This window comes from Garra rufa, chromosome 1 (genome assembly GCF_049309525.1).
Source record: "Garra rufa chromosome 1, GarRuf1.0, whole genome shotgun sequence".
Lineage (NCBI taxonomy): Eukaryota > Metazoa > Chordata > Actinopteri > Cypriniformes > Cyprinidae > Garra > Garra rufa.
In genome coordinates this window covers 60,891,535-60,963,623 of record NC_133361.1, presented here as the reverse complement: position 1 = coordinate 60,963,623, position 72,089 = coordinate 60,891,535, and the positions used below count along the sequence as shown (strand labels likewise).

Sequence of the window (72,089 nt, the reverse complement as noted above, 5' to 3'; positions counted from 1 at the left end):
CTCATCCAGTCCACACCAAAATCCCTCCATAAGGCAGACGTCATCGCAGCTAGCAAGATGGCAAATGCTAATAAACTCCTCCACGTAGTCCTCAAGATCCCTGCCATCCTGGAATATAAAGGTGGTATAGCCTTCCAGGATGGCGTTTCCCCTCCTTGGGCGGACGTTGATTGAAGCGAGTTTCATGGTGAATTCTGGTGATGAACACGACGGAAACAAAAGACTGAAAAAAGACGCAAAACAAAACGGGGGGAATTCACAAAAAATAAACTGTTACGGTCGATCGTTCTGTCACGTTTCACACTAAACACACGAACAACGACGGAGTAAAAGTGAAGGTATTTAATAATCCAATGGAAGTAGGCAGAAACAGGAACACAGCGTGGTAACATTTAACGATCGACAAACATCAGTGGAAGCACACACATTAAATAGACAAGATGATTACAAACACAGGTGTGGGTAATGATGGGAACAAACCAAGTAACAGAAAACAGCGGGGGGAAATGGATGGGAGAAACCAACTCAAAGTCCAGGGGTGTGACAAAGGCCTACTCAATGTAAATCATGAGGTGTTATGTGTCATGTTATCACTATTGTGTAGGGTAATTAAGTGAAATTTACTTATTATTAATAATAATGATCAAACTCATTATTTTCTCAAGATTGTTTTCCGTATCAGGATTTTTCACCTTTTAAAAAGCAATGAGTAAAGTAAGACATTTAAAGAAAAATGCAATTCCACAGTTTAAATTTACATTTTCTTGCATTAATACTTCACAAACATGAGGTGGGTGTCATTGCTCTTCAGTTATGTAAATGTTTCTGCCTGTTAAAAAGTGATTTATTTAGATTTTTGCTTTTGACGGGCTACTGTTTTATTCATTTAATTTTAAGTGTCAGTCAAGTTACTTGTTAATAATTTATTTTGAATTACTTACACCTCCTGTAACAAGTACTATGTGGCTTGGATTCCAGCGTCATCACGTTCAGTCCGATCGTGACTGCTGTGTGTTTTGCGGAACTCATCTGCTTTATAAAGTGAAACCGAAAGCATCACGTCAGATGACTAGACGCCATTTCGGATCATTCGAAATCAACGATGTCTTCTCGTGTGACGGTAAGTTCATTAAAACGTTTCACAGCAGTGATATCAATAATCTTTTGCGTCTAAACAGACCGTATGTCGAACTCAAACACGTCGAAGATGTTTTTCTCCTGATGAGAGGAGCAGCGCGGTTAAGACGTCCCAAATTGGCCTGATTCCAGCTCAAGCATATTTTCTATGTCAGTATTCCTTATCCTGATCAAACACACTTTAAGTTTAACACTACATTTAACTTGTTAAACTAGTTTTAAATTAGACATTCGTTTCACATTAGCGCAATTGCTCGTTACTCACCCCAAACCAACTTGGAAATCAGTCGTGGAAGAAGTACACAAATCATGTCGGGACTACTTGAGTAAAAGTGCAGACATTCGTTTTAGGGCGTAATATTTTTTGCTGGGTCTGACATCTTTATTAAATATTATGGATAGTCAAGTAGCCAGCACTAGTCAAACAAATAATAAATAAATAACAGTACCGGATGCAGATACATAACCTATATTAGGCTATTTAAAAAATGAGTAGTGTCAATTTATGTATTCTAATTCCATTAAACTAAAAGACTGTTTGATCTAAAGACATGTAACCAACCGTAAAACACCCAGAATAGGCCTAGTCTTTATATAGCCGTAGTACGGTGTACATTTTAGGACATCGTCAGACCTCAGTCATACAATGACAAGGCGTCATGCCTCAGACCATAGACTGTAAAAAAAGACTAAAAGGCTTCAGTCACAGGACAAAACTATGGAACGCCGTTGGGGACAATACCTATTTTATACAACGCGTAAAATTTGTACGCATTAACACAATAGGGTCTGGCTGCAGACATGCACCTCCACTGTCAGACCTGCACTCTCAGACCTGCACTCTCAGTCACCCAAACTTCCTCTGCAGGTGACGTCACTTGCAATCGACACCTGCAGTCTACGGTACCTGCGCTATTTGCAATCTGCGTGTAGTGGGACGTGTTGGATTGAGAATAACTTCTGAATTCTTTCAAGAATCATTGCTGTAAGTACATATGTGTATCTGTGTGTTTATTATACGTTTTATTAGATTGTATTCTGATATACAAAATTATGTTTGCCAACATGTTCGCTGCTCACTGGTTGTGTTTAAAAAGTTGCATTAGGGCTGTGCAATTAATCGAAATTCGATTTCGATTTCTGCTTCAAACGATCATGAAAATGCAGTAGGCTAATCGAGATGAAACGATTATTGTTCCCCACTCCACCCCCTTTCCAGTGGTGCGCTTTCGCTCTTCCATAAAAGCCTAATTTCACATGCAAAACAGCAAAATCATGTAACGTGACTTTCATAAAACGGGACATGCTTGATTTATTCATGTTTCTCTGATGTTATGTTTTTAATAGTGCGTAGGAAAAGTTGCGGTGTTTTTTGAATGCGCTCAAAGACGGAGCCGAACATGGACTTGTAAAGTTATATTTTAACTCAGGTGCGCGCCTAAACGGTCAAATACACGCAAAAATATTTGAAAATGAGGCGCTTGTTGATTATTCATGTAAACGCTTGTCAGTTATGTCTTAAATGACCATAAAAAGTTGAGAATAAAAATACGTGTGTAACAGTATATTGGGTCCGTGTGGTTAAGCGCAACACATAAGATTCCTTCTGCTGTCTGTGTTTAATATGAATAAAACTTAAAAATACAAAAAGAAAAATCACTCACTGCTTTTGAATGAAGGACGTTTGTAGTTTTAATAAGAAACAAAGCATGTTTAACTATTACAGTGATGCTGTTTTATTTTACATTCAAATAATTACATTTAATATCTGTAGTATTGTTAGACTACTTTAGACTTGCATAAAAGTATTCAGTATTTTTTTAAGCACTGTTATTTTTATTTTTTTATTTTTTTTTCGCTGTATTTAAATTAATTACTATAGAAAGTTTTGGACCCTGTCATAATCGTTTAAATAATCGTGATTACAATATTGACCAAAATAATCGTGATTATGATTTTTGCTGAAATCGAGCAGCCCTAAGCTGTATAGCCTAATTAGTCAACCACTCCGTCACTGACTTAAATACAGCTAAAGTAAGCTAAACTACTGAACAGAATGGTATATATGCTTTCGTAAGTTAATTATATAGCTTACACGTAGGGCTGGGCGATTAATCGAAAAATAATCGAAATCGACATTCAGAACCTATAATCGTTAAAATTTTTCCAGGAAGATTATTTCAATTACTTTCCCTTTAAAAAACACTAGCGCTCCGTTCCGTTATTCCGCCGACATGTCGATGGAGAGCTTAAACAGTATTTATACAGTAAAAAGTATTTACAGGATATACAAGGGTAATTTTATTTAGAGGAGATACTGCTTATTTTCTACTTTTAATATGAAAAACATTGAAAATTATTTATTTTGTTTCCAATAGTGCAAGTTATTTATTTTCACTAATTTAAGAAAAATGTGACTTTTCGTTTTAAGCAATGCTTGCTTTAATTTCAGTTGTTCAACATTGATGTTCAATTAATAATCATAGATCGTAGATAGTGTGTTTCCTTCAATTATTTTAAAATCAAGTAATGCACCCTTCATCCAAAAATCTCTCGCTTGTAATATGTGAACATATTTACTGTACAAAACTTGTCAGTGAACTATGAGGGCAAAAAAATAAATATTATATAAATATAATTAAATATAATTTTATTAATAAATAAAATAATCGTTCATTAATCGTAATCGGGTTAAAATGTTCAATTAATCGAGATTTTGATTCTAAGCCAAATTGCCCAGCCCTACTTACACGTAAACTACTGTATAGTTTAGTGGAAGTGATTGTTGTGTTACTGATATTAAGTAGAATGAGACAATTAAATGTGGTGTTTTTATTAGCAAAACAGGTAGTGTGAAACATTGTAAAGCACCACATTTGATGTTTTGTTCTGCTCCTACTCTTCTCAATTCAGATTACTTCATTTGAGTGACATTTTATATATTATAAATATATGTATGTGTGTGTATAACTGGTTTCTTCTATCCTGCTCTTAGGCAGATGATGCAAGTATAGATGTACTGATGGAATCATCACAAGAGGTACATTATTTTGTTACAGGACTAGTCACAAGTAATTGTTTCTTTTTTGCACAATACAATTAATGTTTTTGGTATCTTACATTTGTATCTCTCTTGTTCTTTGTGTTATTTTAGAGAATCAACTGATGGGAGATTTAAATAAAGCCAGCAAGTGGTGTTTGGAACCATTGATATATATGTAGATGCCTCATTAGCGACTGTTTCTATGGGCCTTTATACATAAGCCATCCGCCATTTTGCTGCGGTCCACTTGACGTCATTCACCCATAGATCTAGGTAAATCACCATAGTAATCACTGAATATTCGAAATATAACAGTCCTTCACAGCCGTTGGTCTGCGAACCTACAGTATGGTGAATGACGTCAAGTGGACCGCTGCAATATGGCGGACGCATCTACGTGCTTGGAGCGGGCCAATGGGGTATCTACGTATACATATATATGTTTGGAACAGCCAAGTGTGCTGCTTGGTTCTGTTCAGCTGCCCAAAGTACTCTGCATGGAGGATGAAGATGTTGATGAGGCCATGGACAAATTACAGAAGGCTGAATTTTCAGAGGACAGACTTGTTGCTCTGGAACCTTTCAGCTTTATCTTTACTGCGATGAAGGACATGGACTTTTTCCTTTTACATGTAGTTGATGTTATGAATCTGAAAGTATTCTGTCAAACTGAAAAGGAAGGAAATGCATAATGTGCTTCTTTGCAGAAATAAAAGAAAATACACAATTTGCCTCTTTGCATTCTTTCTGTTCTGTTTTTGTTTGTTATGGAAGTGTTTTAAGCTTTTACTTATTTTTATATTACTATTTTATAAAACTATTGCTAGTTTTCCAAATAATAGTAAATAGTCTGTCTCTTTGTAACTAGCTTACAATAAAAAAACTAAAATTAAAAATAGCATCTGCTTAATTTTTGTTAATGTTATAGATTGGTAATGTAATATAGTTGTAGCCTACTTGAATGATAAAGTACAACATTATACTCCTATGATAAACAAGCAGCAAAAAATAACTGGGGGAAAAGTTTCTGTCTGGTTATACTACTAAAGTACTTTAAACCATTTAACAGCATCATTACTGTGTCTTTACTGGCAACGGGTACTTTAAACTATATAACCGCTTCAATACAGCGTCTTTGGCAACGCGAACGAGCGACTGGAAACTTATTTCCGGTTTTTTTGTGTCGATTGCAAGTGACGTGGCAGGTACCGTAGTGTGCAGGTGTCGATTGCAAGTGACGTCACCTGCAGAGGAAGTTTGGGTGACTGAGAGTGCAGGTCTGAGAGTGCAGGTCTGACAGTGGAGGTGCATGTCTGCTATGGCGAGTGGACCGTGCCACGGATTACCAGCCGAAGGCGACGGTCGTGTACTTTTCCGTTTGAGAAGGGTTACGTCGCCACACAGACGCGTGACACCAACGCCGTAGAGAAGTACGTCGCCTCAACAGACGCGTGATAAGTTACGTCGCCTCAATAGACGTGTGAATAGAATTTCCCCTCGGGGATAAATAAAGAAATTCTGATTCTGATAAGAATGTCTGTTAGATTTGTTGAATTTGTAACATTGTCAGCAGAGCTGTAATTTCCCCAGTTTCATACAATAAAAATCAAAGATGAACATGTTTATTTAAAATCAAGTAAAATAATAAGTAATAAAAACAATATCTTAAGTATATTTTGATGGATATAGCCTTGTGTTTTATTTAATTTAAAGGGATGTATTTGCATTTTACTTAAAGGGATAGTTAACGAAAATCAAGAACTTCAAAATCAAGTAATCACTATAGGCTAATCATTTTAATTTCATTTCAGTCCTTTTGTTGTTTTCTTTCTTCTGTGAAACTAAAAAAAAAATGTTGTTTTTGTTTTTAAAATCTCATTACTTGAAGGCACTATTCATACTCTCATTGCACATGGAATAAAGCTAAGAATGAAATCGTAAGTTATGGATTGTCAGAATACTAGATCAATAGAAAAAAAATCACAAGAATAAAAATCAAAGTACACTTTCATTTTATTATCCAATTATTTTGATGACTATAAAAATACAAAATAGACACAATGTTTTAAAAATAATTAATACATTTTACAAGATGAATAAAAATCCCAACAAGAACAATACGTAATGTTTCAGATAAATGTTTAATCATTTAATAACAAATTGTAAAATGCAATAAAAATCAGGAATCTGTAAATTTGATAATTCTCTTTAACTTTTATTTAATTGACAAAAGTACAAAGAAAAGATTTTCCAAGTTTCAATGACCAACTTAAATATATTTTGTAAATATAAACAAATTTTGATTTTGATGGCTACACCACACTAAAAAACGGGACAGAGGCAAAATAAAAAAGGGTTTTAGAATATCTAAATTGGGCTGTTTTGGAGCAGTTTGTGAGCAGGGTAAATTTGTAATATTTAAGGTTATCAGGTTTGGCTCATCAGAAAGCTATATATCAAGTGATGCTGCTGGTCCACTGGGCCAGAGCTCATCTCAGATAGGCAAAGAGACAGTGGAAATGTGTGCTGTGGCCAGATGAGTTCACTGGGAAAAATGGATGTCAAGCTGTCAGTCCCAGTCTTATATTAGGGGTAGAAGATTCCTTCTCCTGTGGCTCCATCTAGTGGACAACATTAATATCACCGCCTTCATCTTTCAATTAAAATGGCCGATTAGCGTCCCAATTATGATAAATTCGTGAAACTAAAGCCAACACGCTAGGTCTTAAGGACGGATCATGCCCAGTAGGTCTGGGTCTTTTCTTGGCAAAAAAATGTCAAACTGTGTCTAAAGATAATAATCTTAGAATCCAAGAACCAGTCATTGCCATTCGTTTTCACAAAGATTTTTTAAACATTTAATATTTGTCACTGACACCAAGTGCAGCTATAGCGGAGAAGTGTTTCCTGTCATATATCATTCAGCATTCATTTTGTAATTTTATCAAACATTTTTCTTGATAGGAAAAATCTCTGTTGTTATGCTTTATTTCTTGTCTTTTTCAATTCATCAGTTTACGCTGCAAATTTAAATAGTTTCGTTTTTATGCAGTCGATACCCTAAATTATGTCAGTGATTCTCTCATTTTTAAAGATGATCAAGTATTATTTATTTCGATCGGCAGTCTAACACAAGTTAAGAAAAAAAGCGTATTTCCCCATCTATAGAATACAGGCTAATTCCTTAATTTTTAACTTCTTCTAAATATTTGTTATGAAGAATAAATCAACTTTAGGCTAGGCTAACGAATTTCTTCATAACCTATATACATAAGGTATAGCCTATATTCAAAACGAAGTTTTCATGTATAAATTAATAAATCACGAATATGACGAAACAAAATTATATGTAGATATAGATATATAATATCCTCATCCATTTGATACAAAACTATATATATATATGTATATATATATATATATAGAGAGAGAGAGAGAGAGAGAGAGAGAGAGAGAGAGAGAGAGAGAGAGAGTTTTGTATCAAATGGATGAGGATATTACAGTGACTGGAATTTATTAAGTAGTGTTTTATTTTGTTGTAATCATTAACTTGGGAAATGTAACGAAAAAAAAAAACGAAAAAAAAAAAAACAAAACAAGTAGCCTGCATTTAACTTAGGTCTACAGACAATTCGTTTTAATCCCTGATTGTAGAATCCATCAAAAAGCAAAAAAACAAAAACAAAAAAAAACTTGAAATTCGTTCACTGTGTTAAGTAAGCAATCTTCATTTATTCTTATATTATATTGATGCAAGAAGAAATAATGTTATTTCATCATATTCGTGATTAAAGAATTCATGTAGACTTCGTTTTGAAGTAGGCTATTCGTTATGAAGAAAATTCGTTAGCTAGCATAAAGTTCATTTAATATTCTGCATAATAAATTGTATTTGTTTTTTATTATACTGCAGATCGATATAAAATAATTTTAGATATTCTTTAAAAATTTGAGAAATCACTGACATAATTTAGGCTACTTTTTTCGACTGGAGAAAACCCCCCGATTTAAATTATAATTATTATTTGTTTTGCTCTTTAATGGATTCTATTATTGACTTGAAATTGTGCTACACGTGAATGGTCTACATGAGATATAGTATTGCTCAGATAAATGTTTTTAAAATATGCTAGAAATGTTATAATTAAGGGAATTTAACATAGACCTACGCATTTTAAAAGACATTATAAAATGTGTCTACTCCTCATGCAATAATTACAAAAAGAAAAAGAAGCATCGGACATAATCCAAAACATAATGTAACAGCTAAACAGAACATGAAATATCATTATTATCACATCATCATCATACATGAAAAAGACTTAATATTATGCAGCAATTATTATGCACTGTTGTTAGGTGTTTGTAAATAACTAAATAAAAGTAATAACCTATAACAAATACATCTACTTTAATGCAAACTTTAAATTTAGTTGAAGGAGACGACGTATGTATCAGGCGTCATGTGAGGCGACGTACATGGTGACGACGTATGTATCAGGCGTCATGTGAGGCGATGCACCTAGTTCAGACGTACTTATCACACGTACATTTTTTTATACTTTTCTCATGTACGCTGCTGTCACGTCGCCGCCATTATAGGTTCCAACGGTGACGTCGCCGTGACATCGCCGCGGGTATGTCGTCTGCCCTCCCTATTAATCCCATTCAAAATTTGACACGGACTGACGGCGACGGAAGGGTAGTCTGCGCCTTCGTCTTCTTCTGCTTAGCCTTAGAAAAGGCATTATCCACTCGCCATAGTCTGCAGCCAGACCCTTCTCACTCAGGTGGAGTGTGACGTGTCGCGCTGCCCCGCCCCATATGACGTCACGCGGTTCATAACAAGCAAACTGGTGTGGAACGGTAGATGATGGCAGATGGAGGTAAGTCGCTCCTGATATATTTTATTTTAACGATTTTAATTAAATGCTAAACTAATTCAGTTGTACACACAGGAGAACATGCATTTCATGAGTATTGTGTGCACGTTTAAAAGTTTGTAATATTGCAACTAGCATAACGTTAGCTTTTACGTTGGCAAACTGTAGTAACAAGTTAAAGTTAAAGCGAATTATTTCGAGCTATTAGACTGCTTGATGAAAATGTAGCCTAATTGTATTATATAAAGACACATTTTAAAAAATAATTAAATTAACCAGATAATGCAGCTACCTAAAACGTTAGGCCAAGCAAAGCGAGTAATATGGGGTGGAAATAAGTCATTATCTATATCATGTACAGTACAGTGCCTTGCAAAAGTATACATACCCCTTCATTTTTTCACATTTTGTTTTGTTGCAGCATTATGTTAACTGCTTTAAATTAGTTTTTCCCCACATAAATTTACAGTCCTTTGTTCCAATCGTCTTCCATTATAGATAATGAGGCTACATGCTTCTGTGAACCTTTAATGCAGCTGTTTTTTTCTAGATCATTGCCTTAACGCAAGTCTGTCACTGAGCTCTACAGGCAGTTATCTTGACCTCAGGACTTGGTTTTTGCTCTGATATGCATTTTCAGCTGTTAGACCTTTTCTGAGAGGTGTGTGTCTTTCTAAATCATACTCATTCAATTGAATTTGCCACAGTTTAACTCCACTCCAAGTGTAGTAACATCTAGAAGCAATATGAATGCTCCTAAGCTAAATTTTGAGTGTCCCAGAAAAGGGTATGAATACTTATGCAACGGGATCTTTTCAGTTTTTATTTTTAATAAATTTGCACAAATGTTAAAAAAAACTTTTCTTTTTTTTTGCTTTGCCATTATGGAGTAGGGAGTGTAGATTGATGTGAAAAAAATGTAATTTAAAGTAGTTTAAAATAAGGCAGCAACATAACAAAATGTGAACAAAATGAAGGGGTGTGAATAATTTTGCAAGGCACTGTAGATAATACAATTTTTTTTTTATGTGTAAATACATCTAAAACAGGACCAACTGGTGGCCTGCAGTTATTTTTCGTAAGGGTAACTTTACTACAGTTTGCCAACGTACAAGCTAAACGTAGCTAGTTGCAATATTACAAACTTTTAAACGTGCACACAATACTCATGAAAGCATGTTCAACTGAATTAGTTTAGCATTTAATTAAAATCGTTAAAATAAAATATATCATGAGCGACTTACCTCCATCTGCCATCATCTACCGCAGTGTTTTTCAACCTTTTTTGAGCCAAGGTACATTTTTAACTGAAAAAAATCACAAGGCACACCAACAATCGAAACTGTAAAAAAATGTAACTCTGTAGCCTATATTAACAATATACAGCCATTGTTATTGATGTGTCTTGAACAGGAATCAAATAAACACAAAGAAAAAAGTATTTTATGATCTTTCATATTCAGGGCTCGAAATGAACTTTTTTACTTGGTAGCACTCAAAAAGTAAGGAGCACCAAAAAAAATTTAGGAGCACCCACTGAATATTAAGGAGCACCGCAACTGCCAATTGAGCAAGATCAGCCAGCACTCATCCTGGCATTTCTTTTTAGTAATGCAACAAACTTAATTCTTCATGGCTGATTCTGATTGCTGATGCTTTACAAGCAAATGGGCTGACTCTAGATTCTAAAAGGCTTTTTTTTTAAATATTTATTTTAAACCTTAAGCAAGGGACAAGAATATATTAAAATATGAGTACATGAACAAGATGCTTATTTTCTTTATTATAGGTAGAGCCATTTAAATTAGAGGCAACCACTGCATTTTTAAACAATCTATGGTAGAAATAACAAAAAATAAACTACACAATTCTTTCTTAATCCTATTAAGTGCAAACAATAAAAGCAGCCATAATCAAGGTAGGCTACTCTCTCAATTTCAAAGTGCAAACAGAGACCAAATTTTTCAAGCATGATACAGAGCTATTGACAAATACACAAACTATGAACCTATTATAACCCACATATACTAATAACAGCCTAGATATGTTATGTAGCCTAATTTGTGTACATTGGGGAGTCGCTCTCTAAACCTGATGTATCAAAATTGCCTTTGATTGCGCGTGCGTGTTTTGCTTTCGGTTTCGTTTTGACGATCGCACGAAACTCTCGGCGGTGCTGAGCATGCAAAAACGCATTAATTTAACAAAAGAATTTGAAAGTGGGGGACCACAAACGGGAATTCGAAAAGTCTGATGTGAATGTATGCCTTGTACATTATAGCCTATACTGAGGAGGAGGCGCCAGAATTGCATCTGACAGAATGTGCACGATACTATATTTCTTCATAAGCATATTGTGAAGAGATTTTAATGGTCCACAGTCAAAAATCACAATCAAGTCACATTGCAATGCAGTTTGTGCAAATCCGAAACGGAGGTTGAGAGAGAGAGAGAGAGAGAGAGAGAGAGAGAAACATTTGGAGCAAAAAAACGTTCGGTTTCAGCGGAGCAGAGCGCAGTGTCAGTGACGGAGTGATTTACGGCTAATATCTCAAATCTGAATTTAAGATAAGAATTTAAAGATTAGCCTACGTTTAATTGGTTATGTAATATTGGAGAGAGAACGGCGAGGCTGACACTGCATCAGCTCACAGCAGTCTGTGCAATAGTTAGACTAGCGAAAGTTTTGTAAAGAAATGAAAACAAGTCGCACCACAACAATTTCTCGCACTCGCACAAATGCTCCCAAATATATTTAGAGGTCGCGAAGATTAAATTTTGGGAGCATTTGCGACCAAAATGGTCGCAATTTCGAGCCCTGATATTCCTTCTTCTGTCAAATAAAAAGTGCAATTAACAATATATAGTCATTCTTATCAAAGTGTCTTGAATAGGAATCAAACAAACACAATGAAAACATTCTTTTTTGATCTTTCATATTTCTACCTACTCAATGTGAAACAGCTGGGCCTGTTTTAGGTGAAATTGAATAATTTCCCACGGCACACCTGACGATCTCTCACGGCACACTAGTGTACCGCGGCACAGTGGTTGAAAAACACTGATCTACCGTTCCACACCTTTTATTTTTTTTATTGCAAGACAAAAAGGAAAACAACAATAAACAGCACTGCATAGAAATACAATAACATAAAAGGAAAGAAAAAGAAAATAAATAAATAAAAACAGCACCTCAATCAGTAAGAAAAAGATCGTCATATGCCTTAAGAAACTTGTTATTCTTGTTATCATCAATAAGTTTAAGAGAATGAACAGTAAGCAAAATCTCTGCGAGAAAGACATCAAATCTAGATAACATATTAAGAAATTTGGATTTATGAATAAAAAATTTGCAAAACAAAAAAATTTACAAGTTCAGTAGCATGGTCACTACTAGAAAAATATAGAAATATTTCTTTAAGTGTAAATTTTAAATTAAATTTTACAAAAGAAGATAGATAACATCTTAAGTTCTCCCAAAGAAATTTTACCTGATCGCAATGATAGAATAAATGAAGTAAAGTTTCTTCCTCAACTTTACAGAATACACATAAATTAGAAATATCAAAAAAAGAAGCAATTTGGGAGTTTGTTGGGAAAACATTATGCAAAATCTTAAAATGTATTTCTCTGATTTTATTAGAAATGCTAAATTTTTCAGGAAGTAACCATGCTTTCTTCCAATGTTTACAGTCAACAAAATTAGTCCAGAAAAATTTACATCTAGGGGAAGTATATACTGAATAGTGTAACATTTGCCTTATAAACTTACTGTTACATTTTTTATCAAGAAGACAAACTCCATCCAATAAAAGTTTGGGCATAGTTGTTTTTCTCTCACTAAAACAAAGGTATGTTTTAAATAGATGCACATAACTTGGAGACAAACTTTTGATAACAGAATTGAAAGATCTTGCTGGCAGAGGAAGATTGTACAAAATCATAAATTCTTCATATTCCAGTATAGTGCCATCATCTTTAAATAAATCCAAAACAAAAACAATACCTCTGTCATGCCACTTGTCAATAAATAAAGATTTTCCACGGATTAAAATACATGAATTATTCCACAGAATTTCTTTGTGGGGAGAAAAGTTGTGCACATAACACAGTTTCCAAGCAAGTAGAGCTTGTTGGTAAAAATTAGAGAGAGAAATCGGCAATTTAGAAGGGGTGAAATTGCATTTTAAAAGAAAATCTAAACCACCTAATCTATGAAATATAGTTTTGGGGATATAGTACCAAATTGAATCATTACTACAGAGACATTTTTTTAACCAACTAACTACCGTTCCACACCAGTTTGCTTGTTATGAACCGCGTGACGTCATATGGGGCGGGGCAGCGCGACACGTCACACTCCACCTGAGTCCGTTTCCTCTGATGCCTTTTTGTCTGATAACTTTTCGGCTGATGCCTTTTTGTCTGATAACTTTTAATCTGAGTCCGTTTCGGTTGATGTCTTTTTGTCTGATAACTTTTAATCTGAGTCTGTTTCGTCTGATGTCTTTTTGTCTGATAACTTTTAATCTGAGTCCGTTTCAGCTGATGTCTTTTTTTCTGATAACTTTTCGGCTGATGCCTTTTTGTCTGATAACTTTTCGGCTGATGCCTTTTTGTCTGATAACTTTTAATCTGAGTCCGTTTCGGCTGATGTCTTTTTTTCTGATAACTTTTCGGCTGATGCCTTTTTGTCTGATAACTTTTCGGCTGATGCCTTTTTGTCTGATAACTTTTAATCTGAGTCCGTTTCGGCTGATGTCTTTTTGTCTGATAACTTTTAATCTGAGTCTGTTTCGTCTGATGTCTTTTTGTCTGATAACTTTTAATCTGAGTCCGTTTCAGCTGATGTCTTTTTTTCTGATAACTTTTCGGCTGATGTCTTTTTGTCTGATAACTTTTCGGCTGATGTCTTTTTGTGTGATAACTTTTAATCTGAGTCCGTTTTGTCCGATGTCTAATTGTACCAGACCTGACACCTGACGTAGTTTTTCCTGAGACCTGAAGCCTTTCAGTCTGAGGCACGAGGCCGTTTTGTCCTGTGACTGAAGCCTTTTAGTCTGAGGCATGACGCCTTGTCATTGTATGACTGAGGTCTGACGATGTCCTAAAATGTACACCGTACTGAAGGCTTGTTTTAGAAGTACAACTTTAGTACTTTATATACAGCCTCAGTAATCAGTTTTAAATAAGGTGTCTTTCAATTCTACGAACAAGAAAGTTATGTATTAATGATGCATTCATGTTGTATACAATACACAATATTAATCATGTTTGGTATTAATGGTTACAAACAAAATAGTTATTTGTTCAAACGTTATGAACCAGTAAGAACATATACAACCTTTAATAAAAAAAATAGATATTGATACATATTAATATGCTGTGTATAGAAATGCTGTGAACAGTGTTTGTTTATATTCATTTTAACCGATGTAGTTAAATGTAGTGACATCTTACTGCTTTATAATAAACACAAAATGAACATTTTAAATATAAAAAAATATGAACATTATACAAAAAAGTACAGTCTTCCTATAAAAGGTTGAGGTTGTTGCAACAACAAAATGAGTTCTTTAAAAAAACATCTATTTGACATACAGTTGTTATGAAGCAGACGGGACAACAAGGTAAGTGAAACAATGATATTTATTTATAGTGAGCAGTGATGTCGAAGATGTGAGAAGACCCAATCCTAGGTGAGTATGGCAGACGATGAGATGTTGGAGTTGAGTGAACTTGGAACTGAATGGGGATGATATCCTTCCTTGCAGGATCCAGATAGCGGAGAAGGGGATGCTGATTCCTTGAACGGAGCAGGGGATGACTTATGGCACACACCACGTTGAACTGCCGATGAGAACACTCGGAGGACTGGACTCAGAAGACTGGAACTTGGGAAACAGGAACTTGGAAAACTGGAACGAGACAGAGTTCAGGTAAGTACTTTCAGGTAACGATAGGATAGCGAGACTCTTGGGAAGAGTGACACTACAGTCCGCTTTCGTAGAACGAGCCCGGACATAGAGTGGTGTGTGGCGTGAGTATTTATAGGTGGCTGTGATGATGACGTGCAGGTGCCGGTGATCAGAATTCAGGTGATGGTGATCTGGGTGTGATTGAGGGTGTGGAACCTGGCCAATCCGTGACAACAGTACAAGTTTTTTTTCTCCCATCGTTGTCATAGTTTTCGCTTGGAGATTTTCTGATTCAATCCTTAAAATTAATTTCTGTTGTCAATCACAATAACTAGGCTGGTTAAACTTGAAACACTGAAAAAGAACTCAGTGCAATACTCATGCGCTATCACACACCCGGATCGCACACACATGGAAAAATTTATTCATACAGTTAAAGCTGGGAGCACACTGCACAATTTATAGTCCTTTATGATTGTTGCTTGTCAGACTGTACGAACGTGATGGAACTTGTCACTGCGGGATCTCAGTGTCATTAATGTGTATGACAGTCAAGACGAGTTAAAAATTGCACGTGAGACTGAAATGTTGACTATCATGAAAAATCTATGAGCGGTGGCAATACCAGCGTATTTAAGATGTAAGCAGCAGTACACACCCACACAAAAGCAGCGGTGCAACAGGTGATCATAATAAAGGCAATTACACAGAGTGCAGTGTTATAACCTTATTCCAAAATAGATTAAATTCATTATTTCCCTCCAAATTCTACAAACAATACCCCATTAAACATTGTGAAAGAAGTTTGTTGAAATCTTTGCAAAGGTCGCAATGAACACAGTGGGTCAAACTGAGTGATCAGAGGAGAAGGGCTTTAGTCAGGGAGGTGACCAAGAACCTGATGGTCACTCTGAAAGAGCTCCAGCATTTCTCTGTGGAGAGAGGATCACTTTCCAACCTCTGCAGCACTCCACCAATCACGCCTGTATGGTATGAGTGGGCAGATGGAAGCCACTTCTCTGTAAAAGACACCTGAAGGACTTTTAGACCATGAGAAACAAACTTCTCCAGTCTGATGAAACAAAGAATGAACTCTTTGGCCTGAATGCCAAGTGTCATGTCTGGTGGAAACCCAGACTAAATGGTTGTGCACCTACGCTCCCCGTTCAACCTGATAAAGCTTGAGAGATATTGCAAAAAAGAATGGGTGAAACTGGCCAAAAATAGGTGTGCCAAGCGTCATACTCAAAAACAAAGTATTTTAAAATACAACAAAGTATTGAGCAAAGGCTGGGAATACATATGTACATGTGATGTATGAATCAATGAATTTAATACATTTTGAAATGAGGCTGTTACATAACAAAATGTGGAAAAAGTGAAAAGTGAAGCGCTGTAAATACTTTCACATACTCTAATGAGTAGGTACTTATTTTCTACTATATCTGGTAGGAAGATATGTCTTGGATGCAGCTAGTCCTATCAAGGTTAACATTTTACCATTATCAGCAGTTACTGTTCCTCCTTACTTCTGATCACCAGCAAGAACAAAAACTCAATTGTATCAAATTTTCAGTGTATGTTCTCTGTTTCCACAGACCTGAAATACAAATCTCTCACCTAGAAAGAAGAGAACCAGAAAAACAGAAAAACTGCCTTTAAAATGAGCGTGTATGAGGAAAAAGAGCAGGGGGCTTCTGTTGACACTCAGAAAGCAGCATCTCCAGGATTCAGCTGTGTGTCTATGAAGAGTAACCACTCCATGCATCCACCCCCTGATCTCAGTGATGTTGAAACTCAGAGAACAACATCTCCAGGATTCAGCTGTGTGTCTATGAAGAGTAACCACTCCATGCATCCACCCCCTGATCTCAGTGATGTTGAAACTCAGAGAACAACATCTCCAGGATTCAGCTGTGTGTCTATGAAGAGTAACCACTCCATGCATCCACCCCCTGATCTCAGTGATGTTGAAACTCAGAGAACAACATCTCCAGGATTCAGCTGTGTGTCTATGAAGAGTAACCACTCCATGCATCCACCCCCTGATCTCAGTGATGTTGAAACTCAGAGAACAACATCTCCAGGATTCAGCTGTGTGTCTATGAAGAGTAACCACTCCATGCATCCACCCCCTGATCTCAGTGATGTTGAAACTCAGAGAACAACATCTCCAGGATTCAGCTGTGTGTCTATGAAGAGTAACCACTCCATGCATCCACCCCCTGATCTCAGTGATGTTGAAACTCAGAGAACAACATCTCCAGGATTCAGCTGTGTGTCTATGAAGAGTAACCACTCCATGCATCCACCCCCTGATCTCAGTGATGGACCTGCTGTAACCTTTGACCCTGTGTGAGTATCATGGAATTGGATGAGAATTTTTTTAAACGTTATGCTGCACTAACTGAGGTCCATCTCTTTGTAAATAACTAGCTAGTAGTAGACTTTTTATTTAGCCTGTTTCTGTAGTGGAAACATGATTACATTATGCATGACACGTTTTAGTAAGTTGCATTTTTAACATGCCTTCTGATGTTCATTCATGTTTATTTTGTGCTGTAACTAGTAGTAAAGCAGGAGAGATGATCAGTTGAGGTGTGTTGCATCTTTCAGCTTGAACAGAAATGTGGATGTAGCAATTTACAGATGTATATAAATAGCAAATATTGTTTGGAATTTGTGACAAAAGTTACAGAATTTGAAAGCTGAGGCCTTGTTCATATTAAAATAACAAAGCTCATAACTTGCTGTCATTAATGGATGGGGGGCATGCTATAAATAATGTTTAGTGATATTAAGTAATATGTACTAAGTTTGTAAAACTATTACCTTCATCTGGACCTGAATCTTTGAGTGGTGATCCCTCAGTCACTGTAACATGTTTGCTGCTTTAGCCATCACTTTTTATCCACATGTTTTGCATATTGGATACCCGTCTTCAACCACTCATGAATCATTTTTAGCCAAAATGCTTTCAAATAGTTTAATTTGCATCTTTATTGGAAATGTTGGAGATTGAGTTGTTCCACCATGTTTTCATTTTGAGAGTTTCACATGTGCTTTTCCTAGACAATCAGTCCAGTGAACCAGTGAACTCAGCTAGTAACAGCCTCATTAAGCATCCAGACTGGGGACACACCACATGCGTAGCAAAAATAGTTGATCCCAGCCTGAAAGACTCATTTTCCAAAAATAAATTCTTGTTTTCAATCATAGCTTAAAAATACCTGTTCACACCAGTGTTTATGTTAATTTATTGTAGCAAACCGATAATTTGCAGCAAAACAATATTTCTCTCTTTTTCCTAGTACCATCATCAGGAAGAGAAAGAGAACAGCTTCTCCACTACAGCTGCCTGATCTCAGGGATGAAATGGTGCCCTTTGATCCTGTGTGAGTGTATTCATAAAGATTGAGACTTTCAACAAAAGTACACAGAAATAACAAGACAGAAATGTAGATATTTATTTGATTTCTGCATTAATATTCTTTAGATAGAAGAAATAAACAAATTGTGTCTCTTTTCTGTTTGTTTTTGTTTGTTCTGCCTTATATCTTTTCAGTAGTGGGAGAGCTGACCAGGTCAGATATATGTCCCGTCAGACCTTCACATCTTCCTACTGTCAGAACCACATCAGTCATCATGACACAGAAGCAGATCTGCAGCTCAATTCTAACCAAATAGTGCATGATGATGTACAGAGAGTCAAAGACCAGCACAAAATCAGCATGAAGAACAAGTATGAGAGCTTATTCGAGGGAATTAAACTACAAGAGAATCAAACCCTCCTGAACAGGATTTACACACAGCTGTACATCATAGAGGGAGAGAGTGAAGGGGTGAATGAAGAACATGAGGTGCTACAGATGGAGAAAAATTACAGGACACTCCAAGACACTCCCATCAACTGCAATGACATCTTTAATCCTTTTTCTGAACCAGGATGTGAAGAAATGAACAGAGAGAAGAAAGACAAAATAAAGACTGTTCTTACTAAAGGCATCGCTGGAATTGGAAAAACCGTCTCTGTGCAGAAGTTCATTCTGGACTGGGCCGAGGGAAAAGCCAATCAGGATGTAGATTTCATGTTTGTGTTTCAATTTCGAGAGCTGAACTTGATTAAAGATCATCAGTACAGTCTTCACAGACTTCTGCTTGACTTTCATCCTGAACTTCAATATTTGGATTCAAAGATTTTTGATGCATATAAAGTTGTGTTCATCTTTGATGGTCTGGATGAAAGCAGAATTACACTCATGTTTTCAGACAGTCAGAAAGTTTCTGATGTGACTGAGATTTCAACAGTGTGTGTGTTGATGTCAAACCTCGTGAAAGGAGATCTGCTTCCCTCTGCTCTCATCTGGATCACCACCAGACCAGCAGCAGCCAATCAGATCCCCTCTAAATACATCAACCGTGTGACAGAAATTCAGGGATTCAATGACCCTCAGAAAGAGGAATATTTCAGGAAGAGAATCAGTGATGAGCATCAAGCCAGCAGAATCATCTCACACATCAGAAGAGCAAGAAGTCTCCACATCATGTGCCACATACCCGTCTTCTGCTGGATCTCAGCCACTGTGCTTCAAAACATCCTGAAACAAGATCTCAGTGCAGAAATCCCTCAAACTCTGACAGAAATGTACATCTACTTCCTTCTTATTCAAACAAATATGAGGAACCAGAAGTATGAAGAGAGAGATCCAGAGAAACCCCTGCAGTCCAACAGAGATGTGATTGTGAAACTTGCTGAACTTGCTTTCAATCAGCTGATGAAGGGCAATGTGATGTTCTATGAGGAGGACTTGAGAGAAAGTGGCATAGACGTCTCTGATGCCTCAGTGTATTCTGGGATTTGTACTGAGATCTTTAGGGAGGAATCTGTGATTTATCACAGGAAGGTTTACAGTTTTGTACATCTGAGCTTTCAGGAGTTTTTTGCAGCACTGTATGTGTTTTACTGCTATTTACACAAGAACAGTGAGATTCTGAAAATGTTCCTGACAGGAAAGTCCAGAACTCAATGTGAGAATATAACTCTGGATGTGTTTCTGAAGGGAGTAATGACTGAAGCATTGAACAGTGAAAATGGACACCTGGATCTTTTCCTTCGATTTCTTCATGGCATCTCACTGGAGTGCAATCAGAGACTCTTACAGGATGTACTGATACACACAGAGGACAACCCAGAGAGCATCAAGAACATAATTCACAACCTCAAGCGAGGTCAAAAAAACAATGTCAGTCCTGAAAGATGGATGAATCTGACACACTGCCTAATGGAAATGAAGGATCATTCTGTAGTTAAAGAAATGCAGGCATTTTTAAACTCTAAAACAAAAAGAAAAAATCTTACTCTTGCACAATGTTCAACTTTGGCAAACATGATCCTGATGTCAGAGGAGGTGCTGGATGAGTTAGACTTTAATAAGTACAACATCAAATCAAAAGAGGGCAGAAGGAGACTGGTACCTGCTGTGAGGAACTGCAGAAAAGCTGTGTGAGTGTGAAAATCAATAATATTGCAATATGAACACAATTTTTAAGTTGTTATAAAGGTTTCATGAGTATTTTCTGGGTTGCGTGTCCACAAGCATAAAACATCATAGACTTCAGTTAGGGGTGTGCTAGTCAGCATCACAATTGCCCCACTGCAGTGGTAAGCCAAAACACAGGTTTGTGCCAAAACACAGTTTTGCACATATTCATTTTTAATGTAGATATACAGCCAAATGTTACATCACAACAATGGAAACATTTTAAATCAAGCAGAATAAGAGAGGTGTGTGGGCCCATAAACTGAAATTAAGTCATACACAGCTTTGTGTTCTGTTTTGAGGGCTGGTGACTCAAATTTCTACAAATTTAACAATATTCCATGAGGTATTCCACTGGAACATCTTGTTTCTTTTCCCAAATCCTTACTGTCTCACCAAGTTCTTTCACAGTGGATAATAAATGTTTATTTTTCATGAATTCCTTCATCTTATTTAAATTGTGGCCATGCTGTACTAATTCATTCCTTCAGTTTAATTTAATTAAATCTTGGCCACATCAAATATAAATGTTTTGCTCATGTGGTAGATATAGTTTGCTATTTGAAGAACATGAAGAAATTGAACAAGAGATTTTTTAAAGTTTTGCTAGAAACACCCAACTTCCAACAATCCAATCAATTCCCAAATTACAAAACCAGGTCCCGCCCTCTCCTTTCAGATATTGTTTCACTCGTAAAGATGTCACAGTAGAGAAACAAAGACAACTTCTCTTTAGTTCCAACCTAAAAAATATTTGTAATACCACTCAGCTAATAAAAGATTCCAAAATGAAGTTCTGTAAGAGAAAGAAGAAACTAAATTGTTGAACTTTTAAGTAAGTCATGTCTTTATTTCTTGATATAGACCAGAGAGTGAATGGTCAACCAGAATGATCTTTCCTGGTGAAGATTTTATTCAAGCATGACATCAGCACACCAGCATTTTAACAATTTCTACCTTTTTCAGATTAACATCCTGTAATCTCACTGATCAGCACTGTGAAATTGTGGGTTCAGCTCTACAATCATCAAACTCACCGCTGAGAGAGCTGGACCTGAGTCAAAATCACCTTAAAGTTTCAGCAGTGAAGCTCCTCTGTGCTGGACTGAAGAGTCCAAACTGTCAACTCAACACGCTGAGGTTTGGCTTTCACATTTATTGTCCATTATGTTAACCCTCTGAGGTCGGTAAACTTTCCGGAGAATTCCGTTGCAGCAGAAAAACTTGAAATACTTTGTTGTTTTTGGTTGTACAGATAATGGTAAGATATCATTCAAAATATAAAAATAGTGCGCACTGTCCTGTGTATGGGGCTTCATAGCCACAGATAAATTAAAGATTGTAATGATTGTAATGACTGCTGTCCACCATTGAAAGCGCTCTTTTAATTATGCCATGCAAAGAGTAAATTGACTAAATTGATTAAAAAACCCATCTTAAGTTTATAAATGTGAAGCTAAAATGGCAATTTTCCATCAGTCACTGATTATCCATTCACATAAAATTCTTCTCTGCTTCTGACAGCCTTACTTCTGATCGTCTTTTGACTAAACTGCTATTTAGTTTTTGTCACATTTTAGTCATCTGAATTGTTTTAGTTTTAGTCTAGTTTTAGTCGACTAAATATCATAAGATTTTAACCAACGAAATCTACAGTAGATTTAGTCAGCTAAAATATAATGGGTTTATTTACAGTGTAATGCTTTTATTAAGCATTTCTTTAAAATTACTAAACTCATTGTATAGGTTTTCTATAAGGTTTTATTATGATAGACAGATTTAACTGCTTTGACATGCAACATGCCTTTATACACTGCTCAGAAATAAAGGGAACACTAAAACAACGTAGTGTAACTCCAAGTCAATCACACTTCTGTGAAATCAAACTGCCCACTTAGGAAGCAACACTGATTGAAAATCAATTTCACATGCTGTTGTGCAAATGGAATAGACAACAGGTGGAAATTATAGGCAATTAGCAAGACACCCCCAATAAAGGTGTGGTTCTGCAGTACAGCTCATCCAGGATGGCACATCAATGCGAGCTGTAGCAAGGTTTGCTGTGTCTGTCAGCGTAGTGTCCAGAGCATGGAGACGCTACCAGGAGACAGGCCAGTACATCAGGAGACGTAGAGGAGACCGTAGGAGGGCAACAACCCAGCCCTGCAAAATGACCTCCAGCAGGCCACAAATGTGCATGTGTCTGCTCAAATGGTCAAAAACAGACTCCATGAGGGTGGTATGAGGGCCCAACATCCACAGGTGGGGGTTGTGCTTACAGCCCAAAACACTGTGCAGGACGTTTGGCATTTGCCAGAGAACACCAAGATTGGCAAATTAGCCACTGGCTCCCTGTGCTCTTCACAGATGAAAGAAGGTTCACACTGAGCACATGTGACAGACGTGACAGCTTCTGGAGACGCCGTGGAGAACGGTCTGCTCCCTGCAACATCCTCCAGCATGACGGGTTTGGCAGTGGGTCAGTAATGGTGTGGGGTGGCATTTCTTTGGAGGGCCGCACAACCCTCCATGTGCTTGCCAGAGGTAGCTTGACTGCCATTAGGTACCGAGATGAGATCCTCAGACCCCTTGTGAGACCATATGCCGGTGCGGTTGGCCCTGGGTTCCTCCTAATGCAAGACAATGCTAGACCTCATGTGGCTGGAGTGTGTCAGCAGTTCCTGCAAGACGAAGGCATTGATGCTATGGACTGGCCCGCCCGTTCCCCAGACCTGAATCCAACTGAGCACATCTTGGACATCATGTCTCGGTCCATCACTGAGGCACCAATGCCACGTTGCACCACATACTGTCCAGGAGTTGGTGGATGCTTTAGTCCAGGTCTGGGAGGAGATCCCTCAGAGGACCATCCTCCATCTCATCAGGGACATGCCCAGGCATTGTAGGGAGGTCATACAGGCACGTGGAGGCCACACACACTACTGAGCCTCATTTTGACTTGTTTTAAGGACATTTCATCAAAGTTGGATCAGCCTGTAGCATGTTTTTCCACTTCAATTTTGAGTGTGACTCCAAATCCAGACCTCCATGGCTTAATAAATTTGATTTTCATTGATCATTTTTGTGTGATTTTGTTAACAGCACATTCAACTATGTAAAGAACAAAGTATTTAATAAGAATTTTTCATTCATTCAGATCTAGGATGTGTTATTTTAGTGTTCCCTTTTTTTGAGCAGTGTATTACAATTAAATAAAACCACTTCTCAAAAAGAACATGGTCTTTATTTTCAAATGGTTATATAGGCTAATTTTGCATTCTTTATAACAACTGGTTTACTACATTCTTCATTCTTTTAAACAGACATTATATAAGTACAAACCTGATTCCAAAAAAAGTTGGGACACTGTACAAATTGTGAATAAAAACATAATGCGATGATGTGGAAGTTTCAAATTTCAATATTTTATTCAGAATAGAATATAGGTAACATATCAAATGTTGAAAGTGAGACATTTTGAAATGTCATGCCAAATATTGACTCATTTTGGATTTCATGAGAGCTACACATTCCAAAAAAGTTGGGACAGGTAGCAATAAGAGGTCGGAAAAATTAAATGTATATATAAGGAACAGCAGGAGGACCAATTTGCAACTTATTAGGTCAATTGGCAACATGATTGGGTATAAAAAGAGCCTCTCAGAGTGGCAGTATCTCTCAGAAATCAAGATGGAAGAGGATCACAAATTCCCCCAATGCTGCGGCGAAAAATAGTGGAGCAATATCAGAAAGGAGTTTCTCAGAGAAAGATTGCAAAGAGTTTGAAGTTATCATCAGCTTCAGTGCATAATATCATCCAAAGATTCAGAGAATCTGGAACAATCTCTGTGTTTTCAGGGCCAAGGCCGGAAGACCATACTAGATGCCCGTGATCTATCGGGCCCTTAGACGGCACTGCATCACATACAGGAATGATCCTGTAATGGAAATCACAACATGGCCTCAGGAATACTTCCAGAAAACATTGTCGGTGAACACAATCCACCGTGCCATTCGCCATTGCCAGCTTAAACGCTATAGATCAAAAAAGAAGCAATATCTATACATGATCCAGAAGCGCAGGCGTTTTCTCTGGGTTCATTTAAAATGGACTGTGGCTAATTGGAAAACTTTTCTGTGGTCAGACGAATCAAAATTTGAAGTTCTTTTTGGAAAACTGGGACGCCATGTCATCCGGACTAAAGAGGACAAGGACAACCCAAGTTGTTATTAGCGCTCGGTTCAGAAGCCTGCATCTCTGATGGTATGGGGTTGCATGAGTGCATGTGGCATGGGCAGCTTGCACATCTGGAAAGGCACCATCAATGCTGAAAGGTATATCCAAGTTCTAGAACAACATCTGCTCCCAACCAGACGTCGTCTCTTTCAGGGAAGACCTTGCATTTTCCAACATGACAATGCCAGACCACAAACTGCATCAATTACAACATCATGGCTGCGTAGAAGAAGGATCCGGCTACTGAAATGGCCAGCCTGCAGTCCAGATCTTTCACCCATAGAAAACATTTGGCGCATCATAAAGAGGAAGTTGCGACAAAGAAGACCTATGACAGTTGAGCAACTAGAAGCCTGTATTAGACAAGAATGGGACAACATTCCTATTCCTAAACTTGAGCAGCTTGTCTCCTCAGTCCAAAGACATTTGCAGACTGAAGAGGGGATTCCACACAGTGGTAAACAATGGCCTTGTCCCAACTTTTTTGAGATGTGTTGATGCCATGAAATTTAAAATCAACTTATTTTTCCCTTAAAATGATACATTTTCTCAGTTTAAACATTTGATATGTCATCTATGTTGTATTCTGAATAAAATATTGAAATTTGAAACTTCCACATCATTGCATTATGTTTTTATTCATAATTTGTACAGTTTCCAACTTTTTTGGAATCAGGTTTGTACATTTTGATTGATCTTTATTAGGGCTACTAAAATGAAGAGCAGTGAATTATTTTTCTCTTTCTATTTTTGCTTGATTAACATCAGTGTCACAGATAATAGCATCTAAATTAGGCTCCTGAATGCATGGATGCAATGTACTGATACACACCAAGAACGATAATCATAACTATAACTATAAAGATAGCGTTCTAAAAGTAATTTCAAATTTTAAAGAACAGCAAGATAATAATGTTACATAACGATATATAACAATACAGGGCAACAATATCATTGGGATCGCTTTCAGAACGATTGAACAGCTGATAAATGGTAAAACAGACTTCATTCAAATGTAAAGGGCTTATACATTTGAAATAGCAGGCGACATTGTAGAGAAGCAAACAAACATTGCACAGCAAACAAACATTGCACAGCAAACAGAATAACATAACTCATAAAATTACCTCAGGAATTCAGCTCTAGTTTGGACAACATTGTCTTCCTTCATTTGAAGGGGCAGTAGAACAGAGTCTGTATTGTTTTTATTCCACTACATTGACTACGTTAGAGATCTGATTAACTGTTTAGATGTGCTTGAAATGTGCATGCTGAGGACATCTACTGGTTGAAGATGTGTAAATGCAACAAAAACAGACAGTTATCGTTCACTATTGTGGACGCAAATATAGTTGTTGTTGTATTTTATAGTTATTATTTTCACTGTTGGTGTGACCAGGCCTATAATTGTTTACGTTCTTATAAGACATATTTACGTGGATACTCGTCAAAACTGACAATTCAACATTATTTTGTGTATATTTCTCCAATCATGAGACGCAAAAGATTACTTGTGTGCTGTGTGAGAGGCACTGCTTCGGTGTCTGCGCTCAGAAAACCGGACTGAATTGTGTTCTTATTTGTGAGACAAAACAAGCTACTAAAACAGTCACAAAAAAATCTAATAGAACAAAAGAAAATAATCAGACAATTTAGCTGCATTGTTTATTCCTGCTGCAATGAATGCATGGATACAAGAGAGAGTCTTGTACTATACTGGTACCCAGCATGCATTGCAACATGAAGCTTTTTGTTGACTGTCACCATTGTTGAGAATCACAGATTTACACAAAATGGCTAGATGTGAAGCTATAAATGTCACACCACCGGACTTTCATGTTGGTTTCTCCCATTTTCCCCTGCAGATCTGAGTGGTTTTGGTTTCTCCCTCATTTTCTCCACCTGGATGTGTAATCAGTCTGTGTATTTAGTGTGTGTGTTTTCCCCTCGATGCTGTCGGTCTTTGATGTTATCTCCTGTATTCCGTTGGATTTATTAAATATATGTCTTTTATTTCGTCTGCTCCTGCCTGAATTGTGACAGAAAGTCCGACCCAATACAGTTTTTTTTTTCTCTGCGTTTTGCCCTCATTTTGTTTTTCGTTCTTTTGTCTCAGTCTTTTGTTTCCGTCGTGTCATCATGAATCCCCTACTCCGTCCAGAATTCATCCTCCTCCGGCTGAAGCAGGGGGATCTACCGCTCAAGGGATTTACCGTAATGTTCCAGCTTATAGCAAACACCACCAGCTACCCGGACGACGCGCTCTGTGCGTTCTATGATGCTAGCCTCAACGCGTCATTGAGAGCGCCGTCGTCCGAGGACGGCCCTCGAAAGGATTTCGCCGCATTTGTGGAGTGGACACTGGTGAGAAACAAACCCTCGTTTCCCGGCTGTTCCAAGGAAAATCTCGTCAGTGTCACTCCGGACCCAGAACCCAGCCAGCCACCCCGATGTGCGGATTACGAGCTCGAAACCACCGTAGACGGAAAGCCCGAGCCCGGAGCGACCCCGATGGGATCATAACATTTGACCAGGTGCGAGAGCCGGCCATCATAGCTGCAGCATTGGAGTGCTGCGTCAAGCAAGAAGGGGCAGTAGAGAGCCCTGCCCACTGCACCACCACTGAGGGTGAGCTGGAACAAGAGTTTGGGGATTTAATTGACTGTTTCACGGAAATACCTGGATATATGTATAATATTTGCCTGGATTTCCAACCCAGCCTCCCTCTTCTGTCTATGCCTGAATCTCCGCTGGTTCCGTCCAGCCTTCCTGAATCCCTGCTGTCTTCTGTCTGTCCCCTTGCTCACCCTCAGCCCACCATCTGTGCGGTGGGTTCTCTTGACTTTGCTGGCTAAGCTAAATGTGTTTTATATAAACACACAATTAAAGCAACCAGGGGGGTGTTCCATAAAACAAGTTTACCAAATTAGTCAAGCTTATTTCAGTTAGTCTTACTTGTTTTGAGCCAAATCAATTGCCCATAAGTCAGACTAACTGAAATAAGCCTTATTTGGTAAACTTGTCTTATGGAACACCCCCCAGCACAATACTAGCACCAACATGTCATGGGTCAAGAGCCAAACAAAAGGAAACACTGATGGTGATTTCAAATGAAACAAAGCATCTAAACTTCTGTTAGTTTTCAATAAAAGCTTCTCTAGAAGTCTGACCGAAATAAAGTCAGGTTAGAAATGAGTGAAGCTAGTAAAGCTGTTTGTGGAGTTGTTTAATCAGATCTTGAGAGATTTTATTTCAGTTGATTTTATCTTCGGATGATCCTCTTTCCTTCTGTGATTCTGCTTGTTAACAGCAGGTGTTCATCATTAATGGTCAACCATCATCATAATTATCTCTTTAACTCCAACACTGCTTTAATGCTACTTTAACACTTTAGTGTGGAAACAAATGAACACTGAGCAGTGTTTATTTAACACTGGGAACTATTACATAAATCTTACCTGTTTTATTCACGTATGACTGATGCATATGAATTACATAAATTTTATTAACATGTTTATGTTAAATCTAAGTTAAGTGGATGGAAAATTTGCATGCAATTGAAGTACATAAAGTTTAAAGGATGAAAATGATTTTGAATGCAGTATCTGCTCTTTTCATTTCCGATATGCCAATGGCTTTAAAATAATCAAAAATTGTCTGATAAATATCAACGACAGATATATTGGTGCATCCCTAATGATAACTAATTTTAGTCTTGTTTGATTTGTTATATTTTATCTTAGCTTGTAATTAGTTTATTGTTTCTTATTTTATTACTAAAGGTTCATTTGTTTTTAATGTTTGACCTTTATTAGTAATGCTACTAGTTTTGCCTGTGATATCAAAGAAATACTTAAAGTGTTTTTTTTTATTTAGCTCTTAAGTCTGTGACTTAAAACCTGTAATATAGTCCAAACCATGAGATTTGTGATCAGTTGCACCCCCAAACACTTTACTTGCTATTTGATGAAAGAATCATGGAAGTTTCGATCAAACTGATTTGTCTAGAGTAAAGTTAAGCTGATATCTTTATTATTAAAGCTAGTTAAATTCATTTTGGACTATTAAAATCTGAAGGATGCCTGCTTGAAGGCCTACCAGGGATTTTTAAAATTTACAAACCCTGCATGTTATAATAGCCTTTTTTATTTCAATGCCAAATAATTAATGTTAATAATGCATTTTTGCCATACTACTTCTGTAACAAGAACAAGGATCTTTTCTACTTCTACATTCAGAGTTGTTTTTGAGTTAATCAGAATCAGAAAGAGTGTATACAAGGAATTTGTTTTACACTCTAAAAAGTGCTGGGTTAAAAAATAACCCAACCATAACCCAGCTGCTGGGTAACTATGGGACAGAACACGCGTTGGGTTGTTTTGACCCAAGTGGGTTAAATCATTTGACCCAAAATGCTGGGTTGTTTATTTGACCCAACCAGTGGGTCAGATTAACTGTGTTGCTGGGTTAAACACTAATTAAATATTGGGTTATTTGTTGTCTGATTGCCTTGCTACCTTTATATTTACCAATAATAATATATAAATCACAAAAGAATGTAAAATTTTTTCTGTAATAGTTACACAACACAAAAAAAATGCACCTGTAAATGTCAATTTAATGAGTTTTCATATTTCTTTTTAATAGTTTTCACATAGGTGCAGCTTTCACACATTTTGTCCAACCCTTACAGACACAAATAACGGTTTTAGTAGATCAGTTTCCTTTAATCACAAAAATGTAAACAAGGCACAATATATTCCTATTCTTTATGTCAACATTGCAGCAGCAGAACACTCAAAAATGAATTATTACCACATTAGAATAATTCTAAACATCGTGCCATTAAAACTAAGCCAAACAAAAAGTCCACCAGACAATTCTTACAATTTAAAACATGTTACAAGTGGATAAAAAATAATAATAATTTTGCCCTCAAAAACTTCACACATGAAGACGTATGTCCATCAATATGATATACTGCAAGCTGGAGAAATTCCCAGGCAACAAGTCCACTTCAATGGCATGGCCTGGAACAATGGCAAAGGTCTAGAAATGTTGTTGTCTCATCCCAAGGCTCAAATACACCATGTTGGTCCCCACCTGTTAATTATACAGCATTTAGTCTTGCAACATAACTAACATTTTAAGTTAAGTGTATTTTATGAACATAAACACAGAGGCATGAAATAAATGCTCATTTTGCTTCTCAACTTTTCATACAGTTGTGGTCAAAATTATTACAACACTAGTATTTTCACCAGCTAAATAAGGTTTTAAGTCAGTGATTTCTATCTTTTGCTGTAGTGTGTCAGTAGGAAATATCGGTTTACATTTCCATTCATTTTGCCATTAATTGTGATAATCCAGTGATATTTTTGTTTGCTCAACAGCCAGTGCTCCACACAGGATCTGTTCTCATCATCATCCAGAAGAACTGTGACAGCGTCTCCAAGATGCTCCAAGAGACCTAACTGCAAAGCTACAGTACTGTTAAAAGTTTTAAGCACTTGTCTAAAAATGTCATAAAACGATGCTGTCACAAATAATGTCATAAATAAATGTTCTTTATCAATTAACCTTGATTAACTAAATTAAATCAACATTTGGTTTGACCATCCTTTTACGTTTAAAGCAGCTTTTGCCCTATAGGTGCACTTGCACATAGTTTTTCAGGTAGCTTTGCAGGTAGGTCTCTTGAAGCATCTTGGAGACGTTGTTACAGTTCTTCTGGATTTAGTCTGTCTCAGTTTGTTCTGTTTCTTCATGTCATTCCAGACAGACTGGATGATGATGAGATCAGATCTCTGTGTGGAGGATTGGCTGTTGTGCAAACAAAAACCTCACTGGATTATCACAATTAAAGGCAAAATGAATGTTTGGAAACTGATATTTCTTACTGACACACTACAGCAAAAGATAACAAACACTGACTTAAAATCAGTTTTAGCTGGTGAAAAAACTACTGTTATAATAATTTTGGCCACCACTGTGTTATATATATATATATATATATATATATATATATATATATATATATATACACCCTTATTTGAGCAGAAAACGTAAAACAAAACTTACAGGTTGTACGTCAATGAATGGCCTCCGGGATTCCGTGGTTGTGACCTTTTATCCAGAGTGGGACTTTGAAAGCACTTTCCCCTTTAGCATCTAAACCATAGGAATAATATGCAAACTGTGAAAAATATTTTATAATCAAAACAACAAACTAAAACACTTTCATATGAAGATTTCTTCGTTCCTTTAAATAATGCAAATTAATTCCCACCCTCATTCAACTACTGCAGGTTAAGTTTAGGTATGGGGTCAAATTCAGGGATGTAGAATATGCTCATGCAGAATAAGGCATCAGTATGTGCTTCATAAATACTAATTAACAGCCAATATACAAGCTAATAAGCAACTAGTTAAGTGTTACTGTACCATTGTATTTACCAGTTGATGTGTGTCAAATACAGTTGCATATTGTTTTTACAGATTGACATATTATAAGAAAAAGCTTACCTTAAGTCATGTCACCCAGGAATGTCCCTTGCTGAGCACTGGCAAGTCTTCAAAAAGTCTGCCTCTGGATATAGCTTCCTAAAGTCTTGTGAAATCTGATAAAATCTGAAAAACAAATGTGGTTCAATAAGTTTAAGGTTTATACTGGTCTTATAGTTTGTAATGCAACACAAGCATTCACTAAAATAGAGGAAGAGTAAGGGGCCGTTCACATGCCGCGCCTAAAAACGTGTGAAAACGCAAGACGCGTAGCTTTCTCATTCTTTCCAAAACGCAGCTTGCTCTCCCATGGCGTCTGCCGTTGCAAAAGCAACCATGTCCCGCGCCTGGAAAAACGAGCTTCCAATATGAGCGTATATTGGCATCTACATTTTAAATAACGAACTTCAGTGCGCAAAAAACGCGACATATGAACGGCCACATACACCACGAGAGATTAAGTCTAACTTTACATACTGTAGCTAAGACAACATTACATTTAAGTAATAAACAATAGTACATACCAGTCATATTGTGGTTTAACGTTATTAAAGTAAGGGACATAGCGTTTTAGCTAATGCAGATACCTCAAGGAAAAAAGCGCGAAAATGCTCAACATAAAACATATGGATCTATCGTTGGATTCCGCACGTCGCCGATATTTACTTGAAAAAATATGCCCTTAAAAGATCAATTTTTGTATGAAATTATCTCATTTGGACAAAACATTACAAAGCCATACAGTATGCAGACAGTAAAGGAACTTACCCCCGTATTTCTGACCTACTCTTTCCATAAGGCGTTAAAATAAAGGCCATATGTATACTGTAATTTATACAAATAACACTACACACACACACACACACACACACACACACTTTACACAACAATAAAGCGATTGTTGAGGCAAAAAAGTACATCGCTAGGCTGCTTAAGTTACAACGTTCGTCATTCACGGAATAAAATGGCAACCACGCACAGCGACATATCATATATTGCATTAAACAGTGAAATCAGTGTGCTCTAAAACACAACTTATTAAAAATAAAGGTAAATAATTATTTAATCATATTATTAATTTACCTTATAATCCTGCTTGCTGCGAGGTGCGTGACTGCCTGGCGAGGAGACGAGTGAAGAATCCAGAAGTGTTCGATGAAGTGAAAAAAATAAACAAACCGGTTGGGTCAAAATAACCCAACCCAGGAGTTCATAGTGAAAGAACCCCTTATAGTCCATTTGACCCAGCATGATCAACCCAACTGTATGTTTACAGTGCCTCAAACAACCCAGAATTTTGACCCAGCACAATTAACCCAGCAATGTGTTTACAAAAATAACCCAGCACTTTTTAGAGTGTAGTGTCACAGGCTTCCAGTGCACAGAGACAGCACCACACTGTCATGATAAATGAGAAGCATTCAAGCGCGAGTAAGTTAAACAGTTTTATTAAACAAACAGAAGGTTTCACAGAGATGGTCAGACGAGCTGGTGAGAACGCCGATGGTGATGCTGGTAACGCAGGTAATCAATGGGCGACCAGGAGAAGTCAGCAGCAGCCAGCCGGAACAGATAAATCCCAGGGAGCGAATCCACATGAAACAGGGTCGGGAGAAAACACAGGGAGAGAACCAGGACCGACGAAACAAACCAACGATCTGACAACATGAGACAAACAGAGCAGGCATTAAATAGTTGCGCAAATGAGCGACAGCTGGAAACAATCAGCTCGTGAGCGGCAGCGGCCACGCCCACTAACACACACACACACACACACACACACACACACACACACACACAGGGAGAGACAAACAGAGCAGCAAGATGAGAGAGTGAACCCATGAACGTGACAGTACCCCTCCTCCTAGGAGCGCCTCCTGGCGCTCCCAGAAGAACCTACCCGTCGATTGTAATCATCGATAAGGGAGTGGTCCAATATGTCCCTAGCAGGCACCCAACTTCTCTCCTCCGGACCGTAACCTTCCCAGTCCACCAAGTACTGGAATCCTCGTCCCCTCCGCCTCGAGTCCAGAATACGGTTGACCGAATAGGTAGGCTCCCCATCTACGAGACGCGGCGGTGGGGGAACTGGGGCAGGCGGATTAATAGGAGAATAAAAAACGGGTTTAATTTTGGAGACATGAAAAACGGGATGAATCCTCCTGTACGCAGGAGGGAGTTTAAGGCGGACTGCCACTGGGCTAATGATTTTAGTGACAGGGAATGGGCCTATGAATTTGGGAGCAAGCTTATTACAAACGGATCGGAGATGTCGTAAGGATGAGATCTGGATCCAATTGCGTAGAGAAGGATAGTTTATTTAAAGCACTCAGAAAGGAGAACTAAGGCAATGCAACAATAGCAGACAGCAATAGGTCTTCAAACAGGAACTAAGGCTGGTTGCAGATTATGCAGTATAACAGACAGTCTCTTCAAACAGGAACAAAGGCAGGTTGCGGATTATGCAGACTTCTAGTTGAAACATAAACAGAGACTCAGGTGGCTCGTAGATAACGCTCAAACATAAACGGTCTCTTCAAACAGGAGCAAAGGCAGCTTGCAGGATTATGCAGATTAATAAACAGTCTCTTGTAGAAGGAAAGGATATACTCAGAAGAAGCGCCTCTTCGGCGCCCTGGCGGCACGCTAGATTCAAGTCCGTTACTGGGAACTGCGGGTAAAGGAGTGACCGAGCAGTAAACCTCCAGAGGTCAGTCCCTTTAGCTGGGAGCGGCTGCGGCGTAGAGAACCTGTTCCCAGGCGTTTAGTAGACAGCGGGAAGACTGGACACAGAGTAGGGGAGGAGAGGGGGTGGCCGGTAGATGGTGTGCTGACCTGATCCAGATGGTGAGGTGTGACTGGGACACGACAGGACACAGCAGGACAGAGTGAATTAGCGAGATAGAGGATAGCCACCAGCATCTAACTTCTAGCGAAATAATCCGACAAAAGGTGGGAAAGTAGGGAACATTAAGTAGCAAGACGGGTGAAGTGGGAGCAGGTGAAACGAGTGAGTAGGATTACAAATGAGAGACAGCTGCGGAGAGAGAGAGAGGGGGAGAGCAGGGTAGTGACCAGCAGAGGGCGGCAACAGGGAAGGAAAGCCAAAGAGAAAGATAGGAACCAGACTCACGACAGGAGAGGAATGTTCTTGGAGGAAAGCCAAACTTTTTGACCAACGACGTAGACGGGAGGCCTAGACCGGTGGCGATCGGCTTTGGCCTTGGTGCGCGCTCCCACCTGGAGGAGAGTCTCTCTGGCTCTCTTCCAGGTGCGACGACACCTCTGGACGAAGGCGTGGGCAGAGGGGACCGCGACTTCGGATTCCAGACTGGGAAAAAGAGGTGGCTGGTACCCTAAACTACACTCGAACAGCGACAGGCCCGTAGACGATACTGGCAACGAGTTATGCGTGTACTCAACCCATGAGAGTTGTTGGCTCCAGGAGGAAGGATTCTGTGAAACCAAACATCGTAACACCCTCTCAAGGTCCTGGTTGGCCCGCTCAGTCTGACCGTTGCTCTGAGGATGGAAACCAGAGGACAGACTAACACTTGCCCCCAGTAGATGGCAAAATTCCTTCCAGAATTTGGAAATTAACTGGGGACCCCTGTCGGAGACCACATCCTTCGGAAGGCCATGAACGCGAAAGATGTGGTCCACGACAGCTACCGCTGTCTCCTTAGCAGAAGGTAATTTAGGTAAGGGAATAAAATGGGCCGCCTTCGAGAACCAGTCCACTACGGTCAAAACAACCGTATTGCCCTGGGAGGGTGGGAGGGCCGTAACAAAATCGAGCACGATATGGGACCAGGGTCTCGAAGGGACCAACAGCGGTTGGAGGAACCCCTCTGGGGGTCGGTTGGAAGTCTTAGAACGAGCGCAGACCGAGCAGGCCAAAACAAAACCTTGAGTGTCACGAGCCATAGAAGGCCACCAGAATCGCTGTTTAACGAGAAATAATGTGCGACTTACTCCTGGATGACAGGCCACGTTGGAACAATGAGCCCACTTGATAATGTCGGACCGAAGCCTCTCCGGCACAAATAAATTACCCGATGGGCAATCGACCGGGGACGTTATCCCTTCTAAGGCCGTGCGTACCTTAGTCTCCACCTCCCAAGTGAGTGTAGAAACAATAAGTTTCTCCGGAATGACGCACTCGGGAGTGGATGGACGTTCCGAACGGTCAAAAACGCGTGATAAGGCGTCGGGTTTGGTGTTCTTAGAACCCGGCCGGTACGAGATCGAAAAATCAAAGCGTCCGAAAAAAAGAGCCCATCGGGCCTGCCTGGAGTTAAGGCGTTTGGCAGACCTGATGTATTTGAGGTTCTTATGATCGGTCCAAACGATAAAAGGCACCCCCGAGCCCTCTAACCAATGGCGCCATTCCTTCAACGCTAGCTTGACTGCCAACAACTCTCTGTTAAAAATATCGTAGTTACGTTCAGCGGGGGACAAACGGTGAGAAAAAAACGCGCAAGGGTGCATCCTATCATCCGCAGGAGTGCGCTGGGAGAGAACCGCACCTACCCCCACCTCTGACGCGTCGACCTCTACCACAAACTGACGTGTGGGATCAGGGGCAACAAGAATGGGGGCCGAAACAAAGCGGCTCTTGAGGTTGGAAAATGCTGTCTCGGCAGCATCAGACCACCTGAACGTAGTCTTGGTAGAGGTCAAAGCTGTCAGAGGAGACTAGTTGGCTGAAGTTGCGAATAAAACGCCGGTAGAAATTGGCGAACCCCAAAAACCTCTGCAGGGCCTTACGGGAATCAGGGGTTGGCCAATCTACCACAGCCTTAACCTTGTCGGGATCCATGCGCACTCCTTCGGATGAGACGATAAACCCCAGAAAGGGAACCGACTGTGCATTGAACGCGCACTTCTCCGCCTTGACGAAAAGCCCATTCTCTAGCAGCCTTTGGAGCACCCGCCTGATGTGCTAAACGTGTTCCTGGAGAGAAGAAGAAAAAATCAATATGTCGTCCAGGTAGACATACAGAAATTGGTCGACCATGTCTCTCAGCACGTCATTGACGAGTGCCTGAAAGACCGCGGGGGAGTTGGACAAGCCGAAGGGCATGACCAGATATTCAAAGTGCCCCCTGGGGGTATTAAAGGCGGTCTTCCACTCATCCCCCTCCCTGATGCGGACCAAATGGTAGGCGTTGCGAAGATCCAGTTTCGTGAATATAGACGCTCCCTGCAACCGTTCGAAGGCCGAAGACATCAGCAGCAAAGGGTAAGTGTTCTTTACCGTGATGTTATTCAAACCTCGATAATCGATACATGGTCGCAGAGAGCCATTTTTCTTACCCACAAAAAAGAATCCTGCCCTGGCAGGAGAGGAGGAAGGGTGGATGATCCCGGCTGCCAGAGAATCAGAAATATATTTCTCCATGGCCTCCCTTTCAGGAGCAGAAAGCGAGTATAACTTGCCCTTAGGTGGAGACGTACCTGGCAGTAAGTCTATAGCACAGTCATAGGGACGATGCGGAGGAAGAGAAGCAGCTCTGGACTTACTGAACACTTCCTTCAGGTCGAGGTACTCCCGGGGCACGTTTGACAGGTCCACCGACTCATCCTGCAACAGAGAACAAGAAACAGACGGACAAGCAGACAAGAGACAGTTAGCAAAACAGGATTCGCCCCAAGAGGAAACAGAATTAAGGCTCCAATCCACGGTGGGTCGATGGCGGACGAGCCAGGGGTGCCCAAGGACTATGGGAACCAGGGGGGAACCAGTGATGGAAACTGGCCGCCCATTGAAGTCTCACCGGGAGGAGAGTGGTGGATGAGGGTTTGTCCTGGGATAATCCGCCCGACAGTAACCTCCGTCCTACTGTCGGGCTTGGCCTTTTACTGGACAGGTGTTGAGGAAATGTCCAGTGGTACCGCAGTACAAACACAGACCTCTGGATCTTCGACGTTCTCTCTCCTCCCGGGAGAGCCGAGCTCTACCCACCTGCATGGGTTCAGGATCTTGAGGTGGGCTGACCGTATTAGCAACGCTGGAACCCTGTTCCAGCCAAGCAGATCCGGGACTGAGGTGGGTCAGTTGGTCGCGTCGTTGAAGTCTAGCATCCACCCGGAGGGCCAAGGAAATCAGTCCATCGAGATCAGGAGGAAGTTCCAGCGTGAAGACCTCCCGTTGGATACGGTCAGCCAACCCATGCAGGAAGATGTCCCACTGCGCCGCCTCGTTCCATTTGCACTCGGCAGCCAGCGTCCGGAACTTGATGGAATAGTCCGAAACCGAGCGATTGCCTTGCCGTAGATTGGCTAACATGCTGGCTGCCTCGCGCCCGATGACGGCCCGATCGAATACCCGTCTCATCTCTTCAGAAAGGAGCTGGAACGAGGCACAACAGGGATGTTTATTCTCCCACACCGCCGTTCCCCACTGAGCCGCACGGCCCGAAAGCAGAGTCAACACCAACGCCACTTTCGATTGTTCGGATGCAAAAGTGTTGGGCTGTAACGAGAAGAACATGGAACATTTGGTCAGAAAGGCTCTGCATAAATTGGGCTCACCCGCATAGAGTTCCGGAGTAGGCAGACGAGGCTCGTGATGAGACGTGGTGTTAACCACAGCGGGCGGAGGGGAAGGCGGTGGGGGTGACGCAGCGGGCGATCTCAGGCGTTGTAACTGATTGGTGAGCTTGGATACCTGCGCTACCAGGGCTTGAACTGCTCGTCCGGTGGCCAGCATCTGTTCGTCCTGCCGATCCATACGAGCGTTATTAGAAGCCAAAATGTCCTGCAGAGCCTGGGCACTCGCTGAATCCATTAGCTGGTCAGATTGTTCTGTCATGATAAATGAGAAGGATTCAAGCGCGAGTAAGTTAAACAGTTTTATTAAACAAACAGAAGGTTTCACAGAGATGGTCAGACGAGCTGGTGAGAACGCCGATGGTGATGCTGGTAACACAGGTAATCAGTGGGCGACCAGGAGAAGTCAGCAGCAGCCAGCCGGAACAGATAAATCCCAGGGAGCGAATCCACATGAAACAGGGTCGGGAGAATACACAGGCAGAGAACCAGGACCGACGAAACAAACCAACGATCTGACAACATGAGACAAACAGAGCAGGCAATAAATAGCTGCGCAAACGAGCGACAGCTGGAAACAATCAGCTCGTGAGCGGCAGGGGCCACGCCCACTAACACACGCACACACACAGGGAGAGACAAACAGAGCAGCAAGATGAGAGAGTGAACCCATGAACCGTGACACACACAGACAATAAAAATAAGATGACAATAAAAAATACACATGTAAATATAAATAGACAAAAAAATAATAATAATAATAATTGAAAAATAAAATAAATTGTATACACAGTTGTGCTATAGATGATCGGTTGTGCGCAGTTGTGCTATAGATGATCGAAAAGAAATAGAATAGAATGAGATGCCAGGACGTACTAGGATGTAGGTAGTAACAAATAAATATAAGGTTATTTCACATTTTTATTGCATAATGGGGGGAACATTTAACTGTTTATAAAGTATATTGCCTGGGGAAAAACTGTTCTTGTGTCTGCCTGTCCTGGTATTTGGGGCTCTGTACACAACAAAAATCTCAGTGCTAAATTAATTTGCATTTAGTTTATTTGGTTCCATCCTCAAGAGTATTAAAGTGTTAAAATCAGAGTGTTAAATTAACACTAAAGCAGAGTTAAAGGTAATGACATAATTAGTGATTAGATAAGTGATGATTGATTATTATTGAAGAAACCAGATGTTAACAAGCAGAATCCCCAAAGGAGAAAATGCAATTTTTTAAGCAACCTGTTAGGCTGAAGTGCTGGTTGATGAGACGGGAGACAGAACTCAAATAACCAATACTTTTAATATACTTCTTCAAGCGTAAACACGGGAAACATCCACACACACATATACCAAATTAAATGACCGACAAAGGACTAGAACTCAAAGACAGACTTATAAAGGCAAACTAATCATGAGACACAGGTGTAACAGATGACACTTAACAAGGACTAAACCAAATAATCACAAACTGACGGGGGAAGACAGAGGGAGAAACCAAATAAGAAAAAGGCAAAAGACATGAAACATAAGGAGACATGTAACACAACCATTGTAATGGTCAGTGTTTGCATTAATTAGGCTCTTTACCCTTACATTTTCAACATTAGATCTTGTTTGTACAGTGGCCGAGAAGTGCAAAACACAACAACAATCGCAACACAAAAAACAAATCTGAAAACCAAATAACAAATCCAGAATCAAAATTACAAATTAGAAAACGCAATATCAAATCTAAAAACAACTGCAAACCATAAAACACAATAACAACTCCGGAAACAAAATAGCAAGTCGGAAAACACAACGACAAACAAAAAAAATCACAAACAACAAGTCAGAAAACACAATGACATATCAGTCAAACCGGAAAAGGTAGGCATTTTGTGTGACTGGCATAGTCGCTGCTGATTGGAAGGAACTCCTGTCAATCAAGTCATACAGGAAGTTAGATTTGCGCAGAGCCGTAGAGAAGTTCATAGCAGGCAATTGCAATACATTGAGTTAGAGATTGAACTGCGATTTTTTGGTATTTAGTGACAATAAAATAATTTATTGACATTATGTATAAAATAATGTATACACGTTTACGTAATATACATATGTAGTTGTATGAGTGTTGTTTTTAAAAGATAAAATCCGCTAATATTTGAGGATTAATGTGGTCAGCCATCCTCACCTGCCTTGTTAATATATTTTAGGCTGAAGTTACCATGGTCAAAGTCCATGTTTGCTATATAAACGACATTGTGGTCTGTTATTAAGGTAACTTCAACCTCTCTTTATAAATATAATTATATAAATAAATATATATATATATATATATATATATATATGTATGTGTGTGTGTGTGTGTGCGTGTGTTCTTACAACTTTTACGTTAGTCAAGTGCAATCACATCTTAATGTTCATTGTCGTTTTACTGATCTCATGGTAAATGTTAAGTTTGTTGTCTTACAAGTAAAGATATTTTAAAATTGAGTGAAAATGAATCTTGTTTAATATTTTTAATCTTGTGCACCCCTCAATTATTAATATAAAAAAATATATTTGCAGAATATTTTAATTGAAAACAAATTAAAACATTTTTACACATTTAATTATATTTTTTATGTATGTTGACTTTTGTTATGCACTCATTTACAGCAATCAATTTAGACATTTATAATAAACTATAAAGAATGTTGAACCGTCTCCTCTATAGTTTGCTGTGCTGCATGGTAGTGCTCCAGTCACATAAAGCAGAGTGAATTCCCTACTGATCTAGAGAGGAGAAAAAAAAATGATGCATCAAGTTTTGTTCAATTTACATTTATTTGTATGGCACTTTTTAGTATACACATTGTTTCTAGCAGCTTTACAGAAAATGAATGTATCTACATTACAAATAAGAGTTCTGTTAACAAGTGTATCAGTTTTAAAATATGTTAATATGGCAGAAATTTTCTGAAATTAAGCTATACAAATCATGCAGTTAAGTAGCGTAATGTAATCAGAAACAATGAACAAATTAAAGCATGATGTGATCATGATGATTACAATGCAAGGACAATTTAGCAGTTTTGTATGTTTATTCAGAGTCGGCTTCATCTGAAGTCCTCTAAAGGGTTGGCGTCATCTCGTCACAGGTGCTGGTCATCTGAAGTCTTCATAAAAACTGGATATATTCAGCAGGAGCAATCTATAGATAACGCTAACAAATTGTGATGTAATCATACTTGGGAACTGGCACTTTTTTACTTCAGGTGGTTGTTGTTCTGAAAGCAGGATAGAGAAGGAGAATAACAGGAGAAATGGTGCTCCATCAAATTTTAGTCCTGTGGCATCACTGATCCTTCACACAATAGTTTTCTTAGTAGCTATGACGTTTAAGTGTAAAAATACAGTTATAATGTGTTTACAATGATTACTGCTATAATACAATATACACAGTATACATTTTTGGAAAAAATTGGCCTACCATGATTCTGAAATGAAAACTGCTTGCATATTTTAACATTTTCATTCTCACTTAGGCCAATCAATAAATCCAGATCTATTAAATAACTCCCCACTCGCAAAAATCCCATTTACAAGCCTTAATTACACAACGATGGATAAAACGACAGGAAGAGAATGCATAACATCCCCTAAATCTACTAATTAAGTAAGAAATAATCTATTAATAATCTGTTTTAATGCACAAGTTAAATTGATTAGCTGTGCTGATAATATACAGTTCTCAAAAGTTGATCACAGCGGTCTCTCCACGATCCACCATTGCTGTAAAAAACCTGTCCATTGGAGTCAATGGAGTTGTCGCAACTCTCTCTCTATACAGCTTTGTATTTGTGTATGTTTACGTAGGAGGAAAACGGAGTATGTTCGGCACTACTTTCAAGAAGGAAATTCATAAGGCGTGATTCTAGAACTGTACTTCCTGTATGTCTTGATTGACAGGGGTTCTGTCCAATCAGCAGCGACTACGCCGGTCACACAAAATACCTACCTTTTCCGGTTTGACTGATTTGTCGTTGTGTTTTCTGACTTGTCGTTTTGTTTTCTTGTTTTTCGTTGTGGTTTCCGACTTGCTATTTTGTTTCCGGAGTTGTTATTGTGTTTTACGGTTTGCCGTTTTGTTTTTAGATTTGATATTGCATTTTCTAATTTGTAATTTTGATCCTGGATTTGTTTTTTGGTTTTCAGATTAGTTTTTTGTGTTGCAATTTGTTGTTGTGTTTTGCACTTCTCGGCCACCGTATGTTTGGCTACTATAGCAGTGTTATAACAGCCAGACAAACCAGAGTAACAGTGGTCATGTTTTGAAATAATCTTCATGTAGTGCTCTGTAAAATAGAGCATGGTTTTATTGCTTTATCTCTCTGAACAATATAACATCTTCAGTCAGACATATATATATATATATATATATATATATATATATATATTATATTTTAAGAAAAAAAAAATTAATAAGACACACAGACATGAAGAATCAGCCTGAGAATCACATCAACGGTGACCATCAAAAAAGCATGTTGTAGCCGATCAGAACTCAGCCATCGTGCATTGCGCCATGAATAAATTATGAGCTGAATTGTCTTCGTAATTTCTTTAATTTTTGCTATTTTTATTTGTTTTTGTTGTTTTTATTCAGAAATCACAACCGCTTGTAAGAAATAGCTATATAACCATCACCCCCTGATGATTTGTGCTGTTGGCTTGTCTGTTTTTATCTCGAATACAGCAACCAAACAAGATCTAATGTTAGAAATGTATAACTGTCAAGAGCCAAACTAATGCAAACACTGACCACTATAATGGTTTGTTTAAAAATTGTGATTTTCTCATTTGGTGATTCTGCTTGTTAAAAAATAGAATATAAAGTCGGCAACACCTATGCTCCAAAAGTATCAAAAATATTTATTGTTAAAACAACTTTCGCATAGTGTGTGTTACGTTTCGAGCACACAGGCTCTTCATCAGACAAATTGGCTACTAATGTGCATCCCTTTATATCTCCAGGTGATCACAATCACATGTCAAAACACCGTGTTACTAACAAATAAATCGACTACAATAAATTTACATCCAAAGATATATAAAACTATGCAAAATACAACAATTAATGTACACTTCAAAAAACACTTTTCTTAATTTTGTACCTGCAAGTATACATCCAAATAATAACATTAAAGCAATCACACCAAAACCTTTTAATATATTCTATACATAAAAAAACACATCTGTATTACCATAACAGTTCAAAGAAATGGGCGAATATCAAAATCTTCATTAAATCCTCTAGGGGACAACGTATCTAATGTGAAAATCCAAAAAGCCTCACGCTGTAAAAGCAATTTATCAATGTCACCTCCACGACGTGGATACTTGACTAACTCGATGCCTATGTATTGAAGAGTGGAAACTGAATGTCTAAAAGCTGCAAAATGCTGTGCAACTGGACTTTTTGGATTGTGATGTCTAATTGCACATCGATGTTCAGAAATACGATTCTTCAGAGGTCTACTAGTCTTACCAATGTAGCATAAGCCACAAGGGCAACGAAGCATATAAATAACGTTGGCCGTCTTACACGAAATGGTACCTCGAATTTTAAAATTTTTTGCCGTGTGAGGATGTGTAAAAGTTGATATCTTATATGTAAAATTACACTGTTGACAGTTACCACATCTATAATTACCATGAGGTATTTTATCCAAGAAGTGAGGAGCCGGTTTCAAATCTGCTCTGACTACAATATTTCGAAGGTTAGGCGTTTTTTACTGTCTTGCACTAAAAAATTCTTTGAGTCTCAAGGTACGAAAGAATTTTTTAGTGCAAGACAGTCCAGTGTACATCAGGTTCACTCACTGGACTCCGGAGTCTCTGTGTCCGATATATCCTCTGGTGATGGTGATTGTGGCATATCTAATAAGGACTCTCAATCTACTGAAGAACATCGGACTGTTTTTAGAGGTAAATCTACATTTGTTCCTTTTAAGGGTAGGAATGCCTCTTTTAAGGGTAGGAATCAGTGTGGCACTGACTCAAATTGCAATAAATTTATGAATTTCTTCACTTCCAAAATAGACAGTATCCGCTCAGCTCTCTCTCCTTCCATATGTTCCATTCCCGAGATCCCCACAGTACTGATCACGCAAAAACTGACACATTTTTATTCTACAACACAGCAGGAGGTCGAGAATATCATCCATAAATCTAAAGCATCCACTTGCTCTCTCGATTCCCTCCCCTCCACTCTGCTTAAAACCCATCATCTTTCCATTAGCCCTCTTATAAAATAAACTCATAAACATTTCACTACAAACAGGAAATGTTCCAACAGCCCTAAAAACAGCTATTATCAAACCTCTTCTTAAAAAAGACCTACCCTACATCCTGAACTTCTGTCAAATTACAGACCCATCTCAAACCTCCCATTTATCTCCAAAGTGCTAGAAAAAGTGGTTTCCTCCCAGCTCCACACCCATCTCAGTTCCAATAGTCTTTACGATAAATATCAATCTGGTTTCCGCTCTCAATATAGCACAGAAACAGCCCTCCTCAGAGTGACCAGTGACCTTCTTATGGCCTCTGACTCCAGCTCCACTTCTCTGCTCATCCTCCTCGAACTCTCTGCTGCGTTTGATACTGTTGACCATCGCATCCTCTTGCACAGACTTCAGCATTACATTGGTCTCTCCGACACCTCCCTAAAATGGTTTCGCTCTTACCTCACAGATAGGACCGAGTGTGTAGCCTTGGGGGAGGCAAAATCCTCACCTCACATTGTTACCTGTGGGGTCCCCCAGGGCTCCGTACTCGGTCCAACCCTCTTCACAATCTACACGCTTCCCCTTGGTCGTGTCTGCAGCAGGCATGGAATTCACTACCATTGCTATGCTGACAACACACAACTCTATCTCCATATCACTCCCTCCGGTTCCCCCTCTGCCACCATTTCCCACCTCACCTCCTGCCTGGAGGAGATCGGGGTGTGGATGAATCAAAATTTTCTGCAGCTGAATGGCTTTAAAACAGAAGCTATCCAAATCAGAACGCCCCACCAATTATGCTCTTCTTCTATTACATCTGTTTCATTCATTCTTTCAATACTATTTCCCTCTCTCCTTCCATTACTAACCTTGAGGTCAAGTTTGACCCCTACCTTTCTTTTGACAATCATGTCACCTCAATTTGCAAAACCTCTTTTTTTCTCCTCCGTAACATTTCCAAACTGCGTCCCTCTCTTTCTTTTTGAGCTGCAGAGAAGCTCGTCCACGCCTTTGTCTCCTCCAGGCTGGACTATTGTAATGCACTCCTGTTGGGAATCCCTGGCAGGAGCCTCCAAAAGCTCCAGTTTGTGCAGAATAGTGCTGCCAGGGTCCTAATGGGGGTGCGGAAACATGAGCACATTACCCCCATCCTCCAATCCCTTCACTGGCTCCCTGTTCACCTCCGTATAGAATACAAGATCCTCTTTCACACCCACCACTGTCTGCATGGTGCGGCCCCCACATACCTCACTGATCTCCTTTCGCCACACACCTCCACCCGGACCAGAGCAGGCAAACAGCACCTCCTGGTTGCTCCTAGGACACGGTTCAAGGCCATGGGCGACAGGGCTTTTAAAGCATCCACTCCTCGTCTGTGGAATGCCCTCCCAGAACAACTCAGAGCCCCCAAGACCACGGATGTTTTTAAAAGAGAACTGAAAACCTTCCTTTTCAGAAAAGCGTATTTTTAAGTGTCTGTGAATTTGTTTTTTTTAATCTATTTTTATCTGTTTGATCTTTGTAGCACTTTGAGATTTGACGTCAAATGTAAAGTGCACTATAAATAAAATTCATCATCATCATCATCATCATCATCATCTCTTTTTGCTGCTGATGCAGTGAAAATCTTTCAGCTAGCTCCAATTTCACATGCATTGGTGCTGTGGTTTAGTTTAGTTTTAAAACTTAATAATAGTAATAGTATTAGCATGTTCAAGTATTAGTTTATAAACATTCCAGCACCCTGCCAAATATATTTGACTGTGTGTATGTGTATATGTGTGTGTGTGTGTGTGTGTGTGTGTGTGTGTGTGTGTGTGTGTGTGTGTGTGTGTGTGTGTGTGTGTGTGTGTGTGTGTGTGTGTGTTGGAATGTTGTTGTAGATTATCTGGCTGTTTGCTGACAGAAGAAGGTTGTGCTGCTCTGGCATCAGCTCTGAGTTCAAACCCCTCACACCTGAAAGAGCTGGACCTGAGTCGCAATGACCTGCAGGATTCAGGAGTGGAGCTGCTGTGTGCTGGACTGAAGAGTCCAAACTATCAACTCAACATACTGAGGTATTAAATAGTGTAATTAATTCACAATGCAGAGAATCCTGGGAAACATATAGCACCTGGTGGATATTTTAAAGTGCAGTGTTAAGTGCAGCAGGCTGATAAAAATCTGATTGTATCACAGTGATCACATGTTAATATCAAGTGTTAAGTGAGCCACAGACTTGTAGATGAGCATCTCAGAAGGCTGCAAAAAGTCACTGATGCTCAGGGAGGAAACTCATGCTAACAGCCTTTTGTCAGTCTTAGCAAACATGACAGAAAGTATATCATGACTTTTTTCTACAAACCTGATTCCAAAAAAGTTGTGACAATATACAAATTGTAAATAAAAATATAATGCAATGATGTGGAAGTTTCAAATTTCAATATTTAATTCAGAATACAATATAAATAACATATCAAATGTTGAAAGTGAGACATTTTGAAATGTCATGTCAAATATTGGCTCATTTTGGATTTCATGAGAGCTACACATTCCAAAAAAGTTGGGACAGGTAGCAATAAGAGGCCGGAAAAGTTAAATATATATATAAGGAACAGCAGGAGGACCAATTTGTAACTTATTAGGTCAATTGGCAACATGATTGGGTATAAAAAGAGCCTCTCAGAGTGGCAGTGTCTCTCAGAAATCAAGCTGGGCAGAGGATCACCAATTCCCCCAATGCTGCGGTGAAAAAAAGTGGAGCAATATCAGAAAGGAGTTTCTCAGAGAAAAATTGCAAAGAGTTTGAAGTTATCATCATCTACAGTGCATAATATCATCCAAAGATTCAGAAAATCTGGAACAATCTCTGTGTGTCAGTGTCATACTGGATGCCGTGATCTTCGGGCCCTTAGACGGCACTGCATCACACACAGGAATGCTACTGTAATGGAAATCACAACATGGGCTCAGGAATACTTCCAGAAAACATTGTAGGTGAACACAATCCACCGTGCCATTCGCCGTTGCCGGCTAAAACTCTATCAGTCAAAAAAGAAGCCATATCTAAACATGATCCAGAAGCGCAGGCGTTTTCTCTGGGCCAAGGCTCATTTAAAATAGACTGTGGCAAAGTGGAAAACTGTTCTGTGGTCAGACGAATCAAAATTTGAAGTTCTTTTTTGAAAACTGACGCCATGTCATCCGGACAAAAGAGGACAAGGACAACCCATGTTGTTATCAGCGCTCAGTTTAGAAGCCTACATCTCTGATGGTATGGGGTTGCATGAGTGCGTGTGGCATGGGCAGCTTACACATCTGGGTAGGCACCATCAATGCTGAAAAGTATATCCAAGTTCTAGAACAACATATGCTCCCATCCAGACGTCATCTCTTTCAGGGAAGACCTTGCATTTTCCAACATGACAATGCCAGACCACATGCTGCATCAATTACAACATCATGGCTGCGTAGAAGAAGGATCCGGGTACTGAAATGGCGAGCCTGTAGTCCAGATCTTTCACCCATAGAAAACATTTGGCGCGTCATAAAGAGGAAGATGCGAAAAAGAAGACCTAAGACAGTTGAGCAACTAGAAGCCTGAATTAGACAAGAATGGGACAACATTCCTATTCCTAAACTTGAGCAGCTTGTCTCCTCAGTCCAAAGACATTTGCAGACTGAAGAGGGGATTCCACACAGTGGTAAACATGGCCTTGTCCCAACTTTTTTGAGATGTGTTGATGCCATGAAATTTAAAATCAACTTATTTTCCCTTAAAATGATACATTTTCTCAGTTTAAACATTTGATATGTCATCTATGTTGTATTCTGAATAAAATATTGAAATTTGAAACTTCCACATAATTGCATTATGTTTTTATTCACAATTTGTACAGTGTCCCAACTTTTTTGGAATCGGGTTTGTAAATAGACACTTTCACCTAAGAACATGCGCAGCAAAGTTTGAACAAAACACCTTTTATACAGACTTCTCATAAGCCAGATGTGTATGTGTATACAGAGAAATCTTGCAGCTTAAACCTTTCACACGTGAGGTTTAAATATTTTAGCTGAGCCCCCAGGGTGAGTTTTTTTAGGCAACTGTTATTTTAGAATGCATCGCCTTATTGTTTCCATTATTTGTCCTGCAGGTCACAATTCAAAGCCTTTTTTATTGTATTATCTGTTCATTACATTAACACTTGGAATGTTGTTGTAGATTATCTCGCTGTTTACTGACAGACAAAGGTTATGCTGCTCTGGCATCTGCTCTGAGTTCAAACCCCTTTCACCTGAGAGATCTGGATCTGAGCTACAATAACCCAGGACAATCAGGAGTGAATTTGCTCTTTGATGCACTCAAATATGTGAACAATCTCAAGTAAGTTGAGCAGAATTTATGTTTAAAGTAATCCCATCTGATGTTTATGTTTATTTCTTTGTTTTAAACTGCACTTATCATCTGTGAAGACCAGAGAGTAAATAATCAGCCAACTTAATTTTTCATGGTCAAGCTAGTTAACGAAGGATGTATGTCAATCTGATGTGAAACCAGAACACCAGCATGCCTTTTAACCAGTCACATTTTTCAGTTTGGCAAGCTGTTATCTCACTGATCAGCACTGTGAAGTTGTGGGTTCGGCTCTACAATCAACAAACTCCCGCTTGAGAAAGCTGGACCTGAGTCACAATGACCTGCAGGATTCAGGAGTGGAGCTGCTGTGTGCTGGACTGAAGAGTCCAAACTGTCAACTCAACATACTGAGGTATTAAATGGTAATTAATTCACAATGCAGAGAATCCTGGGAAACGTATAGCACCTGGTGGATATTTTGAAGTACAGTGTTAAGTGCAGCAGGCTGATAAAAATCTGATCAAATCACAGTGATCGCATGTTAATATCAAGTATTAAGTGAGCCACAGACTTGTAGATGTGCATCTTAGAAGGCTGCAAAAAGTCATTGATGCTCATGCTAACAGCATTTTGTCAGTCTTAGCAAACATATGACACTTTCTTAAAGTGTCTTGTGACGTTTTTCTAAATAGGTGCTTTCACTTAAGAACATACGCAGCAAGGTCTTCTTGCAATGTTTGAACAAAACACCTTTCATACAGACCTCTCATAAGCCCTGATGACGTCATAATATGCTAATTAGATGAGTATATTTACACCCCACATAAACCTTCGATCAGGCCCAACATTTTTCTAATTTACTGTAGATCTATCTCTTTAATACGGTGGCCGACAGAGGCCAACGCGTTGCAAACAAGAAAACACATGCAAACAGAAAAAACGACAACAAATTAAGAAAACATCTTCATCCGTTTGACAACACAGGCGCTGCAAATCCTCGCAACGCAAACACAAATACGGAAACGCGCTGCAAATTCTCACAACACAACCAAACTCCAAACCAAAAAGAAAACCAAAAAGAAACGCGCTGCGAACACACGAAGGCGCTGCGAACTAACAAACGCGCTGCATATAGCACGGACCACAACGGAAATGTTTCAGGGGGACCTGAAAAAGTGACGAACCTATCTGGGACCTGATTATTTGTTCAGTGGCTGTTGGTCAGAGCAGAGGTGTTATCGGTGAACTATCACCTTTTAGTGATAGTATAGTATCACTTAAAGGTGATAGTGATATAAATAATCAGGTAATATAGTGATATAAATAATCAGGTCCCAGATGAGTTCGTCACTTTTTGGTTGTGTTGTGAGAATTTGCAGCGCGTTTCCGTATTTGTGTTTGCGTTGCGAGGATTTGCAGCGCCTGTGTTGTCAAACTGATGAAGATGTTTTCTTAATTTGTTGTCGTTTTTTCTGTTTGCATGTGTTTTCTTGTTTGCAGCGCGTTGGCCTCTGTCGGCCACCGTACTTTAAGCCCTTTTAAGCCACAAGCTTTTGAAATCTTGATGTCAAAATCCAGCATTTTTTATTATTTTTTTTTTTCAAAAAAAACTCTGGTGCCTAAAGGGTTAATAAAAACATGTCGTCAGATTATATTTGTGGGATCATTATAGCCACTTCCATAGACATAAGCGTGTGTTTTTACAAACAATAATTGATTGTTTTTGCTAGTACTTATGTGTATTTAATTGTGTGATACATAAAATAAGCATTATATGGGGGGAAATACTGAATAGTTATGATAATCAGCGCGTCCAATCTGGCTCAGCACCAGCCAAAGCGCAAAAGCAGATTTGAATTCAGCAGCTGATCACGTGATGTGCTAAACATTCAAATCACACCAGTGTGATCGTACGCTTCAGGGACCAGCCAAGACTGATCACATGGGTGTGATAGTATACGTCAAAGGGTTTAGATCGTATGCAGCTTTTCTTACTCTTTAACTGAATGTGATGAAATTAGTGCTTTCAATCAATTAAAAAAGCAACTAATCAAAATGTATTTAATTAATTGCACCTAACATTAAGTTTGAAAAAAATATATAGAGAGAGATTTTTTAAGATGTAATCATTTCAAAAGTAATGTTTAAACAATATATATTTGAAATATTACATTGTATATTTTAATTTTTTTTGGGAATGGGATCTCTTTACTAAGTATTATGAAGGCCAGTATCACCAATACCAGCACTGCCACTGATGCCTCTATTAAAGTGGTCAAGACATGCTTTTTTTCTCATTTTAATATGCTAGTTTTGGTTCAAGTGTAATGCTAATAATGTTTTTTGAAAACAACAACAACAATAACAACAACAAACTGTCTTTCTGAAATTATCTGATTTTAAAGGTGCCATAGAATGCATTGATACAATATTTTAAAATGTTCTCTGATATCTACATATGGCTTGATGATAGGAGGAGCTCTGATTGGCTGTTTCACAGAGCGGCTTATTTAACTCTTTGAATGCACAATAACTTTTTACTTTAAATTTTGAGATTTGTGATCACACATGATCTGTGTAACGTTATACAACAGTGGCAGTACTTAGCACATTTGACAAGTTTAGATGCTGTCAGCGTGATCAGGATCTGCAAATCATTCGCCAACATCTGCACAGTCATCTCTCCTTACTCTGTTTATGTGGTAAGAGAAATTCAATGTAATGCAATGTAACAGGCTACCGCTAGCAAGAAGCTAACCATGTCCCTTTAGTGGCTCGCCTTATTTTATTAGAACGCCTTATTTGTTTTACGTGCCTTTCAGACCAGGAGTCCGCTGTTTCCCTCGTGTATCCCTAAGAAGCCTTATGGATATATTGAATTATTCTCATTTCCACATGCACAAATTCCATGTGCTCCGCCCCCCCAACCCATGCTTCAGTACAACTGGCATCCCTGCTGGCCCCCCTTATAAAAAGGGGCCTCGGGGCGTTGGGAAGGTTACGTTCAATGACCGCCTGCGGACACGTCTGGGAAGACCTGCCGGCACGTGGCGTTGTGCGTAACGCGGCGTCAGGGTCGTGGCCTTTTCCATGGGTCTAAGTTCCCAATGTAACGTCGAAGTGATTCGACTGAAGGGGTAACGTCTAGGTTACGAAGGTAACCCTCGTTCCCCGAAGGAGGGAACGGAGACGTTACATTCCCCTGCCACGCCCCTGGCGTCGCGCTGACGCTGGGCTCTCCCGGCTCTTCAGCAAAAGCCTGACTGAGTGGTGCACTGAGTGGTGCACGTCCACTCGCCAATTTTCAATTGGCCTTTTTAATAAGGCTCAGAGGTGATCGGTCTCTCAAGCGAGATCCCAATGTAACGTCTCCGTTCCCTCCTTCGGGGAACGAGGGTTACCTTCGTAACCTAGACGTTTTTAAAAGTTTAGTAGATCACACCGAACACTATTGCAGTAGTGAAACTGTGATGAGTCATGCAGCAGTAAGAACATAACAATAACAGATACATTTTAAAGCAAAATAATCATATTTATTCAAGCATTTAACATGTGTAAGTTAATTAAATATCAGTAATGAACTGCACAAATTATAGCTATCATGGAGAAAGTCCTACCTCTGTCCCAAACATGTACAGTAAGATGGATACCCTGATAGCAACATAGTGTCGGCCCAGATCCGTCCCACATCTGGCAAATGTGGAATGATGATCTGGCACACATGTTGTGTGGAAAGATGGCACTTGAATGGACTGCTCCGGTTTGCCAGGTCTGGGCCAAAAGCAGGCCATAGCAATGCCACATGTCAAAAAAAAAAATAAGAAAGAAAGAAATAAACCACAACAGTACCTTTTCAGAGATATCTCAGAGAGTCATCTCAGCTTTAATCAACAACTGACTTCAGCCACAGCCTTAGTGAAAGTCGTGACATATTGTCAAGTATGGTGACCCATATTCAAAACTGGTGCTCTGCATTTACTGTAACCCATCCAAGTGCACACACAGTGAACGAAAGAACTACACTCATATGTGAAAAGAGTGATGTTCATTCACAATCCCTACCTTCAATTCCTGCCTGTGTGGGAATCGAACCGGCGACCTTTGGGTTACAAGCCTGAGCCTATTACCATTAGGCCATGACTTATATTAAATTAACTGAAGACAAAAGACTTTAAATCTCTGAAGATCTCAACAGAGGAGGATTAAACAACTGACCAGATTGACTTTATTTCTGTTAGAGGTCTAAGTTCTTTATTGAGAATTAACAAGGGTTTAAATGTTTTAAATGTTCCATTTGAAGTCACTATATATAGTAATTAGCATTTCCATTAATTGGACTCTTAAATCTTACTTGTAATCAGTTGACTTGTTTGCTGTGATAATGTGTTTAACAAAGACATTTGCAGTACAAGATAATTTCTTGTTTATTGTTTCACAATCACCATGTAATGACCTGATTCACTGAAAACATTTGAATTTAGTAGGTGTGTAATTTAATGCTTTCACATTCAAAACCTGTGCTACTGTTGCATGAGTTGTGAAATCAGCTTGGAAAAAAAAAAGTTGAACAACCTTGACACAAACAGATATCAGCAATCAGCATATGAATCTCAACAATGGTGACAAAATATTCAGCTTAATCGGATCAATTCTACACTGTAAAAAATTTATTGTAAAATTTATAGCAAGTTACTGGCACGTTGGTTGCCAGGAATACTGTAAATTTTTACAAGTGCACTGTAAATGATTAACTACAGTTTTACTGTTAAAATACAGTAATTTTTTGTATATATACAAGCAACGGTATATACATTTTTTAGAGCTGCTACTGTGAAATTGCAACAATAGTTTGCAATTTTAAAAGTGTACTGGAAATCATTAAATAACATTTCACTGTTAAAATATTGTACTATAATTTTTGTATTCTTTATTTGCAGTATTTTATTTTCCAGATTGCTGAATTATAATGACTAGCAATTTAAACAATTTATTAACTGCATAAGCTTTAAACAATATTTAACTTCATAAATTGTTGTATAGTATGAAACTCAGTGCACCTATTATTTAATTAAAACAAAAATAATAATTTGACACATCTTAATCTTGAAAAACACATCCAATTTTCTTTAACAACTCTCGTATTTAATAACTCTCAAATTTGCATGAAAAAAATGTCATAGAACAGTGTATTTAGTATTATTCTGAATTCCAAAATAAATTGGGCATGAAAATATTTACTTGAAACATATATTACCCTGCTAAATTTTAAGGTTAACCAATATTTAGCCAAAGTTTAACCAACATCAAGTTAACCAACATGGTCATAATTAAATGGTTCAAAATACCACAAAGACAGTGAGGAATTTTCACAACTTCACGAACAGTCCAACATGGCCAAACAACAAGCCCTCAAGTGAGTCAACGTTACGTTATGTTACGTTACGTTACGTTACGTTAACCAGTTTAACACCACAGTTAATAGTTTACGTGACACACACATCCTCCGTGAGCGGCTGACCGCGAATCGCGAGCCCTAAATACGCGTTTTATTTCGGCGCCCGTGTTAACAGATGGCTGCCTGTGCAGATTTGTTTTACAGCATAAAATAATCACGAGAAAGTGTGCTGATCAGCACGACGTTGCCGTGAATCACATCTTTTGCCAATGAAGCTTGTAATTCTTAATGTAGGAACCCAGAGATGTTACGCCTATAGCCGATATATGGCAGGGGAATGTGTAAAATCCTTCCACGACTGTGCTGCCGAATCCCCGCACAAGTCTCTCTCGTGCTCCGCGGACGGAGGATTCGTTAATCTGCGGTTACCGCGAATGTTTATGACACCTTAATATTCTAATACAGTTACGAAATATGAAAAATAAAACAGAAATAAGACACTTACCACAGTTGTGAATCATTCTTCTTGCTGCTCCCGAATGTCAACCGTTGAAGATAGTCCCGCCTCTAGATTTGAAATTTACCAGAATGCATTGCGGCTTACAGCAATATGTGGTATTATAAGAAATACAACCCACTGCTGTAACATACTGCTGTAATTTTTTACAGCAATTCCTTACAGTGTGGATATGACAAAAGGCTGCTAAGGCTACTTGTAATGCATGCTGGGAGTTTTGTACTTTGTTTTGTAAAATACCCACTGGCCCAGTAATCTTGTAAACAGTCCTTTAAATTTTTCAAGTAGGTCAAACAGAAATTAAGGTAGGGAATATACACAGAAATGTAATAAAGTAATCAAATAAGACTGCAGCATCCTCAGTGTATAAATAAAATTAAAAGTTATTCAGTCAAGATCAGCGAGTGATTATCAAGTTTTCTTTTGTTGTTTGATCAACATGACAGACAGCAACTAGAATATTCGGCTGATGTTACTTTAACTTGTTGTTGTAGATTATCTGGCTGTTTGGTGACAGCAGAAGGTTGTGCTGCTCTGGCATCAGCTCTGAGTTCAAACCCCTCACACCTGAGAGAGCTGGACCTGAGCTACAATCACCCAGGAGAATCTGGAGCGAAGCTGCTCAACCATCTGGACAAACTCAAGTAAGTTGAGCATTAACAGTTGTCCTGTGTTCTGTGACTGTGAGAGTGTCCATAGCATCGGGAACCACAGGTATTAATTTTGTCTTGCCTGTATATGTGTTTTTTGTTTTGTTTTCTTTTTAACACTCAAGTAGCCAGTAACTCGCATTTTATGAATCACCAAAGACTAAGGTCTGGCTGCAGACTTGCACTTGCAAAAATATATACATGCTCAGATTTTCTCTTTACATCATCTGTGTTGTCAATTGCTTTCTCCACTACCTACAACATCACATGCAAATGGGGTAAAGATGCTGCTTGCACTTTTAAGTGATGTTACTTGCAGAGTCTGTAATTAGACCCTGTTGAAGGTTTCAGCTAAAATCGTTTTTACTGTTCTACTGAAGAAAAAAAGTCACTTACATCTGGGATGGCCTGAGGGTATGGAGGACCTAAAGGTACCTTTGCAAACAAGCAAACAAAATAAAAACAAAATAATTTTGCGTATGCATGCTACAGTTTCTTGCGTGCACACAAAACTTTTCACATGTGCATGCATTACAGTGCTTTATTTTTTTTACAGTGATTTTAGATTTCCTTTGTTTGTCCTTGCAATTTACTATGTAAACAAGTAAAGTACACAGTAAAAAAAAAAATGTAAAAAACATTTAAAAAAACTGGCAGCAGGGCTTCCAGACTTATTCAGTTAAATTACAGAAAATAACCATTCAAAATTACAAGACAAATCTGTAAAAATACAGAATAGTCTTTACGGTCAAAACTCATTACATTACAGTATATTACCATTGATCATTTGTTCATAATACAAAGACAATGGCTGTATATAAACATTTTAATCATGAATTTTGCAGAAATATTATGGTTTAAAATGTTTGGACAGTAGAGAAAAGAGTATAGTACTTAGAAAAAAAAAACAGTGGGGCAAATAAGTATTTGATACACTGCCAATTTTTTAATTTTTCCCACAAAGAGTGGAGAGATCTGTAATTTTCATTGTAGGGTATACTCTTTATTGTATAACCCCCCCCCCCACACACACACACACTGGTCTAGTAAAAATATGTGGCTTTGTTTCATATTTACAGTGTATACGTTTTTCGTTATTTATCTCAAAAGAAAGGAAGTGAAATGTGACAACATGCCCCGTAGGTGGGGTAACATTTGAGGGGCACGTTGTAACACGACCATATGACAGCTTCAAATGTTATCTGATCGAATGAAAAAAATTTACACAACAAACTCAAATATTTTGTCAATAAAATACATGTGTTAACTCTTTCAAATAAAGTAATGACGTTTAAAAAAGGCAAATTTTGCATTTGACAATGAACACATTGGCAAGCATGCTTTGAACGGCCCTCATCGCAACACACAGCTGTACAGTAGTTCAAAATAATGTGGACAAATTGATGAAACACATTTAGACATTCAGAAAAACACTCCCATCCCTCCACACACAGCTCTCATAGAACACCACACACATAAACCAGCCAAAATGCTTTACATTTCTTGAAATAATAACTTCTGAACATTAAACATGGATTGTCAGCCTTTATTCACCTGTTTCTTGTGGTTTCTCATAAAAATCCATAAAAGTAATTAGTGTAAATTACATCGCTAATGTCATAGAATAGCATAGATTAATAACAGCGGGGCATATTGTCACACAGTGTTAAAACGTTCCCCATCTGCGCCACTGGAATATAATAGAGGTTAGTGTCTTCTGGTGGTTTGCGAAACGGATAAATAACGAATTGGAGATTAAAATAATAGCATATTTGTCTCATTTTAAATTAATACTTAAAACTGAATTGAAAAGTGTACTGTTATAGTGTTCGCTTATTTAATGCAAGTTAAATTACAGTCGTTTTGTATGTGTAAATGGTGAGTTCTGTGTTGTCCAATCAGATGCTGTTACGTAATCAGGTAGGGATTAGTTCGCTGTTTTGTTTATATTAGCCAGACGCCAGTATGCTCGCAGGCTCCGATGCTGATGGAAACCCATTTGCACTGGGCAAGAGCATTAATCCCGCTGTTGAAAGTCATATTTTACAAAGTAAAGTTCCTGAAACGGAATAACGTTGTTGTGTTGTGTCCTTCACGCCTCCACGAACATTAAACAACCGGGAGCACAACAGTACTTTAGCCAGAAATTTACTTTTACTATGATAAAATAAATATTCAGCGATATCTTCAAAAGGCTTTTAAATTTTGGCGCGCTTTTTTCTCTCCATATGCTGCTATGGCAAGTAGTAATTTTGGTTAAGCTAGCATGTGTGGAAATATTTAAACCACAAGTGTTAAAACTAACCCCGCGTTAGTTTGTGCCCCGCGCTACACTACTGGGGTGCGGGAGATGGAGCTGGCGCAATCAAATCAAAAGCAAGCCGACGCCACAGTCCTGACTGCAGCATCACTGTCTTTATTGGGTGTTCTTAGTGAATATTTGCATTTATTCACATATGACTGGATGTTGTGGACTATCATGATTTTGGCTAATGCAGAACACTAATGGTGCGCATTAGAGGGGATTTAGAAGTGGGTATACGCAAATCCGCCTGATAAAGAAGTGGGTATACGCCGTATACCTGCGTATACCCTCCACTACACCACTGGGTACACCTCAACTGTGAGAGAAAAAAAAAATGTTTGAACCTGTTTGAACTCGTTACCTGTATGAAAGACACCTGTCCACAGTCAATCAGATTCCAGCCTCTCCACTATGGGCAAGACCAAAGAGCTGTCTTAAGGACACTAGGGACAAAATTGTAGACCTGCACAAGGCTGGGATGGGCTACAGAACAATAGGAAAACAGCTTGGAAAGAAGGCAACTGTTGGTGCAATTATTAGAAAATCGAAGAAATTCATGATGACTGTCAATCTCCCTCGGACTGGGGCTCCATGCAAGATCTCGCAATCATGGATTATCAATAATCCTGAGAAAGGTGAGGGATCAGCCTAGAACTACATGGGAGGACCTGGTCAATGCCCTGAAGAGAGCTGGGACCACAGTCTCAACGGTTACCATTAGTAACACACTACACTGTCATGGATTCAAATCCTGCAGCGCTCGCAAGGTCCCCCAGCTCAAGCCAGTACATGTCCATGCCCGTCTGAAGTTTGCGCAAGACCAACTGGATGATCCAAAGGAGGCATAGGAGAAGGTCATGTGATCAGATGTGATGAAAATACTTTTTGGTATAAAGTCCACTTGCCGTGTTTGGAGGAAGAAGAAGGATGAGTACATCATGCTTTGGGGGTGCTTCTCTGCAAAGGGGACAGGGCACCTGCACCGTATTGAGGGGAGGATAGATGGGGCCATGTATCGCGAGATTTTGGGCAACAACCTCCTTAGTAAGAGCATTGAAGATGGGTTGTGGCTGGGTCTTCTAGCATGACACTGACATCAAACATACAGCCAGAGCAACTAAGGAATGTCTCCTAAGAAGCATTTGAACCCAGTAGAAAATCTATGGAGGGAGCTGAAACTCCAGTTTGTCCAGCAACGTCCCCAAAACCTGAAAGATCTGGATGAGACCTGTATGAAGGAGTGGGCCAAAATCCCTGCTGCAGTGTGTGCAAACCTGGTCAACAACTACAGGAAACGTCTGAAATCTGTAATTGTAAACAAAAGTGTACCAAGTATTAAGTTCTATTTTTCTATTTTATCAAATAATTATTTAATGCAATAAAATTGAAATTATTTAAAAATCATACAATGTGATTTTCTGGATGATATATATATATATATATATATATATATATTTTTTTTTTGATTCTGTCTCTCACAGTTGAGGTGTAGCTATGATGACCTATCAAAAAAGGGCATCCATCCTTCATAAAGCCTCAGGCCTCAAGATGTATGTTCCATTCCTCATTAGAACACATAGCTCATATTAATTATAATTAGTTATAACATTAACAAATGCACAGCAAAAAGCCCAGTGTTAAATTAACTCCCGGGAAATATAAGAGTGTTAAATTAACACTGAAGCAGAGTTAAAGTTAATGAGATAATTAGTGATTAAGTAAGTGATGATTGATCATTATTGAAGACACCTGATGAGTCACTAAAGGAGAAAAATCAGAATTTTTAAGCAATCTTTATAGTGGTCAGTGTGTGCATTAGTTGGGCTCTTGACCATTACATTTTTAACATCAGATTTATTTATTTTTTTATTGGATGTTGTGTTTGAGTTAAAACAGCCGGACAAGCCAAGAGCACAAGACAAGAGGTAGTGATGATTATGTTTTAACATGGTCATTATTTGATATGAATCATTGAGCTCATCTAGAGTCTAATCTCAGAGTTAGATTTACTTTGTTGGAAATATAACTCAGAGGTTAGACTCTAAAGGAGTTCAGTGATTCAGATCAAATTCTTATCTTGAATGTTTAACATCAGCCTTGTGATTCACATAAGATCCTGTTTTTTTATTTTTTATTTTTTTATGGGTTTTGGCAAATTTTCTTACAAGCTGTTGTGATGTATAGAAAAACATTTCCCCAAAAAAAAGTAATTTGTTAATTTTTTGTTAATTTGTATAATTTATACATGCCGCAATACATGCTGGGAGTCATGGATGAGTTTTGATTGGCTGCAACATGCATTTTTGATGGTCACCATGTCTGTGTGTCTAAACTAAAGATTATTTGAAAGCTTTGATCACAGTTAGTTTTAAAAACAATTTTCTGATTTAATGTTAAAACACTGTTACAGCAGTCAAACTAAATCTAATGTTAAAAATGTAAGGGTCAAGAGCCCAACTAATGCAAACACTGACCACTATAATGGTTGCTAAAAAATGTGATTTTCTCCTTTGGTCATTCTGCTTATTAACATCAGGTGTCTTTAATAATGATCATTCATCACTTTGTTAATCACTAATTATCTCATTAACTTTATCTCCGTCTCAGTGTTAATTTAACACTCTGATTTGAACACTTGACACTCAAGAGTGTGGACTTAAACTCCCGGGAGACCTAATTTAACACTGGGCTTTTTGCTGTGTACATACAAAACATAAGAGCAGGCCAGCATGTAAACACAAGTTAAGCGTTTTCCCATAGAAAACCATTACAAAATGTATAATGCATTAAGAGGACCAAATTCTGTGCATGAATTATGAAAAACATTATCTAGATTATTTTTTTTTTTTTACTTTAATATTAAATTAAAACCCATTTTCATTTTTTTAAAATTCAGTTTTATTAAAAATTATTTAACTGTCCACGTATGTGGAGACCTTGCAACAAAGGAGTAAAATGGGACATAAAGCCACAGCTGACAATATGGAATTGTTTTTTTTAATGGCATGTTACGCTATTTATATCAGCTCTGTTATTACGAACAATAATATTACAATATAATAACAATAAAACACATATTGTAAGAACAGTAACTGTCACAAGGAGGGTCAGAGACGTTCGGATCCATTCGCAGCATTTATTCAAACAAACAAACAAACACAAAGGGGCAGGCAGAAATCGTGGTCAAACACAGGCAGAAGGTCGGGGCTGGCAGCAAGAATCAAAACACGGGGAGTAGTCCAGGAATCAAACACAGGGAAAACAAACACGGAAAGAAACGCTCGGAAATACAGACCATACGGAACAATAAGACTTCGCAAGGTGGCTGTGTGTGTGAGTGGCTTAAATGCAGACAGTGTGATGAGGTGCAGCTGTGAGCGGTAATCAGTAAAGTGAGAGCAGGTGAATGCAGTGATTAGTGCAGTGGCTTGTGGGAAATGAAGTCCATGAAGTGTGGTGCAAGAGTTCATGATGACAGGATAGACCAGATACGTGACAATAACAGTAGTTACATGTATACAGAAACCTATTAGCAATATAAAAATCTAATCAAAAACTGATGATTATAAGAATTTATTATAATTTCATCTTTATCTTACTTCCACTGTCCTCTGGGATATTCTCTATTATTCTGTGCTGACTCCTTAACCTGTGCTGTACCTGTTTGCCAGGCAAAATGCAAATTTGTCTCCAAATATATGTGTAAAGTTGCCATTTAATGCTATAATAATTAATTTGAAATGTTTATTTATGTTGATATATTTGTTAAATGTCTGTTTTATTACAATATAAGACAATGCATAACATATTTGGAAAAAAAATAGAAATGATATAGTAGCAGATTGCAGAAATCAGACTTTATGCAATCTGACTCCTCTGTTGCATGACGTCCAAATACGTGGACAGTTGGTTTTTGGTGAATAAAAACTATATTTTACTCTACATGTTAGTTTATAAATTACTAACATATTCATCATACTTTACTGTACACACTGATATATATTTATTTATTTATTTATTTATTTATTTTTTATTGCAATATTGTTGTCCATCTACTGAGCTCTAAATTGAGTTAACTTAACTGTCTACATATGTGGACACCATGCATGAAAGAACCCTTACATGATTAAGAGTCTTTTACAGGAATTATCTGTAAATAATAAATAACATTTTATGTAAAATTACACATTACACTGTGAAATACAGATAATTACCCTTTTAAAAAACAGAAAATATATGTAATGCCAAAATACAAACAATCACCTGTAAATTTAATGGAACTTTAAAATAAAGAAAATATCTGTAAAACAAAAGGTATTTTATCATATAAAAAAAAAAGAAAACATTCTTTAAAAAAATACAGACCGTTACCTGTAAAATTATGTTTTTTAACAGTGTATAAAAGTTAATAAAGATTAATAAGAAGATAAAATGAACAGCATTTATTAAAAAATAAATAAATGTTGTGTTACAATATACAATGCTATTCAAAAGTTTGGGGTCAGAACATTTTTTTTTTTAAAGAAATTAAGACTTTTATTTAGGAGGTATGTGTTAAATGAAAAAAAAAAACATAATAAAGACTTGAAAAGTTAGAAAAGATTTCTACTTTAAACAAATGCTGCTCTTTTTAACTTTGTATTCATCAAAGAATCAAAGAAAAAAGTATCACATTTTCCAACAAACAATATAAAGCAGCACAACAGTTTCAACATCGATAATAAATCAGCATTTTAGACTGATTTCTGGAGGATCATGTGACACTGAAGACTGGAGAAATGATGCTGAAAATTCAGAGCTGCGTCACAGAAATAAATTATATTTTAAATTATATTAAAATAGGAAACAAATATTAGAAATTGCAATAATATTTTACAATATTAGTTTTTTTTTCTGTATTTTTGATCAAATAATACAGCCTTGATGAGCAGAAAAAACTCTTAAAATACATAATCTCACTGATCCCAAACTTTTGAGCGGCGGTGTATTCACTTCCTGTAGCTGTATCCCTTTTAGCCACAAACATGTAATTTTACAAATTTATTAAAAATAAAACACTGAAATAAGTACATTGCATAAGTATTCATACCCTTAACTCAGTTGAAGCACCTTTACAGCCTCAAGTCTTTTTGGGTATGATGTCAACAAGCTTTGCAAATCTGCATTTGACAATTATCTGCCATTGCCTCATCTTTTCACCTCTCAAGCTCTGTCAGCTTGGATGGGGGCTGTCAGACATTTTCTAAAGTCCTAGTTGTTCCAATCGTCTTCCATTATGGATAATGCTTCTGTGAACCTTCAATGCAGCAGATTTTTTTCTGAACTCTTCCCTAGATCATTGCCTTAACACAAGTCTGTCACTGAGCTCTACAGGCAGTTACCTTGACCTCAGAACTTGTTTTTTTTTTTTTTGCTCTGATATGCATTTTCAGCTGTTAGACCTTTTCTGAGAGGTGTGTGCCTTTCTAAATCAGACTCATTCAAATGAATTTGCCACAGTTTAACTCCACTCGAAGTGTAGTAACATCCAGAAGCAATATGAATGCAACTGAGCTAAATTTCGAGTGTCCCAGAAAAGGGTATGAGTACTTATGCAACAGGATCTTTTCAGTTTTTTATTTTTAATAAATTTGCACAAATGTTAAAAACCTATTTTTTTGCTTTGCCATTATGGAGTAGGGAGTGTAGATTGATGTGGGAAAAAAAGTAATTTAAAGTAGTTTAACATAAGGCAGCAACATAACAAAATGTGAAAAAAGTGAAAGGGGTATGAATAATTTCGCAAAGGCACTGTATATATTCAGCATCACTGGAACCCTAAAAATAAATAAACAAATAAATAAACACATACATACAATTAAAGTCAACAGTGTTGTTACAGACACACTACTAGGCCTACTGGTAAATTAATCAAAAGAAGGAAGAGCTTAACTACAAACGTATTTACTTGGTTAAGAATAAACAAAGAATGAAAATTAAGAATGTACGAAGGAATGACACTAATGCAGTGGCACCATGTACTTTGCAAAGTGGAAGCAAAATACTTACTTTAGCAGCACCAGACAGTGAAGCCTTGGATAGAGCCTTTGGAACCTGTAAAGGAGAATATTTACAGATTAAAAACAAAGCACATAACACTGACCACCATAAAATCTTTGAATAAATATCAGACTATCACAATGTTATATAAATACACAATGTTATGTATAAATACTGACATGAGCAATGATCATGATTAATTAATTCTTAATTAACGCTCTGTGCACATGTCAAGCATTAGGACTGTATATTTATGCATATAGTCACCATGTCTCCATCAGAAAATTTATTCTTATTACGCTGAAAAATGTCCTACAGACTAACTGTGGTCATTGTGTATTAGAGAAAAATACCCCCATTTTAAATTCTTTTTTTCTTGAGAGGATAAACAATGAAGATTAATTATTATTTATTTATTAATGTGTTATCAAGGGTATGAATAATTTTGAGGACATATTTATATATAGATGACTGGCAAAACACTTACTTTCTGCTGCTGGTTCGTCTCTCATCTGTGGCCTCGAGGAAAAGGTTTACTTTTTGTCTTAAGAATGTCTGGCTTGGGTAGCTGTTCTTCAATTTCCTTGCTTTTATTTGTAAAGTTCTTTCCCTTTCTAAAGAAGCAGAATAGTAAGATAAAGGCTAAGCACGTCACATGATGTATAATTATCTAAAACATAGATATTTTACTAACCTCTTCAAGTCTACAATATAGCGCTAACGTTATGCGGCATAATAAACGAGAATAATATATTGGAGATAAGGCAGAACTGAGAATTTTCCATCCTCCACCCACTTAATTAACGCAAACATTAATCAACGTCTTTCTTCCCGTCTCCTATCTTCAGCTTCCTGACACGGCTCTCGGAAATCGCCCCTCAGCCTCAGTTATTTTTCAAAAACAATATATATATATATATATATTTTTAAAATGAATAGAAATTTAGATTTTGTTTTGCAGTTGCATTACTTTTTGTTAAAGAGTTATGTATATATATCGGCGTTAACGTGCTGCGTTAACGTGAGACTCTTATCGGGCGATAAAAAAAATATCGCCATTAATCTATTCTCAAAGTTGGGTTGGGAGCTGGGTCTAAACTACGCAAGATATGAAAACTTTCACTTTGATATTTTAGCGCGGATGACGTATACCTAGTCGAATTGCACTGTAGGGGGCGAGAACAAGTCTTCAACTTTTGTGAAATTACCACATCAAATGAGACGTGCAGTTATGAAGCCGCTTCAGGGCAGGTGCGTGCTAGACCCTTTTTGCTGTGCCCCAGTAAAATCTCAAATTTGAGTTATAATTTACTTTGATAATCCCGAAATAAAGACATTAAACTATATGCAACAACTGAATTGACGCTTCTAAAAGCAACGCAGTTTAATGGAAGACTATGCACGCAGATATCCATGCCCGCACGCGTCTGTGTATTTAAGGGGAACGCACACGTCATGCAGCCTTTTGCGCAGAAGTACTTGGTTACACAAGTTTGTATAGGTAATTATGTTGTAAATGCAATTGTCAAGCAGTTTGTGATGCATTTTGGAAACAGGAGATGAGCGCCTGATCTAATGCGCTACCTGGCCCGTTCTCGAAGACTTACTTTTAGTCATTATTTGGGTAGCACACATAGTCTCAAAATGCCTTCAGCAGAATTCAAATTAGCCATTTTAATCTAGATTAATCTAGATTAATTCCAAGTTTTAATCTAGATTAATCTAGATTTAAAAAATTAATCTATGCCCTTTAATTATTAATTAATCTATATATATATATATATACGTTTTTATTTTTAAAATCTAATTTCAAAGTCCCTAACGTCACTAAGGCATTGCACATGCGTAGCAGGATAGCCTTAACGGGACTTTGACCGTATCCAAATAGTTTTTGATGTTGTACATAACATGCATATCTGTTACGGTCATTTTTATTATTATTTTTTTTTTATTACATCAAATACATTTTTAAATAATGGATACTTTGATCTCCATGCAGATTCTACTGTAAGGTTGGAAATTAATTTTTGAAATCTGAATATTTGTAAATATATTTTGGTTAAACTGAAATATATTTTTGACTTCAAAAATATATTTAATTGAGCATCACAGACATTTATTTTAAATATATTTTAGCCAGGATTTTTTTTTATTTTTTTATTTTTTTTTATCGTATAGGGAATGTCTTTATTACCCGTTTCACATTGTGAAATGCGTCAGTGGAGCTTCGATGTGAATTATTGTCATTCAGGGATTGCTTGGGTGTTTGAATAGAGATCGTGATCTTTTAACTATTAACAAAGACTAATAGACTCGTGTACTCACACTAGGCACGGTTGCTGTGAACCGGGCTCGAGTGCGATTGTCCCCCCTCCCCACTCCCCCTCTGGCCTGCACTCACATAGGGTTTCAGCATTCGTGCCGGAGCACGTTTACGTCATTATGTTGCGATGGTTTCAGGAAGAGCAACGCTCTCGCTAAACGTGAAATAGTTTACTTTGTGGATAATTATTTTAAATCGTTTGGTCCGCGTGGGTCCACAGCCCTCTCACAGCCTATTATTAAACAGGTCTTTCGCCTTTGTGGCACGAAAATTTTCACGCAATCGTGCTGTTCGTATGAGGAGGTTTTAAATTACCAGTTGAAGTACAGCAAGGACTTTGCAGCTTTGATTATGGACTATAAAAACGCTGATTACCTCGCAAAAACGCGACATCACGCGTCCTGTTCCGTGCTCCAGCACGGTTAGCGCTCACACTGCATGCGAACCGCGCCCGAGTCCAACTGAACCGTGCTCTGGCCCACCTCTTCCAAGCGGGCCAGGGCCGGCTAAACGAGCCGCGCCCGGGCACGGTTCGGAGCACTCACACTAGTCAAACGAACCGCGCTTTCGTGGTCAAACGCACTCGGGCACGGTTCAAACTGCCTAGTGTGAGTACACCCTAAATAAAGAATACACTTAAAGGGACTTCGCTATTAATCATACAGGCTGCGTCCGAAATCGCCTACTCAATGAGTAGGTACTTAATTTCAATAAGTACTTACTTAACGAGCGCTAAAAGAGTACCTACTCAACAGCCAAATCTCGTTGAGTATGGATGCGTTCCGCCATGTTGACGTTATCATGTGACCTATGACGTTATAACAAGCGCAACATGAAATGATATGAACGACGGATTTAATTCATCTATCTGTAAACATTTTGATGTTGATGAAATTTGCTTATTTTGGATTGATTGAAGTTTTTATATTTTTAACAATACTAAAATGACTAAAACCCCCAAATTTGTTGTCTTGAATATGTTAATGGGCAAAATTGTGCAAAACTAGCTTGGATCTGATTTGTTTTCCTTTTTCCGAATTTCTCTGTCTTTCATCCCTGAAACTTCAAATAATAATAAATAAATAACAAAAACAAATGCAATTTTTAATTCATTGCGTTTTATGAGTATTCAAATATATTTAATATTTTTTTCTGTATCTAATCTTGTACTATGTACGCAAACCTTTTATAGTTATGTTTTATGTCATGATTGTTCTTTGTTAAAGATACTTAAGTCTTTCCCTCAGTTTGTATGGAATTATAAATTCTGCAGTAATAATAATACAAAAATTTGAGCGACAGCGACACCTCATGGCATCAGTAACATGACAACCCTAGTACACTCTCCTCCATGTTTACAACATCTGCACAAAAGAGACGTCGATCAGTTGCTCAAAGATCTTACCTTTGGAGAAGACTGTTGATTTTACACTCGGAAAATTTAAGTATTACTATTTAGAAATTAAAATAACTTTAGAATGCATTGCTAGCCCACTCCAACACGTACCAACAATAATAATGATAAATGCTGACTAATAATTAATGATATTTCTAGTTAAACAAGCATAATATTGTTGTTTTTTTTCAATGAAGTAATGAATAAATGCATAGGCTTATGAAAATGTTATATTTTATTTACTGACAACATCAGGAAACATGAATAAATTAGTAAAATAATAAAAGTAACCATGAACATAAATAAATACACATGGAGCAAAGCTTTATTAAACATATTGGTCTTCTAGTCTTTTTGATGAAGAGATCGCAGCAACATCTGGTCCAGATGAAACAAAGGGCAGGTGGAGTGATGGAGGGTCTCATTTCCAGGATGCTGCTGTGGATTTCTCCTTTCTTACTGCACACACCAGTCTGCAGACATTTCAGATCATACAAAGACGCACAAATATAATACAAAAAATGTCATTTTAACAGCACAGTGTCATTAGATCTCTGTATTGGAAGTTACAAAATGATCAATCTTTATATTAAGTTTCGGATTTTACTTTTCCCCAAAAATGCTGCAGTCACCTTTCCTTTCAGGTCCTGCTCCACCACAAAACATCTGCAACAAAGGCACATAAATCAAGAATCAGAAAAGTTCTGTTATAGCTCTGTTTGAAATGAGTTTGAAGTTCAGTTAGGCCTACTATATGTATATGTGTTTATTTACATTACTTACATTAATGTAAAGCAGTGACAGTGAATTCTCACATAACGTCCATCACTCACTCAGATGTTTTGTGTTGTGTGTTGCTCTAGTCTAGAACATTTTCCTCTCATTTGTTAAATAGACATTTATTAAACGTCTTTAAAATGTATATGTTTTATGCAAATCCGCTTTAAAGACGTGTGTGTGCTACCTGAAGCTTAATGTTCGCTATACGTCATAAAACATGTTTTAACAGCGAAATCACAAATATACTAACTATAGCATACTGTATAACATCTTGGCACCTTATGCAAATCAACAGTTTACAATAAAGTAGCTCAACAAATATGATTTTTAAGACAGGGAACCCTGTTTTGGTTGTAATACTCACATTTGTAAACACCCTCGCCGTGGTTCTCAATCACGTTCGATGATGACGTTTTGGCCTCCTGTGGACTCCTGGGATTGAAAAGTATCCATCGATGAAGACTTCAGGATCTGGGCTGAAGCAGTAGGACATCCGGGGATTTCTCGCCTACTCTTTTGTGAATACTGAGGTTTCGGACGTACTTCTTTCTTCACGTACTCTTTTTTCCCTACTATATAGTAGTTAAGTAGGCATATTCGGACGCACTTTAAGTAGACGTACACCGGAATCTCGCGAGAATTAGTGCATTCGCCTACTAATTCTCGCCTACTCTTTTATAAATACTTAGGATTCGGACATACTTATTTGCTCGCCTACTGCTTTTCCCTACTAAATAGTAGAGAAGTAGGCGATTTCGGACGCAGCCACAGCTCTAATTAAACACTGCAAAATGTTTTGCTATATCGTCACGTCCTCGCGAGACCAGTCTGATCTCGTCACACCCCTAATATATATACCTAATATATATTACCACTCAAAAGTTTGGGATCAGTAAGCTTTTTAATGCTTTTTAAAGAAGTTTCTTCTACTCATCAAGGCTGTATCAATTTGATCAAAAAAATGTTCTTTTGTGAAATATTATTGCAATTTAACATAACAGTTTTCTATTTTAATGTCCAAGTAATAAAATATAAAAATATAATTTCTTTCTCTTCAGCGTCACATGATCCTTCAGAAATCATGCTAATATTCACATTTATTATAAATGTTGAAAACCGCTGTGCTGCTTCATATTTTGATATTTTTTTTTTATTTAAAATATAAAATTTTAAATATGTGTTAAATTAATAAAAAGTCATAATAAAGATTTCTATTTTGAACTTTGAACTCTATTTTGCTCTTTTTAACTTTGTATTAAAAAAAATGAAGCAGCACAAGTTTCAACATCGATAGTAAATCATAATTTTAGACTGATTTCTAGAGCATCATGTGACGCTGAAGACTGGAGAAATGCTGAAAATCACTGCTGCGTCACAGAAATAAATGATATTTTAAAATATAATAAAATAGGAAACAAATATTAGAAATTGCAATAAGATTTCATAATATTACAAATAAATACAGCCTTGATGAGCAGAAAAGACTTAATATCAACAATAATAATCTTACTGATCCCAAACTTTTGAGCAGCGGTGTATTTATTACATTCACTTCCTGTAGCTGTATCCCTTTTAGCCACAACCATGTTAACGTGAATCGCATGTTTTCAGAAGATGTTTATGCGAACACTTTTAACGTCACTAGCAAGTTTTTAGGAAATAATTTAAGTTTGAAGAGGGTTGCTAGATGGTTGCTAGGGTGTTTAGGCGGTTGCTAGGTTACTTGAGACAGATAAGAGTTTGTGGGAAACAAAGGAAGAAAGAGATGAGAGAGTTTGTGTTTGTTCACAATATGAGAAGATTTTGTGTGATTGAATGACAAACTAACAGAGTATTTCTGATTATTGAAACATTCATTCATGCAGATGTGTGTGTTTATTATTATTATTATTATTATTATTATTATTATTATTATTATTATTATTATTATTATTATGAGATGAATGACTCTGCATGTGTTTTCTAGTGTGGATCATGGAGGAGAGTTCATGATCACATCAGGGCTCCACAAATGTAAGTCCACAAACAGACTCACAGTTTTCTTGTTTGTTGTTTAGTTGTAAATGTGTCTCTTGTAATGTGTGTCTTGTGTTCAGATGCCTGTGATCTCACTCTGGATACAAACACAGCAAACAAATACTTCACTCTGTCTGACGACAACAGAAAGGTGACAAATGTGGGTCAGACACAGTCATATCCTGATCATCCAGACAGATTTGATTATCCTCAGGTTCTGTGTGTTGAGAGTCTGACTGGACGCTGTTACTGGGAGACTGAATGGAGTGGAGATGGTGTTTATATATCAGTGTCATATAAAGAAATCAAGAGGAAAGGAGGGGGTAATGACAGTGTGTTTGGACGTAATGTGAACTCCTGGAGTCTGAGATGCTATAATCACAGATTCTCTGTCTGTCACAATAGTAAGCGCACTGATATATCTGCTGGTTCAGACTCCTGTAAGAGAGTAGGAGTGTTTCTGAACGAGTCGAACGGCACTCTGTCCTTCTACAGCGTCTCTGACAAACACAGACTCACACACTTACACACATTCACACACACATTCACTCACACACTACACGCTGGATTTGGACTTGATTATAGTTTACTTCTTTTTCCAAACTCTTCAGTGTCTCTGTGTGACATTAAACACAACTGAATAACACACATCTCTGTAACACACACACATTACACAAATCACACACTAATAAAGAGAAATACTTGTGTTTGTGGAAATTACTTCATTATTATTATTACTGTGAGATGTTTGAAAGCAACATTCAAAAGCACTTCTAGAAACAGTGTCTGTGCAACTGGACATTAAAAACATTCATTTCCTGTGAACCTCTTCATTTTTAAAGAAAAACTTATAGAAGTCTTGAAATGTAAAGAGCTATTTTTAACTCTCTTTATTTTCTTGAAATAACAAAAAAATAATTTCTTTATTTTCGGGTCACACTTGGTGCTTGAAATCTAACTTTTTTTAATTTTAGGAAAATTAATGTAATATGTTTTTGTTCAATAATATATTTTGATTATTATTTAGCATTTTGAGGATATTTTATGATAGTATTACATTTGTATTAAAAATTAAAGAGCTATTTTTCCATTAAAATTAATTAAACTGAGCCTCTTTATTTTTCGGGTCACACTTGGTGCTTGAAATCTTACTTTTTTTTTTTTTAGGAAAATCAATGTAATATCTTTTTCATTAATAATATATTTTGATTATTATTTATCATTTTTTAGCTATTTTTCCATTAAAATTACTTAAATTGAGCCCCTTCATTTTCGGAAAATTTATATATTTACATTTATATATATACATTATATATTTTTGTATAATAATATATTTTGATTATTATTTAGCATTATGGAGAGTTTTTATGATAGTATTACATTTTTATACACAATGAATAAGCAATTTTTTTCAAATAAAAGTAATTAAACTGAGCCTCTTTATTTTTTGGGTCACACTTCATGCATTATTATTATTATTTTTTTTTTTTTAGGGAAATTAATGTAATATATGTTTGTTCAATAATATATTTTGATTATTATTTAGCATTTTGAGGACATTTTATGATAATATTACATTTTTATGAAAAATGTAAAAGCTATTTTTCCATTATAGTTAATTAAATCGAGCCTCTTCTTTTTCGGGTCACACTTGCTGCTTGAAATTTAACTTAGTTTTTTTTTTTTTTTAGGAAAATCAGTGTTATATATTCTGTTTCAAAAAAATATTTTGATTATTATTTAGCATTTTGAGGATATTTCATGGTAGTATTTAATTTTTTTTAATAAAAATTTAAAAGCTATTTTTCCATTAAAATTATTTAAACTGGGCCTATTTATTTCCGGGTCACACTTGGTGCTAGAAATTTAAATTTTTTTTTCTTTTTTCTTTTTTAGGAAAATGAAGAGATTTTATGATAGTATTTAATTTTTCTGAAAAATTTAAGAGCTATTTTTCCATTAAAATTAAATAAACCGAGCTTCTTTATTTTCGGGTCACACTTGCTGCTTGAAACTGAACTTTTGTTGTTGTTGTTTTTTAGGAAAGCAATGTAATATATGTTTGTTTAATAATATATTTTGATTATTATTTAGCATTTTGAGGATATTTTATGCTAGTATTAAATTTTTATTAAAAATTAAAGAGCTGTTTTTCCATTAAAATTAATTAAACTGAGCCTCTTTATTTTTCGGGTCACACTTGGGGCTTAAAATCTAACTTTTTTTTTTTTTTTTTAAGGAAAATCAATGTAATATATTTT

The 72,089-nt window shown here is 37.7% G+C and overlaps 1 protein-coding gene, 2 long non-coding RNA genes and 1 pseudogene across 3 annotated transcripts; 3 read left to right on the top strand and 1 right to left on the bottom strand.

Moving 5' to 3' along the window:
- The first annotated feature begins 1,047 nt into the window (after positions 1–1,047).
- LOC141338286 (uncharacterized) lies at positions 1,048–4,909 on the top strand. Its single transcript, XR_012355813.1, has 4 exons — positions 1,048–1,120; positions 2,006–2,122; positions 4,133–4,177; positions 4,292–4,909. It is a non-coding gene; the product is annotated as an uncharacterized lncRNA (long non-coding RNA).
- A 9,731-nt stretch (positions 4,910–14,640) lies between these two features.
- LOC141337819 (NACHT, LRR and PYD domains-containing protein 12-like) lies at positions 14,641–70,899 on the top strand. The gene is made up of 11 exons (XM_073843410.1): positions 14,641–15,002; positions 16,580–17,336; positions 18,293–18,376; positions 18,547–20,484; positions 21,488–21,661; positions 45,955–46,128; positions 48,273–48,434; positions 48,646–48,819; positions 54,814–54,963; positions 69,779–69,825; positions 69,909–70,899. Exons 2-11 carry the CDS (start codon positions 16,645–16,647, stop codon positions 70,466–70,468), a joined length of 4,155 nt encoding a protein of 1,384 aa, XP_073699511.1. The 5' UTR covers positions 14,641–15,002; positions 16,580–16,644; the 3' UTR covers positions 70,469–70,899.
- Positions 56,935–58,362, top strand: LOC141342392 (uncharacterized; annotated as a pseudogene).
- On the bottom strand, positions 67,402–68,488 carry LOC141338309 (uncharacterized). Its single transcript, XR_012355821.1, has 3 exons — positions 68,177–68,488; positions 67,665–67,698; positions 67,402–67,505 (listed from the first exon to the last, which is right to left on the bottom strand). It is a non-coding gene; the product is annotated as an uncharacterized lncRNA (long non-coding RNA).
- Positions 70,900–72,089: the final 1,190 nt, after the last annotated feature.

Coding starts and splice junctions, on each gene's coding strand:
- LOC141337819 (XM_073843410.1), top strand. CDS start 16,645: ATGAGCGTGTATGAGGAAAAAGAGCAGGGGGCTTCTGTTGACACTCAG. Junction 48,435..48,645: donor AAATATGTGAACAATCTCAA/GTAAGTTGAGCA, acceptor CACATTTTTCAG/TTTGGCAAGCTGTTATCTCA. Junction 69,826..69,908: donor CACATCAGGGCTCCACAAAT/GTAAGTCCACAA, acceptor TCTTGTGTTCAG/ATGCCTGTGATCTCACTCTG.